This window comes from Cupressus sempervirens, chromosome 10 (assembly GCF_028749045.1).
Source record: "Cupressus sempervirens isolate cs-2001-9-10 chromosome 10, ASM2874904v1, whole genome shotgun sequence".
NCBI lineage: Eukaryota > Viridiplantae > Streptophyta > Pinopsida > Cupressales > Cupressaceae > Cupressus > Cupressus sempervirens.
In genome coordinates this window covers 865,815,849-865,887,937 of record NC_143127.1, presented here as the reverse complement: position 1 = coordinate 865,887,937, position 72,089 = coordinate 865,815,849, and the positions used below count along the sequence as shown (strand labels likewise).

Sequence of the window (72,089 nt, the reverse complement as noted above, 5' to 3'; positions counted from 1 at the left end):
AAGAGGCTGATTCATCAAGTACTTGGCGACTCTGAGCATCAACAAATCTGGTTTCAGGCCAAAGTTGCAAAAATTCATGCCCAGAGCTGAAACAAGGGCATCTTCTAGAGGTAATTTTCAATATCAAGAACTCTCACTTTCAAGTCCTAGAAGAAGGAGGGCTAGAGCTTCATTATCACCAGTTAGAGGTGGAGTAACAATCAATATACCTGTGAGATCTGTCTCTACTCCTCCTACTGTCCGAACTCAGCCTAGATTGCCATCAGCACTCATCAATAGAACACTTGTTTATATGGCACAGCCAAGAGTTCATCCTTTTGCCACCTTTAATGGTGGAAGTCCTCTGTTGTTAGCCCAAAGACATGATATACCAATAGCTGCACTAAAAAGCATACCTGATTTTACTGGTGAAACTTCTATTTCCCCCCTAGAGCATATCCAAGAGGTAGCGAATGTCTGCAATATTCATGGTATTACAGAAGATGATGTTGCTGTCAGACTTCTAGCCTCATCTTTAAAAGGAAAAGCATTACAGTGGTATAGAGGCTTAGCTCATGGTTCCATAACTGATTGGGATGGACTAGGAGCAGGATTATGCAAACATTTTGAGGATAAGAGTGACCATTTGTCACTATTAGAGCAGCTCACTACAATAAAAAGAGCCCCTTACGAATGTATGACTGATTTTAATTACAAATTCCAAAAGACATGGGATAGAATACCTACTATAGTGAAACCTACCCCTGGTAATGCCTTCTTGCATTACCTTAGAGCTTTTAACAGTGATATTGCCACCACAATCCAAACTATGGGAGGAGATACATTACCTAATGCTTATGAGACAGCATAAAAGTTGAGAACATTCTAATACAAGGAGGAAAGTTGGCTCCAAGGCCTCCTATGCCTTTCTTTCCTGATGTTCCCAACCAGCAACCAGCAATAGCCCCTCTCCCTACAATCTCTACATCGCAAGCCCTTACTCCAGTTCCCCAAGCTTCCACATCCTCAAACGGAATAGATGAACTCAAGGAAATGCTCCAAGGTCTAGTATTGAACGCAGATAAAAGAGAAAAGACCCTGGATAAAAAATTACAAGAGCAGGGGAGGGAGTTGAAGGACCAAGGGAAGAGACTAGAGGATAGTTTTTCTCTAATACAAAAGATGAGTAACAAGGTGGTGGCCTTAGAAAGACAGCAGGCTCAAGGTGGCAAGCCTCCCCAATTGCAATATCAGGCTCCAAGTGGTGGTAGGCCTCCTAATCAGTGGAATAACTCTTTTGATCAGAATAGGCAGAATAGTCATGCTTCTGCTTCAAGCTCAAATCAGAATAGAGCTATAGTCCCTCAAAATAACTTGGCCCAAGACCAAGATTTTTGTCCCTCATGCAACTATTCTTATACCTACTGCTTGTGTCAAAAAGCAGAATCTTATTTGGCCCTAACTGTCCAGGAGTCCACAGTAAAGCAATCACACAAAGAAGATCATCCCAAGGAGGCCTCATATGTTCAGAGGCAGGGTGGTTGCTCTTTTATGAATCACCAAATGGAGGAACATTGTAATGTAAACCAGGACCCCGTTGCTCATAACACAAGAAGCAAGAAGAGAGCTATGGAACATGCTGCTCCTCCTTCTCCTCAGCAGGCCTCAACTTCAAGTGTTATACCTAACACACAAACAGCAAATGAGCAGATGAACACTTCACAGCAGCAAAAGCAAGGTCCAAGAAATGAGGACGCAAGTGATCCTTTTGTTGCCCCATCTCAACCTCTTGTAAGTGCAACCCCCAAAGTTTCCACCAAAATTCCTAGTGCACCATTGAGTGTGGTAGAGAAAATGAAGAAGACCAATGTAAACATTTCCATGTGGGATGCTGCTGCTACCATACCAGTGCAGAGGAAGATGCTGCAGCAAGAATTGGAAAGGATTGAGCCCAAGGATCGGTCATCTACCATGGAGAGTGCCACCAGTTTAGTACAACCAGCGGGAGATGTGGGGGCAAATAAAAAGGTTAGACCTCCTCCATTTTATGTTTCTCTGATTATAGGGGGCAAATTAGTCCATGATTGCATGATAGATTCGGGGGCTAGCAGCTCAGTAATGCCTCGGTGTGTTGCTGATGCTTTAGGGATGAGATATGAGCCCATTGTTAGGGAGGTGTTACAACTAGATGGGAGTACTGTCAAAACCGTAGGCATCCTTAGAAGTGTGGAAATGGCCCTACATGCATGCCCTGGTTGTACTGTGATTCAAGACATATCTGTTGCTGAGGTTAAGCCCTATTTTACCATCTGTCTTTCGAGAGACTTCACTGCTCAAATTGGTGGATTCATATCTGCTGATTGGTCTTACATGTCATTTAAGACCAGATATGGGGCCAATGCTTCAATAAGAGCAGAACCTCAAGCCCTTCACCACACTGAACCCTACACTCCCAACTTCATCAATGTGAATTGCCCTATCCTAGAGGTGAACGAAAATAACATAGTAAACGAGCCTGTCACTTCCATAGCAGAGATTCCTGATTTCTTCTTGGATGAGTGGGCAAATACATGTCAGTTTGAACCTATGTCTGAAACCCTTGAGACAGGCCTTAGTATGTATTGCATAATAGAGAAGGAGGTTCAAGTTCCTGACCTTGTTAGGACTAATGACGACATAAATGGAGTATGGAGTATGTACTTTGATGGCTCAAGGAATAGAAATGGATCAGGGGCTAGTGTTATGTTGATCTCTCCTACACAAATAAGATACTACTTCTCTTTTAGGTTCCAATTCAGTTGTACCAATAATGTGGCCGAGTATGAGTCCTTGATCCAAGGTCTCCTACTTGCCCAAAAGAGGGGAATTCAAGCCTTGAAAGTATATGGGGACAACGAGTTGGTAGTGAATCAAGTGAGAAATAAGAATATCACCAAAAATGGCCTGCTCAAGTCTTATAAACATAGAGTCTGGGATTTGCTTGAGGGTTTCAATGCATTTAACATTCAGAGCATTCCTAGGAAAGAAAATAAACATGCCGACAGACTTGCAGCAGTGGGTGCATCTTATGATGTGCCAGGGAATCTTGAGGAAGAAAAGAAATAGCAAATAAGGGTAGTGGTGAGGCCTGCTGTTCCTGATAATAATACTCATTGGCAAGTGTTCGATTCTGATGAGCAAATTGTAAGCTTCTTGCAGAATGAAGCAAAATTTTTAGAGAGAAGTCAGCTAAGACTACAAGATCAATATGGTGATCAGATCATTCATCTCAGCTCCAACAAGCTGCCCAAGGGTCTCATTACCTTGGAGAGCGTCTTTAATCCTGATGGTCAAACAAGAGGCAAAGGGATGAATCTAGCTGCAGAAAAGGATGACCATGCCCCAGTTACTATTGCTGATGGAAAATCTCTTAACATGGGGAAGGTATGTTCTAAAGCTGAGCAAGAAGATTTCATTCATCTATGTCAAGAATTTAGTGATGTATTTGCTTGGACATATGATGATTTAAAAGGGTTTGACCCCAGTTTGTTTCAGCATACCATAGATTTAGTTGATAGGGTCAAACCAGTAAGGCAAAAACAGAGGCCAGTGAATCCCAAGATTGAACCTTTAATGAGGAAAGAACTATCCAAACTGATTGAGGCTAACATAATTTTTCCTATCAAACACTCATCATGGGTAGCTAACCTTGTCCCTATGAGGAAGAAGAATGGAGAAATCAGATTGTGTGTGGACTTTAGGGATCTCAATCAGGCTTCCCTTAAAGATCACCATCCTCTCCCTTCTATGGAGAAAATTCTATCCAAGGTCAGTGGGTCAAGGAGATTCTCTTTTCTTGATGGGTTTTCTGGTTATAACCAAGTGCTGGTTAAAGAGTCTGATAGATACAAGACAGCATTTACTACTAAATGGGGCACCTATGCTTATTGCAAAATGCCATTTGGATTAACAAATGCAGGTGCCACATTCCAAAAGGCAATGGAGGTAGCTTTCAGAAGATTAATTGACAAGTTTGTCTTGGTATACCTTGATGATATAACTGTGTATTCCAAGAATGTGGAAGATCATCTTGATCATTTGAGACAGGTATTTCTAAGATGTAGAGAGTTTGGGGTATCTCTCAACCCAGCCAAATGTGTCTTTGCTACAAACCAAGGAAAACTATTGGGACACATTGTATCTAAGGATGGATTGACTGTTGATCCAGAAAGGACAACAGCAATACTTGCCCTTCCTCTCCCTAAACACAAGAAAGGGCTACAAAGTTTCCTTGGTAGGATAAATTTTGTAAGAAGGTTTATTCCTAATCTTGCCATCATGGTGAAACCCCTTACAGCCATGCTCAAGAAAGATATGGTCTTCTCATGGACCAAGGAGGGGAAGGAGAGTTTTGAAAGGATCAAGGCAGCCATAGCATCGGCCCCTACCCTCATGAACCCAAAATTTGAGAAAGATTTCATCCTCTACACTTTAGGTGGTGAGTCAAGTATCTCTGCTGTCTTGACCCAAACAAACGACAAGAATGAGGAGCAGCCCATAGCCTTCTTTAGTGAAGGGCTTAAGGAATATGAAGATAAGTATAGTTTTGTTGAGAAGCAAGCCCTTGCAGTCATTAGAGCCTTGAAGAAGTTCAGACACCTCTTATCCCATAATAGGATCCATTTGTTGGTACCCCATGCAAGTGTAAAAGACTTCCTGTTAAACAAAGATGTCAGTGAGAAGAGAGCTGGATGGATCACTAAGGTAATGGAATATGATGTTGACATTCAAATTACCAAATTGGTAAGAGGAAGAGGATTATGTAAAGAAATTTTATCAGATCAGAACTCAGATGAAGAAGTTGCCATGGTGATAGCAGAGCAGCAGGAGGAAAGGCATGCTGATGGTCCAAGGAGCTGGATAAATGACATGAAGAATTTCTTATTAGGGAATGGATACCCTCAGAGATTGGACAGAACTAAAAGAAGACAATATAGACTACAATCCATTCCCTATGTCGTGATTGACAATATCCTATTCAGGAGGGATTTTAATGGGACCCTGTTGAGATGTGTTGAAGAGGATCAGGCTGAAAGGGTGATTAGAGAACTCCATGATGGCCCTGATGGCGGCCACTTCTCTGCAAGAACAACTGCTATGAAGATCATGAGGGCTGGATATTATTTTGGCCATCTCTGTTCCATGATTGTTACAGGTATGTGAGGAAATGTGAGAAACGTGCTTTTTTCTCAGGCAAACAGAAACTTGCAGCTCTTCCTCTCCATCCTATTCAAGTGGATCAGGCCTTCACTCAGTGGGGGTTGGATTTTATAGGCCCCATTAATCCTCCATCTAGTGCAGGTCATAAATGGATCTTGGCTGCTACTGATTATTTCACTAGGTGGATAGAGGCAGTTGCCCTGAAGGATGCCACCGAGCCATCTGTTGTTGAATTCCTTGATGGAATTGTATCTAGATTTGGTGCTCCTTCTACTATCATCTCAGATAATGCCAAGTCTTTTGTTGGAACCCAAATTTGTGCATGGGCCATGAATCACAACATCTACCTGAGCACATCATCGAACTACTATCCTCAGGGTAACGGTTTGGCTGAATCTTCCAACAAGAATCTGATCAGAATTATGAAGAGGACAATAGAAGACAATCAGAGGACCTGGCACAAGAAATTAAGGACTGCTCTGTGGACTGATAGGATAACACCCAAGAGATCTATTGGGAATTCACCTTTTGTGTTAGTATATGGTAGGGAAGCTAGACTCCCAATCTCATTAGAGTTCCCATCCTTGGAGTTGGCTCATCAGCTGGAACTGGTTGAAAATGATGCCATGTCAGTAAGAATGGCAGAACTAATTGAGTTGGAAGAAAAGAGAAACAAAGCCATGAAAACTCTAGAGATCCACCAGCAACAAATGAAGAGGAATTTTGACAAGAAGGCAAGGGCCAGAATCTTCAGAGAGGGAGATTTAGTTCTCAAGTGGGACTCAGACAGAGCAAAACCAGGAAGGCACTCCAAATTTGACCCATTATGGAGTGGCCCTTATCTGATTTCCAGTTGCAAAAAGGCCAACGCATTCCAGCTAAGCAGGCCAAGTGGCAAAGTTCTACCCATTCCAGTCAATGGGATCTATCTGAAGCCCTGTTTCTGAAGGGTTGTGAATCCACGTACATAGTTAATCCAGTTGCTTCCTGCTTGTTTCTATTTTGCAATAAGTGCACGAGCACATGGCTCTCTTCGTGAGTCATTTTTGACATGTCTCATGCTACTGAGGAGGTCCTGTTTTTTGTTTCCAACTATAGAAGCAGAGCTAGAACCTTAAGGGTTTTTAATGTTCTGATTTCCTCTTTCAGGGTTAGGGTTCTTGCAGCTCTCAGCTTTGTGCCTCCTAGTCCTCTTTCGACTCCATAGCCCAATGGATCATTCTTAGGCACTGGTCATGCATTGAGCAGGCTCATGCCCCCTGCGAGTCGCCAGAAGTGTTACCTCTGGTTTTGCCGCCAAAAGGTTTAAATTCAAATCCGCGGCCTGTTCAATGGTTAGCCAAAAAAAATTGTTATTTTAATGCCCGACTCGCCAAGGTTTCTCTCCGTCAGATTTTAGATGGATCGACGGTCTGCGCGATCTCATCATCAAAAGTTTCACGGGAGGTAGTGTTAGCGACATCGCGCTTGAACGACACATGTTTGGTGGGCCCTGCGAGTGGGTCACGACGGAGGGCGGTCGGGAAAGTTTTTCGGCGCTGTAGGCGCTATCGCGCGCCAATTGGAAAATCTCAATAGCGACATAGCGCTCGGCGGAGATGCTCACGTCGACGAGCAGGTCACGTTGCCAAAAATATTGCAACAGTCAGATAAATTCTGGCAGGCCGGAGAAAATAAACAGCGAGAACTTCAGACAAAATATTGGGCCCCATTACGTACCTCATCTGCCCAGTTGGCGGAGCTTGTGTCACGGCAGCGAATCAAAAGGAACCATCCACAGATAGGGACACATCATCGGTTGGGTGCTATGGCGCTATGGAAATTTAACCTCGATTTTCCCATAGCGACATGGCGCCTGGTCAACACGTGGTCACCCTGTGAGGCCAAGTCGCAAGATTGCCTAGTGGTGTTTCGTTGGGCCAGTAAGGAACCGTCGCGTGTAACCAGGCTGGAGTCTCTATCAGTACGGTTGGCACAGTCAATGTTTGCGACCTCCACCGTTAGATTTGATTGCATCAACGGATGGCGCCATCTCGCTATGGCGGAGATGCGCAGATATTATCATGGCGACATAGCGCCCATCCGCTGCGTGGCCATTCTACAGATCAAGTCTCGGGTTCACCAATCGGATGATGCCATGTGTATATGTCAGGACACGGCAACCAGTGGGCCCAGTAGTTTCAGGAGGGACGGCAAGTGAAGTACGATGTCGCTCTGATCGTCAGATCTGCAAAGATCTACGGTTGGCGCTATCTCGCCATCAGGAGTTGCCCGGACTTTAGCATCAACGACATAGCGCCCGTGCGCCACGTGTCCTGGCGGGGCTGCATTTCGTGCTGTCAGAAGTAGATAAGGTGGGGTGACTGACAAACCAACGGGGGGACGCCGCGTGTTGGCGGGCTCGGCGAAGCAGTAGGATTACGATTGGCTCGCATGGCCTAGTCGGCATATAAGAAATCGGGTCGGCTAATAGGCCAGTTTGATTCATGAACCAAGATGCAGAGGTGATCGACGTATCTTGCGATCTGATCTTCGCGATCATTTTCGACCTACCAGGAATGAATGCAGGAGATAAGGACACTCCACCCATCAGGTCGATCCATCTACCATGTCAGGGAATGTTGTGGCACCGTTTCTATCTTCTCCAGGCTCTTCTCAGAAGAAATGAGATTTCTCAGTATGCATGCCAGGATTTTCAATCCAGATCCCCGATTGGATTCTCAAGACAAGAAGTTAATGCTAGTAGGTAAGAAGTGAATGTAACGCGGAAATCTTCAGTTGTGCCTGATCTATAAAGGCAGTTTTGTGATCTGATCAAAAGGTCGATTCTTCCTGATTTTCTCTGCTACTGCTTGCAGACTTGCAGTGTAAAATCCCTTTATCTCTGAACCATGTAATAGCCTGTATCATCTCTTTCAGCCATCAGTGTGAATGTGCATCACTTTGCCTCCTATTGGTGTATTGTTGAGATCAACGATCTGCATACTGTATCTATCTTTGGCCTATCGGATAATACATAAGTGAAATCTCTTTTCCTAGTGTCATTCGGTTGGTTTCTTCCGATATGTATGTGATTATTGGTCGATATAAGTCTGAATGTGTATGACTTTTGCATGTTATTCCGGTTTTTTAGTATATATATGGGCAGGAATGAATCTGAACACTCTGTCTTGGTGCATCACCGCCTTAGATTAGACTAGGTAGATTTGCTTTGACGCTCTCTTTCTCCCTTTCCCTTCTGAGAATAGATAGGTGCGCCCTGATAGTAAGAGGAAGCCGGCCTTCTCCGGAGACTCAACCTCGTAGTTCAAGTCCCACAGCTTGGAGGTTGTTTCCATGTTTCACTAGGTTGTCCTCGCGCATAGGCCTTGGACAAGGGTGCAAACCTAAGTGACAACAGACACCATTTCTCAATCTTGGATCTGCACATCATGAGAAAAAAGTGTTTATTAGTTCAAAGTAATAAAGACTTGTAAATGAAATGTAAAAGCTTTAAATTTAAATAAACATAAAAACAACAATAATGAAATGCCCAATTTGAGCACTTTTGTTTATTTTTAAAAAATCTATTCTCTCTCTTTTTATTTTTTATTTATTTTTTTTATTTATTTATTTTTTTTTAATTATAATTTTTATAAATTTTAAACTAAAAAAGGTGGGGTGAAAAAAGTGGATGCGCGTGCATGCGGCTAGGGTTTGCAAGGCCGCGCGGTGACACTTCGCTAGGGCATGCAATGGATAACAACACAGTGCGGCAAATGGAGGTAGTGGAGAGTTGGCACTGTGGGCACAAAGTGCCATGGGTGGTGCCGATGTTGGTGCCATGAGTGTTGCATTGAGGCCACACATCGCAGCAGTGGCTTTTGAGGCCTGTGCACCACATGGAGAGGACACAAAAAATGTGGAGGCGCATGGGCACGCGAAGCACCACATGTGGGCGGAGCTTGTGTTAGCATCATAGGGCCAAGGTTTGAAGGATGTGTGTGTGCACCTATGGATGTTGCACTTGCGGACGAGTGCGTAGTTTGCACTTTGCAATATGTGTGCATGTCGTGCGAGCAGGGGTGCACATATACATGTTGCACTTCGCATAAGAAATGTGAAATAATGACTTAATCTTCAATGTTGAGGATGCGTGATAACAAATCAAGGAAAAAAGTGAAGTGTTTGGGCAACCCCTATGGGGGTTTTATAGCCTTGGTCGTCGGGTGGGGTGCGTGGTGCGCACCTCACCCATGCATGTGTGCGTATTGCATAACATTGATTGATTTTTTTTTTTTTTCAATTTTCCAATTTTTATATTTTTTTTCTAATGTTTTGATTTTTTTATGTTTTCTTAACTTTCTAACTTTTTTAATCTTTTTTCTAATTGTTAAATTATTTTGTGTTTTTAAATTTGTTGACTCTAACACCTTTTCTCAAATCTCGAACTGTAAGTTCGAGAGTCCAAAAGAAAATTGGGGGGTCTCCATTCCTAGTGAGGAATGGGGCCTATGTTGTGAGATCACAAGAAGTAATCCAAATAGATATGATCTACATGTGTCTTAAAGTATTGTTTAAAACAATAGTAAATGTTCATGAATCTCATTCATCCTCTCTCATTTGTGTCCCACTGACATATTTCGCTCATCCATGGACATGAATACAACTTCATTTCCAAAAATAATTATAAAACATAACTTTTGGATGGTGATCTCACATGTTGATTGAAGAAATTTCTCATTAATAATTATAAGAAAAGTATTCCAATTATTGCCAAGTTTTTTTATGTGTAATCATGGATCTCAACATTTTTAAATTGCTTGTCACGGTAATGGGCCGGAACCTGGAAGGGGAGAATCTCATAGGGGGAAAGGACCCAGGTGGGACAAACGTCCATAGTGCAAATCCCTTGGAAAAGTCTGTAGAGGAGGATGACTTGGAGATTTGTGGGATCCAAGAGTCATCTTTGGGTTAGTCACCTGGCCCTCACATGGTCTATTAGGATTCTGCTCAAGTTGATGTGCTAAATGTGGAGGCTTCTCAAGATAGGAAAGCAGATAATAGGCAGAAACGTTTGGAAGATCAAAGGTTATGGGCTTCATTATTTGGTAGGAAACCCAGTGGAAAATCTTCTTTCCCTCATGTGACTTCGAAATCCTATTGGGAAAAAGGTGAGTTCCAAATCTTCATTTTTGATCAAATTGCTGATTTTCTGTAACTTCAATGGAATATACTTTGGTTGGTAAATTTCTGGGGGCAAGACCAGATATTGATACCTTGAGAAATATGTTGAAATGAAAGTGGGTTATTTGAAGTTGATATTGCCCTAATGTCGAATGGATTTTTGTCTATTATTTTTAATTGTAAGGAGGACATGAGTATGGTTCTATGTGGAGGACCATGGATGTTTGGCAAAAGTACTCTCATAGTTAAGAAATGGGAGCCAAACATGGACTTATCTAATGCGTTTTTCTTAACTACTCCTATATGGGTGAGATTGTCGGGTCTCCCTCTGGAATATTGGCATGAAGACATCTTTAAAGGAATAGCATGGTCCTTTGGGGAACTTATTATTGTTGATCAGGCTACGGCAACAAAATCTAAAATGAATAGTGTTAGGCTATATGTGAAAGTGGCTAATCTAAACCACCTCCCTGAAAAGGTGGAGCTATTTTCAAAATTAGGGAAAAGAACCCAAGAAGTTACTTATGAGGATCTTCCAAACACTTGTTTTTTCTATAAAAAATAGGGTCATTGGGTTAAGAACTATCCTACAAAAAGAAAAAATCAAGCTAAGATTATTCAAGAGGACAGGAAGAAGGAGGCTAAGACTCTAAAGAAAATTTGGAGCCAAAAACTACTGGTCAGAATGGTAAAGGTAATACCAATAAACTAGGATCTGAAATTGAGAAAGGTAAAAAGAATTCCTTGATTCCCGAAAAGTAGGAGGAGGGACTTGATCTTCCTAAGAATGGAAGTCTTGTGCCTAATTTGATGAAGCAAATTGTTATATACCAAAAGAATGACTCTAAATGGGAAGATCTTGATATTCAAGAGGATATAGAGGAAGGAGAAATCTTGGAAGCTCTATATGAGGAAGATCAAGAAATGCATAAGGGGGAAGATGCTATTAAGTTTCAACAAAATGAAGATGGTCAAATTTTTGAGATTTAGAGATTTGAATCTGAGTCTCTTGAAATACCTCAATGTAAGGACTTAATCCCTTTGGGGAATGAGGTGGATCTTGAACAAATTAGCCTAGACGAGGAGGATCCAAAACAAAAAAAAAGTTAGAGGAAAAAAACTGAGAAGAAAAATCCCTCAACTTCAAAAAGGATTGAGACTCGAAGCAGCAAGATGGAGCAACAATCAAAGATAAAACTAAATGGGGGGACACCAAAAAAACTAGGAAGAAGATCTTTAAGGAAAACAAGAGAAATTGAAAGCCTACAAAATTATGCAGATGGAAGACAGACAACTATTCTAGATTTTACCCTAAAAAATTATCATGAAGATCATAACTTGGAATATTAGGGGGATGAATAGTATTCATAAAATGGACATTGTTTGTAATTTTGTTAGGGATCAAAAACTGGATTTTTTTTTATTCAGGAAACAAAGATGGATAAGGAAAGAATTGAAAATATTAAATCCTTCATGGGTTATAGTTTAAAGGCTAGTAGTTTGAAAGGGGCTTCAAGAGGCACTCTTATTCATTGGAAAAAATCCCTATTTTCTAGATTAGTTCTGAAGGAAAGCAAGCACTTCATGGTGGTCAAAATGACTAACCTTTTCCAAAATTATAAATGGTATATTGTCAATATGTATGCCTCTAATACTAGAAATTCTAGGAAAAAGGTTTGGACTACTTTATCTTATATTAGGAATAAAGAGCAAAATGGAAAGTGGATCTTTATGGGTGATTTTAATGTTCCCCTCTATGACCAAGAGAAAAAAGGAGGTAATGTTAGTCAGCTTGAGGGGAGGCTAGATTTATCTGAATTTATCAATAATGAGGGGCTTATGGATATGGATCTCCATGGTTTAGAGTTTACTTGGACAAACAAAAGGATTGGCAATGAATGTATTCAAGCTCGATTGGATAGGGCTTTGATATCTCCTGACTGGACCAATGAATTTATCTGTAAATTGAAGGCTTCTCAAAAAGTTGGATCATACCATTTTCCTTTGATTTTTACTACTGTTAAGGAAAATTCTAAGAAAAAATATCCATTCAGATTTGAAAAAATGTGGATGTAGCATCCACTTTTTAAAAGCAAATTGGAGGAATGGTGGAACATTGAAGTTGATGGAATTGCTCTTTATAAAGTGGCTACTAAACATAGAAATGTTAAAAGGGAGGCTAGAATCTGGAATAAAAGATTATTTGGGAACATTTCAGAGATCAAACCTAAAATAAAGGAAGAGTTCACGATTATACAGGATAGGATACAGAAGGAAGGGTATACCCTTGATCTGGTTAGAGAAGAAAATGGTAAATTGGCTGAGTACCATGACATTGTCACTAAGGAGGAAATCTATTGGAGGCAGAGGTCCAGACATGTATGGTTGAAGGAAGGGGATAAAAATACCTAGTTCTTTCACCTTTCTACTATGAAGCACAGGGCTAAAACATGCATTTCTAAATTATTGAAAGACGATAGGAAAATTAGTGAGGAAAAGGACATAATGAAGGAATTGGTCTCTTTCTTTGCTTCCTTGATGACTGCTGATCCTAATATTTATCCTCTTAACCAAGATGAAATTCTAAGTGTAATTCCTTCTTTGGTTTCAAGAGATCAAAACAAGATGTTGGGATCTATTCTAAATGATAAGGAAATTTATCAGGTTGTTTGCTCCTTAGGGGGGGACAAATCTCCTAGTCCGGATGGATTTCCTATCTTCTTTTTCCAATCTATGTGGAATCTGGTTGGGAAGGATGTTTTTTGTGTTGCCAAGGAGTTTTTTGGGGCAAAGAGAATGTTGAAAGAGGTTAACTCTACTCTTCTTTGCCTTCTCCCTAAAAAGCTGGGTGCTAACTCTCTAGACCAATTTAGGCCTATTAGTTTATGCAATTCTTTTTATAGGACCAGTTCTAAGGTATTCACTTCTAGACTACTATTGGTGCTCTCGGATATTATTGTTGAACAATAGAATGGCTTCGTTCTAGGTAGAAAAAATCTAAACTCTATCATTGTTGTGCATGAGAATATCCATTCTTTATCTTGTTCTAATAACCAAGGATTCATTATGAAAATTGATATTGCAAAAGCCTATGATAGAGTGGAGTGGACCTTTCTTGAAAAGGTGTTACTGGCTTTTGGTTTTAATTCAAATATTGTGAGGATGGTCCTTCAACTTATAACAACTTCTTTTATTGTTGTTTTGGTCAATGGGTGATCTTTTGCTTTTTTTAATCCCTCTAGAGGTTTGAGGTAGGGAGACCCATTATCCCCTATTCCCTTCACTATTATGGCAGACTACTTAGGAAGGTATATTGGGAAATTAGTTCAAGATGGTGATATTAAGAGACTACAACCCTCTTCCCAACCCCTTATCTACTCTCATGGTCAGTTTGTTGATGACAATATTTTTATGGGCAAAGAAGATGTAAGGGAAGCCAAGATTCTAAAAAACAACTCTTAACTTGTACTCCTCGGCTTCAGGATAGTTGATTAATTGGAATAAAAGCTCCTTGTTCTTTGTGAATACCCCAATCTCTCAACAAAATAAAATTGCTAGAATTTTTGGTTGCTCCATTGGTTCCTTTCCTTGTTCTTATCTTTGCCTTCCCTTGGGACTTAATCCCCCCGATTTCTTCTAGGAAGACATTACAAAAAAAAATTCTAAGAAACTTGTTGGATTGAAGGGAAATTTGTTGAGTCAAGCTGGTAAAGTTACTCTTCTCAAAGCTTGCCTTCAAGGTATACCTACTTATGCTTTGAGCCTTTTCAAAATTCCTGCCAAATATCTTGACTTCCTTGAAAAAATCCAAAGAAAATTTCTTTGGTCAAGCACTTAGGAGAAGAAGAGAATGGCTTCGATTGCCTGGGACCAGATTTGTAAGCCAATTCGAGATGGTGGATTGGGAATAAGGACTATCCGAAGTACAAATAAAGCTCTTCTTGTGAAGCAAGGTTGGAGAGTGTATCATGATAACAAGGAATGGAGTTCCATATGGAAACATAAATATCTATATGATGCCCCTTCTCTTTTTTATTTCTTAAAGTATCCTAATGTTATTTCCCCTTCTGCTATATGGGGGGCACTACAAGGTGCTAAGTCTATCCGAAGTGATGGGTGCTCTTGGAAAGTTGGTAATGGGTAGAAGATCAAGTTCTGGGAAGATTCCTAGATATTGGATCGTCTGTTAATTAATGACTTTGAGGACAAGAATTTCATTGAACAATGTAAGCAGTTATATGGTACTTATGTGAGAAATTACTAGGTCAACAATATTTGGGTCAGCCTTACAAACATTAGCCAGGTTTTTAACAACATCCAGATTATGTTGAATGCTCACTGTTTGTATCCCTATAAGGAGGACAGAATGATATGGAGGAATGATGCTAATGGGAATTTCAAAGTCTCTTCTATTTTCAGATCTAAAGATAAAGGACCTAGTCCATTATGGTCGAAAGCTTGGATTAAAAGCCTAACTCCAAAGATCAATATCTTTTATTGTATTCTTTTACAGAATAAAAATTTGACCCAGGATAATTTGCAAAAAGGAGGGATAAATATGGTCAACTGATGTTGTCTATGCAAGAATGATTTGGAGGATAGGGATCATTTATTTTTGAACTGTAATTATAGCCAAAATGTGTGGAACAACATCCTTAATTTTGGAACATTGCTTGGGTTCATCATAATAAAATTGAGCTCTGTTTTCAGAGTTGGATTTTCTCGAAGAAGGATAGTAATGTGGAATTTCTTTCGAATATTACTCTCCCTCATTTGTGGTGGGGAATCTAGAAAGAGAGAAATAATAGATTTTTTAGAGAGAAAGAAATGCCTGATTGGGTCCTTGGTCAAAACATCATTAGAGTTATAAAGGAAAACTTTAAAGCTTAGAAAAATATCCCTAATGGTTTCTTGATTGATAGTCCAATCCAAAATATTGGTCTCAAGAACAAAATGGAGGATAAAAGATCAAATGTCAAATGGAAGGCCCCCTCGTTGGGTTAGATAAAGGGGAAATTTGATGGGGCTACTAAGGGCAACCCTAGAAAAGCTGGGTGTGGAGGAATTATAAGGGATCATTTAGGTAATGCAATCGATGCTATAGCAATTCCAATTGGTATTTCTATAAGTCACAGAGTTGAATCCATTGTAGCCCTTTATACCATGAGATTGGCAATGAAAACTAGAAACATGTATCTTTGGCTAGAAGGTGATTCCCTGAACATAATTAATATGCTCAATGATAAAACCCCAAGTACTTGGACTATAGAAGATAGTATAATGGAAATTAAATCCTTAATGACTAATTTTGAAAAGGTCATTTTTTCACATTCCTATCATGAGGGTAACGTTGTTGCTGACTAGATTGCCAGTAGGGCAGTGCAAGGGGACAGTATGTTGAGTTGGCATAATGACCTCAGATCTAATGTGGATTTAAAGTCACTCATTAATTATGACAATACATATGTGATGGAGGGAAAGATCTTCCAAGATTAGTAATTTAATGATTATTAAACGTGGGCCTATGGAGGGGTGTGTTATAATCCCAAGATCATACTTTAATGCCATTATTATCTGGATGCGGCATGAAGGAAGATTAATGAAACTTTGGTTAACTTTAGCGATGCTTTTGGCTTTCTTCATTTTGTCCTTTTCACTGGGGTTTACTTCTTTGTTGATTTTCAGTTTGCGCACGAAAATGGGGAGAGAGCCAAGGAAACAAGAGCCCAATAACTGTAAATATTGGAAGGGGAAAACTTCAACATGGAAAATTCTTGAGAAAGGAAAGGTGACTCCTTACTTGGAGCATTTGCATGGGTTTAAACTGCATGTAACAGAGGCTTTCTTCAAGAATTGGTTCGAGGAAAGGGTTATTCTGCATGGGGTCACGATCCAAATCACTGAGGATTTTATTGCAGAAGTAACTAGTCTTTCAAAGGAGGGAATGAAATTTAGCAAGGAAATGACTATCTCTAATGCTACCTTCAAAAAGTTCCCAAAAATTTAGGAGGAAGAGCGAAAGCTAGAGAAGAATGGGGACTTCTATGAGCTCAAACAGATTAAGGTAGTTTGGAGAGATGTTTTGTCTTGTATTTGGGAATATTTCATCTTAGATGGAAGATCTAAAAGAGTCCATAAGTTCCATTTTATTTTTTTGAACCACTTCCGTCATAAAGATAGGATTTCCTTTCCTTTCTATTTGAAGTTTTCGTTATTACAAAGTCTATATGCCCATAAGAAGAAAGAAACTCATCCCATCCTTCATGAAGGCCTTATTCTCTTAATTGAGAATTACTGCAAGAATAAATTGATTGCTTCTCCAATTTCAGAGAGGAAAAGGGGGACTATGAATGATTCTCAGTCTAAAAAGGGTAAAAGGGATGCAGGACAAAGTGTGAAAAAGGAATTAATGATCAAGGATACACCCCAAAAAAATGAAGAGGAAACTATTGAATCCTCTGATAATAATGAGGATGAAAATGTGGAGATTGAGGACAAAAACATGGAGACTGAGGAAGACATGAAGATGGGGGATATTAGTTCCAATTTGGGGGGTTATTCTACCAGTAAAATGAGACTAAGAAGAATGATGAGGAGGAAAGTCTTGATAAAAATGAAGGGTCAAGAAATATTGGTAATGAGGTGTCTATTTAGGGCATAGTTGGAGAGGAAAATATGGAGAAGGAGGTGGGTAAAGAGAAAGAACTAGGAGAAGAAGAATATAAGGGTATGGAGTACCCTATGGACAAGAAGATGGATGACCGGACTATGGGGGCCATGCTCACTTTCCTTGATACTGCTAAAATGAAAGTTGATTCCTCTATTCATGGAAATTCCTAGATTTACAATGAGATTATGAAACTAAAGAAAAATCTAGGTAAAGTGCAAAAGGATCATGAGACTGATAGGGATAAACTTGTGCTTTTGGAAGCCTAGGTGGGAAATATACCTAAAAAACTAAAGGAATACGAACAAGACCTCTAGCACCTGATAAAGGAAAGTGGAAACAAAATGGAGTAAGTGACTTCAAGTCTGTGTGCGGCTACGGCTAGTTTGGGGAAGAAGAAAAATGAGGTCGTGTCTCTACGAGGACCTGGCAAAAGGACCAGATTAAGCTCACGGAAGAAGGTTGCAAGGGAAAAAGTTGTTGAGGATATTGCTGGAACTGGTCTTACCCCTACTGATACTATTCTTAATACACCTGATGTGGGTAAAGAGGTTGCAAATATTATTAAGGAATTGCAGTAGTTTCTTTGTCTCCCTATTTTTTGTTTTCATTTTGAACTATTTAACTTGTGGGTTCCAAGTCCTTGTAAAACGTAGTCATATTTTTTGGCTATATTCCATGGTTTCACGTCCCTGTAAAACCTGATTTTGTGTGTTTTTTTTTGTTTTCAAGAGTGTATTCTCCTAGTGGGCTTAGTTGAATATCCTTTTTCTGTTGTTAAGTGTTTTGGGTCCCTTCAAAACCTACTTTTACCTTAATCTAAAACTGTCGCCAAGCTTATAAGATTTTGTAAACAATTACATTTGTTCCTCCCATGTTAGATTAAAATACTTGTTACTGCATAGATTTGCCACAAATCATAACTAAAAATTACCCAAATAAAATAATAAAAATCATTTGCCACAAGATACTGTCAAAGGCTTTTTAGATACAATATACTTCAATACGATGCATGTTTAATTTTACTTTGCCAATTTTGTGAAAAATTGCCCATACAATAGTTCTACTGATGCAACATGCATGTACAATTACATGTTTCTTGCTCATGTAATTAGAAGAAGATTTTTCTCAGTTGACACATCATAGTTGTTTAAGATATTCAAAACATCAAATCTTTCAGCTACATGACATTAGTGGTAATCTGAGGCTTCCTTGCTTCCAGGTTCAATTCCCTAACAATGCAAACTCCTTGGCAAAATGTCTTTTTTTTTTTAATGTGGTAATTTTGGGAGCCATTGGATGCTTGGGATTTAACTTCAAGCCTCGTGTGGACATTTTTCTACCCATGATATTCTCTTACCTCTATATGCTTGTAAAACAATGGCTAGAATAGAAAACATTTTTTGGATTAGGGGAGAGACAGTTGTGTGGGGATGGAGTACAAGGGGAGAGTTGTAGAGGCATAATTTCTCTCAATGGCACACTTTGTGACAAACTTAGTGCAAAGCTAGCAGGCACAGAAAAATTGTGCATCAAGACCTTTCGGGAATGATTCTTGAAAGGTATCACTTTCAAATGCAGCTTTAAGGGTATGAGCCAATTGGAGAGATTTAAAATAGAGCAATGCGGAGACCTTTTACAATCATGTGAGAAAAATCATTATCACTTAGTGATGCACATTTAATGTAGTATAAGGCATGTGTACTTCCAAAGGAGATAACCAAGCCCCCACCACTAATAACACAATATGAGTATAACAAGATACAAATGAAAACAACTCACTTATTAACAAGAGATCTTCATATACACAACTGAATATTAATTGATTACATGACTCACATACCATATGTTGGGCTATAAGGCCTTCTTGGTTATGACCAATTACATTCCAAATTATAGACCAAAACTCTTATTCTTGAGCTCTACCTTCTTAATCATGAGTAACTACCCAAATACTTTCTTCTAAGTCCCTAGGACATTACATATATAGCCATCAGGACACTCAGGTGGGCTTTGGGTTCACAATCTCCAATAATAGGAAATGTGTTATACAATATAGGACTAACTCTCAATTAATTAATTACCAAATACATAATACATGATAAAACATTTTGTGACCTTAGTTATAGGTCCACACAGTAATCAACTATCTAGATCCAAGAGCATGTAGGATATCTCTTAAATATAGAACCTCACTGAATTGAATACTAGGTGTTGTATTAAGAACAACATAGGAAATCAACACCTAAGAAGATGAAGCAAAATTTTTTCCAGATGTAACATTAAATTATGCATACTTAGGACAATTTTCTAGAATAGGTCTACAATACAAAGCCAAGCTCATAGAATATGGAAGGGACACACAATTGTTCATTGAATCAAATAGTTAGACAAATAATTGAAAAATACAAAACAAGAAAATATCTTTTTGGGGATACAAGTTTGTCAACAACCCAAGGATGCTCCTACATCAGACACCCAAGGTGATATAAGATATTTCATGAGGACTTATGAACCTCTAAGAGAATTCAAAACATTAATCCCATGCTCATTCTTAATCCACTGATAGACCTTATATACGTTGAGCTAAATTTTCAAAATTTATGGTGAAAATGTTTTTTGGAGTATTGTGTGTTAGGGTTCATGTTTTATTTGTTTTCATTTCTAGAGAATGGCCCTAACATGGTGTTTTTTCCCCAGCCCAATATTATATTCTTTGCCTAGTGTGATGAAATGATGCCCTAAGGTTGTGTCTTCACCTTTCTCACGAGAAATTTCATTAAGATTCACAATACAAAGCCAAGCTTGTAGAATCTGGAAAGGACACACAAGTGTTCATTAAATCAAACTATCAGATAGATAATTGGAAAATACAAAACAAGAAAATATCTTTTTGGGGATACAAGTTTGTCAACAACCTAAGGATGCTCCTGCATCAGACACCCAAGGTGGAAAAAGATGTTTCATAAGGACTTGTGAACCTCTAAGAGAATTCAAAACATTAAACTCATGCTCATTCTTAATCCATTGATAGCCCTTATATTCATTGAGCTAAATTTTCAAATTTTATGGTGAAAATGTCTTTTGAAGGACTGTTGTGTGCTAGAGTTCATGTTTTATTTGTTTTCATTTCTAGAGAATGACCCTAACATGGTATTTTTTCCCCAACCCAATACTATATTCTTTCTCTAATGTGATGAAATGATGCCCTAAGGTTGTGTCTTCACCTTTCTCACGAGAAATTTCATTAAGATCCACAATACAAAGCCAAGCTCATAGAATTTGGAAAGGACACACAAGTGTTCGTTGAATCAAACTGTCAGACATATTATTGGAAAATACAAAACAAGAAAATATCTTTTTGGGGATACAAGTTTGTCAACAACCCAAGGATGCTCCTGCATCAGACACCTAAGGTGACAAAAGATGTTTCATAAGGACTTGTGAACCTCTAAGAGAACTTAGAACATTAATCCCATGCTCATTCTTAATCCATTGATAGCCCTTATATTCATTGAGCTAGATTTTCAAATTATAAGGTGAAAATGTCTTTTGAAGGAGTGTTGTGTGTTAGGGTTCATGTTTTATTTGTTTTCATTTCTAGAGAATGGCCCTATCATGGTATTTTTTCCCCAACCCAATATTATATTCTTTCCCTAGTGTGATGAAATGATGCCCTAAGGTTGTGTCTTCACCTTTCTCGTGAGAAATTTCATTAAGATTCACAATACAAAGTCAAGATCACAAAATTTGGAAAGGACACACAAGTGTTCATTGAATCAAACTATCAGACAAATAATTGGAAAATACAAAACAAGAAAATATCTTTTTGGGGATGCAAGTTTGTCAACAACCCAAGGATGCTCTTGCATCAGACACCCAAGGTCACAAAAGATGTTTCATAAGGACTTATGAACCTCTAAGAGAATTTAGAACATTAATCCCATGCTCATTATTAATCCACTGATAACCCTTATATTCATTGAGCTAAAATTTCAAATTTTATGGTGAAAATGTTTTTTGAAGGAGTGTTGTGTGTTAGGGTTCATGTTTTATTTGTTTTCATTTCTAGAGAATGACCCTAACATGGTATTTTTGTCCCAGCCCAATATTATATTCTTTGCCTAGTGTGATGAAACAATGCCCTAAGGTTGTGTCTTCACCTTTCTCATAAGAAATTTCATTAAGATTCACAATTTTTTCCTTACCCTAGGTTTTATTTCTAACCAGGAGATTGTTTGTCTTTTGAATCATCTGTTACGATTGAGGGGTTGGTGAGTGATCATGGGGTTAAAATTTGAGTCTCTTGATCTTAAGATATGTTGTGGTTGTAGCATTGCAAATACAAAAGATGAGGTTCTTGATCTTATGATTCCCTTTGTGTCATGTCATCATAAGTTCTAATGAAAAGGTTTTAAAACCAAGATGTGCAATGTTATGACAAATAGATGATTGTGGGATTGTAAAGGCAGAAAAGAAGGATCATGACCATGTGATAAGCAATTTATCATAGGATCATAGAAGTGTGAAAATACAAGGAAGAAACTTAAGAGTTCTAATCCTACAATAAAGGAGTGATTGAGGCATCGTAACAGTCTTCGTGAAGTTTTCTGATGTTACACTAAGGCCTTAGTTGTAAGATTGTGGGAGAAGAATTTTGAAGCTTATGATGCTATGGGGGATGACGATCATAAGATCGTAAGGTAACAAATGTCAAAGAAAGGTGGAAGTTTTGCATCAGAGGTAATGACATGTGTTCTATCCTGATTAGTCAAAGTTTTAGTGTTTACAAGGTGGATGCCAACTTGGGCTAGTGGGGTCAAAAGCATATTTGCATAAGTTTTTATGGCAATATAATAGTTTTCATTCTTCGATCTTACGACAAATAGTGTATCATAAGATCTCAAAGGAAGGGATAAATAGTTGTGATGCTACAAAATTGTTATGTCATGCGATCTTAAGGTTGAAAGTTAATGCTGACGATGCTATGATGAAGAAAGATAGTGGTTTCTCATAACATCATAGGAGCTTAAAAGGTTACAAGATAAGATAAGATGCTATGCTAATGAATATAAATTTTGTCTCATAAGATCGTAAGGACTTAAAGGTAAAATCTAATTTCATGGTAACTATTGTATCATGATATTATGAGGGTCATTTTCAAGTTTTATGATAACACGATAAAGCTCTTGTTTCCAAATGATCATAGGATTATAGAGCCAGCATTCCCCACTTAAGATACTACAAAGGGTTTTGACTTTTAGGTCGATCGTATGATTGTAAACCCTAAGTTGACATGAAATGTGATTTTTACTTTTTTTGAGATACAAATTTAAAAGGACTCTTGACTAATGAGATTTGAATAATGTAAAAAAAAAAATGTTGGATAGTAATGGTGATGCTCCCCTGAGGTAATAGAAGAAACTGAGTTTAAGACTTAGGCATGCTAAAAATCAATGCAGAAGGGACATTGATGATGGAAATTGAACTATAAAGACATTTTATTGATAAGTTATAGTTTACCATTCACAAAGAGAAGAAAATCCAAGCAATTATAGAGTTCTCAGTATGTACAAATTATTGCTTTCAGTGCCTAAGTACAATTTTGCCTAGTGTTTTCCAGCATACAATCAGAATGCCTGATAAGGAAGTTGAAGAGATTGAGCAGATGGACATGGAAATTGTAGACCTCCACTTCCAAGGGAGGGAAATCAAGACAAAGGAAACCTAATAGGTTTGTTGAAGAATGGATAAAATTATTCTCAGAATCCTTAAATGCCAATGTTATAGATGATCATAAGTTCATGGACCCATATGCATTGTGCAAAGATGCTACATGCCTTGGAGTCACAAGTTATGAGATATTCAAATATTTTTACCACAATAGAGAGAAGAAGATCTCCATTTGCAGTCCTTGGAAGAAGAACCTAGCAAAGTTAATCTTTCCAAAAGTTTTTATGGATGTGGACTTGGTGAAGGACCTAATTTGCTCATATAATCAAGCCACCAAATCTTTCCATAGGAGAGAAGGAACCATTCTTTGTACATTGGACCGTGCTTCATTCATAGAAGCTATTGGATTAGATTGTGCCAAGGGATTAGATTAACTTTTTCTATAGATCTTCCAAGGCATATACTAGGAAATCAATGCTACAACATATTCCCATGGATTTAAAGAATGTGGGTGATTACCCTAAGAAGGTGGAGAAAATGATGCCTTTGGAAAAATTTAAGAATTAATTTATAAAAATATAAGTATAGGGTGTCCACAAGGTGGTTGGTAAGGATGGAACTGACAAGGTATATGGATCATAATTTATGATTGCCAGAGATGTGCAAGACTCATACCATGGAGGGGAATATGATTATGTGGAGCATATTTTGGATATGATGAAGAAAAATGTTGCATTGGCTTAGAGTGGAGAGATGAAAGATTTCAAATTCCACCATTACTCACTCTTGATGCACCTGATCCTATACAAAAACGTGGTGTACATAAGACCTGATTTCCTTGATCACACCTCTGATGCAAATGGAGAGCTATCAAATCATCTGTGGACATAGGTATGGGATAGTTCATACCACTTTTCTAATTCTGTATCATTTTTCAATAATTTTAGTGCTATCATAATGAAAATGCTAGACCCAGGTTACTTTAGTGAACCTGAGATCTTGAAGGGTCTATTGAGACCATCCCTGCTCTCTGAGGGTAAGAAGTTAAACCATAATTGGGGGGGACATTTTCCTTTTTCCAACCTTTTCCTTGATGAGGGTATATGGTTGTCCCTGGCCACTCCACATATTGCCAAAGTTTATTCCCCCTAGGTTGGGTATATTTGAATTCATGTGGCAACTATTTATGGTAAATAGAGAATGTATAGGGCCTAAAATGCATAAAGGCACATTCTTATGTAGATGTTTTAAGGTGGGGGACTTTTCAGTTGGAAAAGAGGCCTTAGATCAAATTATTCTTTCCTCCACCATTACAATCTATCAACAGGTCCATATAGAATGCATGACCCTGATAATTGGATGAGGATCACCCTTAAAGAAATTAGAAACTATGTGTTGCCTGTTACCAAAGAATTACCCCATGAAGACATCATTCCCAATATCATTGCAGAGGGGGAGACACTGACAAGTTGGCCAAGCTTGATGATGTTCTAAGGGTAGAAAGAGAAATGAAGAGAGTAGATTTCAATTTCAAGGGGTTTTAAATGGATATCCCCTATCCTCATAGGATTAGGAAGATGGTTACTGACCATGCTGAAATTATGGCCCAAATGCTAGAGGGACTCATACGAGAAGAAGAGAGGGTATGCCTTGACAACCCTGAACTTGATATGACTCTAGAAATAGAGGAAGAAGAGCTTGTTGAGACATCATGGGTCACCAAGGGGAATAAGAGGTAAAATGTTGTTTGTATCCCTATAGAGGTTAAACAAAGGAAACTGCAAATCCTACTTGGTAAGAGTTAGTACTTTGCTGACTTGAGACAAAACTATATCCAAGACAAGGTTACTGTAGCTAAGAACACACTAATTGATTTAGAGTTGGCAACAACAAGGTTGGATGACAGGATCATCCAAGTCTAACAGTTTATTGAGGATGACCAGTTCGTCAAATCAATAGAGTTCAAGAGTTTCTTGTAAAAGGTAAAATAAAGTGAGTTGGTGCTAAAGATGAAACTGAGAGAATCAAATGAACATAAGCTAGAACTAGTTGAGAAATTGCATGCCTATGATCCTAAGAGTGAAGTCATGACTCTGGAGGAGGTAGGAGACCTTGTGTAGAGAAGTGGGATGTTGTTGGTGCCTGAGTGGGATTTGGAGCAAGCATTTATGCTTAATCATATTAGAAGATAGGAAACTGCCATGTCATATGAGGCATATGGTGCTAGTGGACTGTAGAGAGGAACTAGATTTAACATTGACACTAAATCTCTGGTAGTTTGGAGCATGGCTCCTTCATCAAAAAAACCTAAGCTGATGGATGTGCATAGTACATAATAGGGTAACATGATTGTATAGACTTTGCAAGGTACTTTAGGTACGTAAATCTAAAAGGCCTTGAAGCATTTCTCATTCATGAATGAGGCCAAGGTAGAGGAGATAAAGACAAGATTAGCCAAGTCTGTACATGATTACATTGATGTAAGGAAGCTCTATGAGGATGAGCTCAAGAAGATCCATGTTTACAAAGAAAGGATTGAGGAGCTTAAAGCCAAGGTCTTGGGTTTGGAAGTTGAAGTTGCATCTGTCAGAGAGCAACTAGCAAATGTAGAGCAAGTGGCTCTTGCAGAATAGAGAAAAGAACATGATAGTCAGGAGTATCCATCTAAGGTCACAACAGAGGCCACAACATAGACATATGAGTTGGAGTTAGAGGATATAGTAGAGCCTAGAAGGATGAGCATTGATGCTCCATTAATGCAACAAGGTAGTGAGGTAAGTATATTTGTCCTTAGGTGCATGGTGGGGTTGAGATTTTGAAGAACACATCACAACACACTCATACATTGTATCTTTCTTTACAAAGTGCTGAGCAATTTTGCAATGAAGCACTCTCATTCCTATCACCCACATTTAGTCTTTGGGGGCTATATCTTCAATTCTTAGAGAGGCTTATTATGTTTATGGCTAAAAAGCCAGATTTGCTTGACAAAATTATTATACTCAAGGAGGGCCTAGAAGTGGTAAGGCAATTAATTGGCTTCTTCACTGGTAAGTTACAAATAACACAAGGAAAAATGAATATACTATCTTAGGGAATTGAGCATTGTATACCACCAATTTTCGATAACAATAGATTGAGAGAATGATATGGATGGTTTGATCCATTCAGTACAGTTTTGACTCAAGAGACCATAGTGGAAATTTTTTAAGACAATGGTGATGCCCCTTTCAATAATTTAATTGACTTCTTCTTCAGAGCAGAAATAGATTTGAACAAATTCTCAGTGGAGTCTAAAGCCATAACAGATGCCAGGTGGACTAAAGCTACAAAGAACCTAGAAGAGGTTAAAACCACAAAGTGGCCCACCAAGCGGGAGATCTATGTTTGCAAAGCAGTGGGAGAAATAAAAGCTCTGTCAGCAAGGGGTAGCTAAAAATTTCCCTAATTAAAGGCAATGAGAGATTAAGGATAAGATCAAATACACTAAGTAATTCATCAGAAGGATAAATCTCTCATAAATATTCCTATCAATTTTTGAGACTTTTGAGGAAACAGAGGGCAAAAGAAGACAAAAAGGATTAAAATTAAAGTTGCTGCAGTAAAGTGCCACCTATTGACTTTTCAACTAGCTTCCTATTTTTGGATCAAGCGTAGAATAATGTTTTGTATATCTTTTTGTATGTCTTGCCTTCTTCTCTTCCATTAAGGTATTGACATGTGTCCTCCTCCCATCTATATCTTGTTGTAATCTTTTATAAGGATTTCCAAGATGTGGAGTAGGGGTCGGAAGTTTGTATATTTTTCAGTTTCATGTTATTTTACAGTCTGTCCAATTTTTTGATTGTATGAATATGTTCAGACTTTTAAATTTGAAGGAACAATGAATATGAATGATTAAGTTGCCAAGTTTTGAGTTATACTATGAGTCTATATCAAGTGTTGTATGTATTTTCAAAGGAAATTAATACAAAAGGAAATTATGCATATCTCTATATCTGAGTCTTGTCTCCTTCCTTGCATATCCGTGAACTTGAGATTGTAATGAGCAATGTTTTTTTCAGTTTAATACAATTCAGATAATTTGTATATCTTTTATTGATTGCTTTCGGTTCAAAGAATTAAGTAATTGATTTTACTAAGTGGTAGAGTTTTGGGTATATAAGGGGGATATGATAGGAATGAGATTCAAAGTTCACCATTGACAAATTTAATTGCAAGTCAATTAAATAGGTCTAAGATTGTTGGTTTTGACTCCATATAACAATGGATAAGGCATTGATCAAATAATTTTAGTTACAAGTTGATGATTTATATATTTGCAAAGTGTATACATCAATCAATATCAATCTTCCATTTTATGTAATAAAGAACTAAAATTGCTGGCTAGCCCTTATTTGTGATAGTTTTCCTCTTGATTATAAGTAGCTATTGTGATCAAGAAGTTCACTACAAATTTAAGAAGAAATTGTGACCAATATCTGCTATAAGGGATAGGTTTGAGGGAAAAAGGTATTTATAAGCAAGTGTCTGAAAAGAAAATCCAAATTATCAATCACCTTCATATCCCTAAGGTCCACCCACCTTGGCCTTGCAGAGCCTAAAGAGTAGGGAGTACTTTGTGTTCTATTGAAGTTGGTCCACAACTAAGACTAATCATACTGAATATAGGATTTAGCTAATCCTTAGGTATGTTTCCATCTTTTGCATCCTAGTATTGGGTTCATAGTACCTAACAGTCCAAAAAACACCAACACAATATACTCAAAACAAATACCACAAAATTAATCACTAATGACAACACCAAGAAGTTGACATCAATGACAACTATACCAATTTATACTAACCTAATAATTACTCAATTAACTCATTCTACTAAATTTGCAACATACTTTAATGTCACTAAATAATTTTGATGTTTCTATTTATTAAAATAAAATAGGAGCATCAAACATTTAAATAATTTGCTTTAGTTTTAGAATGTGTACATGATCACATGACTTAATAATGTATTATTATTGTTCTAAGAATTGAATGATTTTGCACCCTTTTATTTGAAGAAAAAATGTGATTTATAACTTACACAAATTAGGTTTAAGATGCTAAGGCTGGGTCCCATGGAGGGGGGCTTCCTTTAAAATAGAGTAGGTGACTGCTGAGATTTTTAAAGAATATTAAATGGTGAGCGGTCCCACAAATTTTTAAATTTGTTTCAGCTTTAAAAACTTAGCTCCTAAATTAAATAAGGTCTATAAGTTTTAGAGTGAAAATAGCATGAGATTTTAAATTTATTAATTAGCTTTGATGGAAAATTGAAGGAATTGTTGACACGTGACAACAGATTCCCTAAGTTTGTAGGGTTATTTCTAGCCCCACCTCATTTCCAACTGCTCAAATTGAGTAGGCTAAAAAGTCGGAGCTTCTATTTTGTAGGAAAAAAATTTGAATAAACTTTTAGCCCCCAATTCTTTTTATCACGGGGTCACCTGCTCTAAAAAATAGAGCCCAAACCCCTCCATAGACCCGTGCTTAAATTGCACCTAACCACCCAATGGTACAACATGTATGAAATGAAAGATTTTAATAACCTCGACGAGACCACAACCACCTAACCTAGAGAACCCACTTATGTATAGGACCTCTCCCCACCTTTTGGTTCGGACCCGGGACCTCATTTAAGTACCGTGAGCCGGAGAAAATTAGTTGAGCCAAAACAAATTTCATATGATAAATCATGTTACTAAAGTGGAACCCATCTAGATAATGTTGCAGATATCTTATGCATACAATTGAACTGAACTGCAACTATAATGATTGTTCCGCAATACGAATATATCCTTTCCCATAACTGCTAATGGAGATTCTGCAGTTGAACTCCTTCAGCCACGCTCATTGTCTTTCTACTTTTACACGGCAAAAAGCCTTTCCCTCGTCTAGAGGAAGATGGAAAATATTTGCTGTCACCCGAACTACTCGTTCTGGTTTGTCATTCTACTATCTCTTTTCCACTTTCTGTATTTTATTTTAAAAATTCACATGCTAAGGACAGACTTATAAGTTATTGGATACTATTTATTCTTAGGACTTTAATGCATCTTGTGAATGTTGCGTCACTGAAGGGAAGGTCCATCTTCTTTGAGTTTTGATTAAATTGGTTATTAGCAGGGGTACAGGAAATTTTGCTTCTGTTTCCAGCACATTTGATTTTCACAATTGTTTGGATGGTGGATATTAAGTTGTGGGCATTTTGTTTTTTCTTGGACTATTGGCACAATTGGCTCCGAGGGGGTTTCAGTGTAATGCTAACTGGACATAATCTGGACACATGCTCAATTACTGAGTATTTTGTTATTTCGAACTATCCTTAGATGCAATTATGAGGGTGTTTAGGTAAATCAAAATGGGGGATTAATTAATTCTCCCAAGGTCCGTAAGCACAGCTGAAAAATGGCGAGGTTGTGCTGTAATGAATATTATATTCATTTTTCTAATGACTGGGGTTTGATCTCAAGAACGCAGTTCAATCTTAATGCAGACATATGAAAAAGGGCTATCTATGACACATCACAAGAAAAATAGCTACTACCGGAAATGGTGCTTTGAATGGTGAGTTGGACGTTCGTTTGCTTGATTGTGTTTTCCATCTGATTTTCCTTTTTGAAACCTAGAATTAGTACATCTGTCATTAGCATCCATAGCTTCACCAATTCTTGTTGAGAAGATATTCAGATTCCTATTGTATAACTTTCCCTCCGAAATTGATATAAAAATAATGCATTATTCTCATAATAATAAATCCTTTCATTGTACTAGTTCAAAATTTCGAATTCTAGTCAAGATCTGACAATCCTAGGCTGAATTTTATTGATATCATGATTGTAACATTCCTGGGAGATTTTAGTGTTAGCTTTTTGATCTTTAATATATTTTTGAAGAAATGCATCTTGTATTACTTAACTGTACCAAATAATTTCATGAATAAAACAACAGGATTATGTGCAAGTCTCCAACTGTACACCGAAAGCCATTGACACAAAACATTTACGTGAACACTTCAACAAATTTTTCACTGCCAAGAATAAATCTTGCTTCAGAAGGGTTAGCTACTGTAAGCTAAGAGTGAAAAGTTCCTCATGAAAAGTAGCCTTGCACCTTAATTATGAGAGAAATATGACAGCATCAATCATTCAAGTGCCCCTGAAGGAGGTTCTTTTCAAGAAAGGGGACACCAATTATAGAAGTTTCAGCTTTCGACCAGGCCAAAAAGATCTTGGCTGTAGTGTGCCTCCAAGAGACATGATCAACAGTTTGTCCTCTCTCATGACAGCAGCATAGTGAAGTTTAATCTTAAGAATGCTTGTAATAACCATAATAGAATGCTATGTTTGAAAAAAGTTTGTGATTTCCAACATACTTTACTGCTTTGGCTAGTGCATTTTAGGGTCCCTGATTCATCACTTCCCATACAAATGGGAAGCAAGAAGTGGAGTGTTGATGCAGGAGCATCCTTGGGCTGTTGGCAATCTTGTATCCCTAAAAAGATATTTGCTTGTTTTCTGTTTTCTAATTATTTGTTTGACAGTTTGATTCGGCAAACACTTGTGTGTTCTTTCTAGATGCTGCTAGCTTGGCTTCATATTGTGGACCTATCCTGAAACATTGTCCTAAGTGTACATAATTTAATGTTACATCTGGTTGAAGTTATGCTTCATCTTCTCGGGTGCTGATTTCCTATTTTGTTCTTCATAAATGCCTGATATTCAATTCGGCGAGGTTCTATATTTAAAAGTTAGGTTACGCACTTTTGGATCTAAACAGTTGATTAACATGTGGACCTATACATGAGGTCGCATAATGTTTTATCAGGTATTATGTTTCTAGTCATAAATTAATTGAGGGTTAGTCCTATATTGTATAACATGTTTCCTATTATTGGAGATTGTGAACCCAAAGCCAACTTGCATGTTTTGATGGCTATATATGTAATGTAGAAGGTAGTATCTGGGTAGTTACAATCAAGAAGGTAGAGCTTGAGAATATGGAGTTTTGGTCTATAATTTGGAATGTAATTGGTCATAACTGGGAAGGCCCTATAGCCCGACATATTGTATGTGTTGTGTAATCAATGAGTATTCAGTTGTGTAGATGAAGATCTCTTGGTAATAAGTGAATTGTTTTCAATTGTATATTGTCATACTTCTGCTGTGTTGTTATTGTTGGGGGCTTGGTCATCTCCTTTGGAGGTACACCTGCCTTTCATTGCATTAGGTGGCATCAAGGCATGGTTTGATCTGGTTGGACTTATCAAAGTGAAGGTTGATCTTGTTGAGAGAAGATTGATTTGATTGTGGTTGATCTTGGTGGACTTGTGAGGACTTGAATTCCTTGATTGTGAGGTGATAGATCGTGGCGCTGACTCACAATTGCAGAAGACTTGTTCAAGTTTTGTTGGAATCTTGTTACAGACTTGTTTCTTGTTGGTGGACAGATCGACAAAGTTTGAGGCAGTTGCACCTTGTTGTCATTCAATATGCTGCCTAGAAGAATGAATCCTAAGAGGTTGGAACATATGTTTGAAGAATTCAAGGCGGAGATGAGGAATGAGATTCAAAATGTCTTGAATGACTTGAGATGGAAACCTGAAACTGAAGATGAATATGGTGAAGTTGCTGAAGATCTTGAAGTACTTGAAATAGAGATCCTTGCAAAAGAAGAGAGATTGTTGAAAGCTATGACACAAGCTGGTAAGAGTCATAGAATGGAGGTATCAAATTATTTTGGTTCTTTAGATCCTGAGGAATTGATAGATTGGATTAATGAACTTAAGGATTACTTTGAGCTTGAAAATATTGTAGATCCAAAAAAGGTTAGGGAGTTAGCACAAACTAAGTTGAAAGGTCATGCTGCCTTGTGGTGCAAAGAATTGAAAAAGGATAGAGAAGATAATGATGAACCTAAGATTAGTAGATGGAAACTCATGGTTTCCAGATTGAAGGCTAAATTCATCCCTGAAGATTATGAACTTGAATTGCTTAAGAAATTGTAGAACTTGAAACAAAAAGATATGTCTGTGAAAAATTGTACAAGATACAAATCAGATCCGGTCATCATGAATCTTCTAAGGAAAATGTTGGAAGGTATGCAAATGGTTTGAAATTCAATGTTTAGGATGAATTGAGTATGTTGAAACTTAGTTCAATTGAAGATGCTTATTAGTATGCATTAAAGGTTGAAGAAAAGTTAGGAAGAAAACAAGGTAAACAAGTGACTAAGGTAGATAAGGGTAAGCAAGTTGTTTATGATAAGGAGTAAGTATTTAGAGGTACTTGTTTTAAATGTGGTAAAGATGGACACCGAGCTTTTGAATGTCCTAGTGTGAAAGTTGACAAACAAAACTTGGTAGTATAAGAAGATTAGAAAGTGGAAACTTCTAATGTTGATTTGGCTTCACCAGGAGTTGGAGAATCTCTTTTGATGAGAAGAATCATGTTGGCTAAGCATGATGTGGAACCAGTGCAAAGAAGAAACTTATTCCAAACTATTTGTAAGTTTGGAGGTAAATGTGTTGTGAAGTTTTCACACCATTACCCCAAAATTTTTGGGGACCCCCTTTTTCGGGCAAGCCTTGGCAATTTTCGTAGGTGTTGGGAATTTTTCGATTGCCTTAGCAAAATTTGGAGTTGTCTAGAGGGTTTTGAATTGACGATTTTACACCTTGGACACGTTTGGGGCAGGAGGGGATTTGATTTGTTTTCACCCAATGTGAAACTTGATTTTTCAGAACATTTAATTTCGTCCTTAGGCCAAGCACAATTCAATAACATTTTTTCGATGGTTAAACTAATATATGGTAGGACAAATTTGCAAATTTTGGACTTGGATGGATTTTTTAAAATTCGATATAATTGTATAAGCTTGGGCATTTTCAAAATGAATTTGTAGACTTAGTTGTTTTGGAAATCTTAAAAATTTTCGGTGAAAATAAATTCTCATAGTGAAATTGAATTTAGAGTTTGAATTTCAATTGCCAAGAAAATGAATTTTTTTGTTAAAAAATTGAAAGTGTATTGCAAAATTGAAATTGGATTAAATTACAAAATCTCATTAATTTGGTTAAAATTTTGCCTAGAGGATTTTAGAAATGTTAAAGGAAATTGGTAATTTGGAATTGAAAATTGATTTTGGCTTGCTAGATTTGATTTTAATGATATTTTAATTGCCAAAATGTTGTTAAATGAAAAATTTGACATCTTCTAGGCTTACCTTATTTCTATTTTGCAATTCTAGGTCAAATTGGCAATTAAAAGGGTCAATTTCACTATGGGGCTTAGTTATTTTCATGTTAATCTAAAACTGGGCCATTTTGGGGGCCCTAACTTAAATTTTGTTTCCCTCCAGGCAGGTTGGCCCACTTTGGAGATCAATAGGAGGATATAAGAAGGGGCTTCCCCTCTCTTATTTCCTCATTCATTTCCACTCCCTTTGCTTGAGGTTGGATGGTTTTTTCCTCTAGCTGGGCGATTTTCAGATTGATAGCGAATTTTGAGGGTCTGATTTTCCATTTTTGAGCAACGATTTCTTCCTTGGAGATGGGCAATTTCTGCCCTAAGGCGAATGAGGAGAAGATCTGATTTTTGCAAGATTGGCAGTGATTTTGTTTGGTGGAGAAGCAAGGTGATTTGAGGTCTGATTTTTTGCAATTGTGGGCTTATTTAGAAGGTTGAAATTCTGATCTAAGGCAAGACTTTTCTGCCCCAGGGCAGCAATTTTCCTTCAAAATGGGCGATTTTGGTAGGGAGGTCGAAATTTGGTGAAAGGAGCAGATTTTTGCAAGCAATTTATTTGCTAGGGCATCACATTTTGGAGGACTGAAATTTCTGAGATCATATCTAAATTTGAAGAGGCCTGATTGTTGGTAGAAGGCAGATTTAAGGTAAGATTTTCGTTTATTTTTTGAGGTGAAGATTGGTTTTAAAGGCGGATTTTATTCCTTGTTCTTGCTTGGTTCGTTTCCCTTATCTTCTTCTTGCACTTTTCATCCACTATTTCATCATTTCCATTGATAGGCTGAAGTTGGGAGATATAAGTGTAGATTTCATGATAGGACACTTGGAGAGGCAGAAATAAGCTAGACCATCATAGGATTGAAGTTGGGAGATATAAGTGTAGTCTATCCTAACGTAATGAAGTGACAAAAATAATTGGTAGTCCCACCCCTAGGATTGAAGTTTGGAGATTAATAAGTGTAGAGATAGGATTTGGAGAGGCAAAAATAAGCTAGATTCCATCGATAGAAAGAAGTTTGGAGATTGATGTGTAGTCTATAGCATTTAGAACAAAGAGGCAGAAATAAGTGTTTAGGATGGTGGATGTTAGTACAAGCAAGAACTCAAAGGGAACGAATACCAAAAAGACAAGGAAGACATGATGCCTAAGACCGCCTTCTTTTCGAAAGTGAGGCGAATAAGTGATACCAATATCGGCACGGTGAACATGGTACAGTTGAAGGATAGATTGAAAGAAGGATAATCCCCCATGGCGAAGAAGATCTACAAGAGCGAAATTGTGCACGTGACGACTTTCTTTCCTACCTTGCCTTGTTTGGAATTGGTAATGGAGTGTGCATCCCGTTTAATATTGTGACCAAGTCCATCATTTTTGATGAAGGGAAGAGAGTGTTGGCTAACATTAGCAGACAATTGGTCGAAGAAGTATTCAGCATTCCCCAACATAAAGGCATGACAGTGGTAATGATGGATCAAACAACTAAGTTCTTTCTGGATAATCAGGAGGCCTACTTCATTCATCTAAAGCAGAATTGGTTACATGAAGGCAAGAAAGGAATTACCAAGTCGTTAAAGCTCACCAAGTCAAATTTCAAATTGGTATATGGCGACCTTATTGTGCTTCTTAGTTGAATCATGGGCATGTCTCAAGATATGCAATTTGAGAATTGGATGTAGTATTTTATTGATGAAATTGAAAATGGAAAGAGAAAATTTGATTGGGCTAGAATTATAAGTGAAAATTTAGAGTTGCAACTAAAGACAATACAAATTCAAAAGCAATTCTACATGGGATCCTATCTTTTCCATCTGATTGCAAGACTATATGAAAATTCTAGACTTAAGACCTTAGGAGTGATTGGCAATGGGCCAGGGCAACGTTTGGTGCATGAGAGCTATCCACAACTTCATTTGCACAACACCAAAGATTATAAGATGTTTTATGATGCCTTTGCCATGAAAACGGTAAGAATATTATAAGGGACACTTGCTAGGAAGTTCTCAACAGAAGTTGAAGCAAAAGTTAATAAGTATGGGAGTTATTTCATCCAATTTCCACAATTCACATATATTAGAGTATCAAGAAGTATAGTTTGTCCCAAGAGACATTTTAGGTACCCACCCAACAAGATAGTTTTGATGGAGTTGGCTAGGCAACTTGAGCATTATGACAAGATGATGAAACTTAAAGGTGAGACAGGGATTACCTTCTCACTCAGAATAGGCAATGATACTTGCCCCAATCTTGTCACCTTTGCACCTGCGGAGGAGTTAGAGTGGTATCATCTAGGATGGTATAGATGAAGACAGGGATTCAATCCTAGTGGTCTTATCAGGGCATTTTACAAAAACACATTCAAAAATATTTCTACTGTAGAAGATTTTTGGGCCAATGCACAGGAAGACTTTCATGTGAAGAAGCTAGCTTTCTCAAGGTTGTCAGCGGGCATGATAAGGACAATCAAATGGAGAGGCCTTGATATTTCCGATCAACTGGAAGATGATGAAAATGTGCTAAGAGAAGATTATGATACAGTGGATGGAACAGAATTGAGTCCATTGGATTGGGATGATTATCACAATCCTTAGAGGCAATTACAAGGACAGTTGATCTACACACTGAGTCATGGTACAATGAGAAGTTAAGACAATTACAAAATCGGAAGGTACGCCTTATGAGAAGATGAAACTAGAGGAAGAAGGTCCAACAGAGTCAGTCGAACACAAAGGTGGGGCTAGTTGCCAGCAACAAAGTGTAGTTAAGAGCAAGAGGAGAAATTTCGAGGTTGAGAAAAGTAAAGAACATTGGGAGCCTCTAGCAAAGAAACTAAATACAACATCGTCAAGGGAGAGCATAATTGAGGCTAGGAGCCAAGAGGTTAATACAAGTGGACAAAGGGTCTCAATAGAGGTGAGCTTTGATTCAGAATCAAGTGGTTACAATGACAGTACCAAATACTTTGCTCTCTCAGAGAACCAACATGGAGATGATATGACAGTCAATAGCGAAGAAGAGGATAGGCCAATTGATATTGAGAAAGTAAGCCAGGCGCCTGAGGCCGTTGGTGATGCTTTGCTAGTCGAACCGAATCCAGATTTGGGGAGATGCACTACACCACTATGGTTAAGGCAAATGCTTATGCCAAGGGGTGAGGTGGTGACTGTCCAAACAGTTGAAGATATTCAAGGGTTAGTGGAAAAGGAAGATAATGAGAAACATAAACAAATTTCAAAAACGATGGCAAAAGTAATCAGGAATGGTGATGAGGGTTACCGAAAAGTTCAAATTGCTATACCAAAGGTTAGCAAGGCAGTGGATGAGATTGTAGCCTAGGAGTATGAGATAGTAGAGCATAACTTGGGAAGAATCACATATGACATGCAGTGTTAGGAGGTCTAGGAAGGCATGGTTTCAATTAGAGAAAGGTTGAGGAAGGCAAACGAGAGGATTGTAAAGTTGAAGGCCGAGAACAAGTATTGGAGAGATTACCAGTCTATCCAACAGTTACATCAGGTAGCCCTTTCGCAAGACAACAGGAGCAACATAGAAGAGGTATCGGTTTAGCTGCATGAAATCAAAAATTGGATCAGTGATATAATTCAAGATGGGCGAAATTTCTTGCCTTCCTTTATCTCGACATTCAGGTCATTGGTGGCTATTAGAGACAAATTCAAAACATTTGAAGGGAAGTGGAAGGATTTCCTTCCAGTCAAGGACTTGGCCATTCCCAGGCTATGGGCATTTATTGGGCTACTAGAGAGATATTTTGGAGAGAACCAAGTTGGTGGATGAAGGAGGAATGAGTACGGTAGAGTCTTGGTATGTTGCCTTGACCATTAGACTGAGGATACTTGAAGAGATATAGAATGAGATTACATAGCATAGCACAGGCATTGACGCTTCCATTTCAACCATGATGGGCGATGTTGGGGTTGCACTTGATTTTGAAAATATCAAAGAGAAAAACGTCAGTGAGACAGAGTTTGGATCAATATTGGATGAGTTGGGGAAGGTTGCCATCAAGAAGAAGCATTTGGGCACCCTTGCCTCCCTTACTGCCTTATCAGATATGCAAAAGAATATGAGAGGATCATGAGAAGACATTGCAAGCAATGAGCAACATGATGAATTCAGCTGAGCTCAAGATGAATCACACGCCTTGCCCTCCCATGAAGGAAGTCAACGGCAGCCTAGCCAAGTTCATTGCATTGGCTAAGAAGATGAAAGAAAAGGGTAGAATTACATTAGAGGGTCATTTGATGTAAGCCCAAGTGGAAAATTCTCCTTTCTTCTTGGGTAGGATAGGTGTCTAATTCTTATTAGCTACCATTTTGGTACCTTCTCATTGGTTGCCACTTTTCCTTTTTCATTGGTTCATTGACGAGGTGCATCTTCTCATTGGCCGATGGGGTGGCAACCCTAGTTAGAGTTTCTGGGATTTGGTCTAGATCGTTGATTTTGCCTCTTAATCTCTATCGCTGGTTGTAATTTTGGCCCCTATATAAGGCCATTTGCTCTCATTTGTAAAGGGTTGAAGAAAATTGTTGCTTAAGATAATACCAAAATTACTTCTCTTATTATTGTTGTGTCTTGCATGGTGATTAAGAACACTTGGTGTTATTGCATGGTTTCTACTTCCAATAGTTAGAGTTAAATTCCATTGAAGTTGTTAAAGTATATTTCTTTTCAAGAAAGTTGTTAAGCAAGAGTAAGAATAGATGGATAGTAGTATGGTGATATTATTGGATGTTTGATAGGGATCCAAAAACTAAGCCACTAGCATCCTAGCGGCTTGTTAGGAAGCCTTGCGTGGTAATCTAGTCTCGTTTTCTTTGAATCATTGCATCTATGGAGGTAGCACCACTAGTAAGCTTTCATCAAATTTGATCCCTGTCCATTTGCTAAGCTTTCCATTCATAGGAGTAGAAGTAAAGTAGCAAGTAGTTCAATAGTTGGAGTTCATTCACGAAGAAAGTTAAAAAATTGGAGCGTTATTGGTGGACATACCCTCCATCATTGTCTTCAACATCATTTGGCGCTAATATACATTGCAAAGCTAGATTTCATCATTATCACCGTGAAAGTTCGACATCCTTGAAAGAACAACATAAGCCCACCTACGTGATTAACCAACAAATCACATTAATATAATTTAGTATCCACAGGTGTAAGGAACCTTGAATTTTTTCTCATGTTCTTCATGAGTATTTACTTTTCAAGAGAGGGTTGATTGTTTGATATTCCATATCAAGTATTCAATTGCTATACGTTATGTAGTCATACAAAACTGACATCAACAAAATGTTGTAAAGTTATTATGGATGGAGGTAGTACTGATAATCTTGTTTTTGAAGAGATGGTTAGGAAACTTGGTTTGCAAAGAGTGAAACATCCTACTCATGGTATCAGTTGGTTTCAAGATGATCATTGAGTATAGGTTAGAGAACAATGCTTGATTAATTTTAGTATTGGACCTTTTAAGGATGAAGTCTTATGTGATGTAGTAGACATGAGTGCTTGTCATGTTTTACCTGGAAGAACTTGGCAATTTGGTAGAGGAGCTATACATGATTGCAGAAAGAATATTGTTACAGTTGAGAAAGATGACAAGCAATTTGTTTTGATTCCTTTGAAGGATGAGGAAATTGGCAAGGCAAAACCTGAGTGTTTTCAAAACTTTCGGTTTGAAGACAATAAAACTTGTGGTTAAGGTTCCTATTGATGAAAGACATAGGTAAAGGAAATAACATTTCTAATTAGATGAAGACATGCAACACATATGATTCATTTGATCCCGGAAGTAGTAGCAGTATTTGATCTAAGATGTCTGATGGAATAGTTGGTTGCAGCAGGAAGTTTGGACAAACTTCTATGTTCATTGATGAAGAGGATTTGTGGATTAAGAATGAGTATGGGATTAATGTTCTGAATTCTCTTAGATGTTCATGAGTCCTTATGGAACATCTTTTGTCACCTTGGGTGTCTGATGTAGGAGCATCCTTGGGTTGCTGACAAACTTGTATCCCTAAAAAGATATTTGCTTGTTTTCTATTTTCCAGTTATCTGTCTGACAGTTTGATTCAGTGAACACTTGTGTGTCCTTTCGAGATTCTGCGAGCTTGGCTTCATATTGTGGACCTATCTTGGAACATTGTCCTAAGCATGCATAATTTAATTTTACATCTGGTGGAAGTTTTGCTTCATCTTCTCGAGTGCTGATTGCCTATAGTGTTCTTCATACCCGCTTGGTATTCAATTCGGCGAGGTTCTATATTTAAGAGTTATCTTACACGCTCTTGGATCTAGATAGTTGGTTACGGTGTGAACCTATAACTGAGGTCGCATAATGTTTTATCATGTATTATGAATTTGGTCATTAATTAATTGAGAGTCAGTCCTATATTGTATGACACGTTTCCTATTATTGGAGATTGTGAAGCCAAAGCCCACCTGAGTGTCCTGATGGCTATATATGTAATGTCCTAGAGTCTTAGAAGGAAGTATCTGGGTAGTTACTCATGATTAAGAAGTTAGAGCTTGAGAATAAGAATTTTGGTCTATAATCTGGAATGCAATTGGCTGTAATCGAGAAGGCCTTACAGCCCAACATATTGTATGCGAGTCGTGTAATCAATCAATATTCACTTGTGTATATGAAGATCTCTTCTACTGTGTTGTTATCAGTGGGGCCTTGGTTATCTCCTTTGGAAGTATACCTGCCTTGTACTGCATTAATTGTACATCACTAAGTGATAATGATTTTTCTCATGTAATTGTAAAAGGTCTCCGCATTGCTCTATTTCAAATCTCTCCAATTGGCCCAGACCCTTAAAGCTGCATTTGAAATTGATACCTTTCAAGAATCATTCCGAAAGGTCTTGATGCGCAATTTTGTTTGTGCCTCATAGCTTTGCACTAAGTTTATCACAAAGTGTGCCATTGAGAGAAATTATGCCTCTACAAATCTCCCCTTGCACTCCATCCCCACACACCTGTCTCTCCCCTGATCCAAAAAAAGTTTTCTATTCCAGCCACTGTTTTACAAGCATATATAGGTAAGAGAGTATCATGGGTAGCAAAATGTCCATACAGGGCTTGAAGTTAAATCCCAAGCATCCAATGGCTCCCCAAATCACCACATAAAAAAAGAGACATTCTGCCAAGGAGCTCGCAGTCTTAGGGAACTGAACCTGAAAGCAAGGAAGCCTTAGATTACCGCTAATGTCATGTAGCTGAAAGATCTGATGTTCTGAATTTGTTAAACAACTGTGATGTGGCAACTGAGTAAATTCTTCTTTTGATTATATGAGCAAGAAACATGTAATTGTACATGCATGCTGCATCAGCAGAACTATTTTATGGGCAATTTTTCACAAAATTGGCAAAGTAAAATCAAATATGCATCATACTGAAGTATATTTTATCTAAAAAGCCTTTGACAGTATCTTGTGGCAAATGATTTTTATTATTTTATTTGGGTAATTTTCAGTTATGATTTTGTGGCAAATCTATGCAGTAACGGGTATTTCAATCTAGCATTGGAGGAACAAATGCAATTGTTTGCAAAATGTTATAAGCTTGCGACAGTTATTGGAGTACTTAGCTTATAGTTATTAATGAGAAACTTCTTCAATCAACATGTGAGATCACCATCCAAAAGTTATGTTTTATAATTATTATCGGAAATGAAGCTGTATTCATATCCATGGATGAGTGAAATATGTCAGTGGGATACAAATGAGAGAGGATGAGGAGATTTGTGAATTTTTACTATTGTTTTAAACAATACTTTAAGACACATGTAGATCATATCTATACGGATTACTATATTCCACCTAATGGAGCAAAAACAGGAAAAATGGGAAGCAGAGCCAAGACATAAGGTGATAAGCAAGTTGAATCACAGGTTATGGTTTTCTTTTGAACTTAAACACGTCTGAAGCATTTTGTCTAAGAGCATACCATTTGAGATTCATTTGGGTGGTTTCCTTTTACCTTCTGAATGTAGAGACGGGGTTTTCTAATACTTAGGTTGTGTAACACTATAATAGATCACAAATAAGATTCTTGAGAATGTACCTTTGTTCTCATTAGTACTTGAAGTTGTTACAGTTAGGCCATGTATCTATGAATTTTTTCATTTCCACTTAATGAAGTAAAAACAAGTAAAACAGGAAACAGAGCAAAGCAATAAGCTAATATGCAAGTTGAATTGGCACTTCTGGTTTTATTTACAGCTCTGAAAATTTCTGTTAATGAACTATACAAGGGTATGCTGTAACATGCTAAAATTTCATACTTATCAAATAACTTGGAAATATCTAAAAATAACATTCTTTTCAATGTAACATGAAAGACAGTTATAACCACTTATGCATTTATATCATTTTCCTTTCATTATTATAAACAAGAAAACAATTAACTGAACTTAACTGCTTTAATCCAAGTAAAGAGAAACTAACCATATTATCTAACTGTAATAGTTAACTGGAAATGCAGAACATAAATATAAAGTACCCGACATTTAGATGATTGCATAGAGACTTTGACTTGAGTTGTACAAGCCTTGGCTACCGGAGGAGAGGAGAAGCATTGCCATTGGGCTTAACCTCCCAACCATGGACCTCTAAGTACCCCCAAACAATCTCTACCAAAAAAAACCCTCCCTACCCTGGGAATCAGGCTTGGGGCACCACTGTCTAGCCATTGAGCATTTTGGTGTTAGAGGATACCTTCCATCCACCTTTCTGCTAATTGTTATCACCCTGACCTCTAGAGATCACAGCAGCAAGCATGTCACTAACCTACCTTGGCCAAGGATTTTTGAGGGTACTGTGTACCCGACCACCCACTGCTTGACTTGACAACAAGACTACATTAAGGACTATCGTGAGTTGTCATAGTTTCTTTTAACAACATCCTTTCTTGTTTGAGTTACTGATGATTCCTTTCTTTATTATGCAGGGATAAACCAAGATTCATTGATCGCCATTCACACCCTTCATCTCAACCATGTTGGTCTTCATGGATGAATCACTGGGTGATTGTGCAGGCATTTTAAATACAACTAATGGATCTGCCAATCTGGCTTTGGCATTATAAGATATTCTGAATGTTTTAAGCATTTTTATATTTACTACCAATGAAACTGCAAAACTGGCCTTGGCATTAAAAAGCAATTTCTGATTGATTAACATGTACACATGCAAACATTAATATCAGCCTTATGGCGTTGGCATAAAAGTTACTCAAATGCTAAAGCAATTAATTGTTTAGGCATCATGTCTGCCTTAATGGAACTGGCATGGTAAAATATAGATGATTACATTGCCATTGCATCAACCACTCGGGCGTTGGCATCATGTAAAGGTGATTGATAATACCATTCTGATTTGCAAACTGTTATTGCTTATCTCGGGAGATATATATACAAATATCCCTGTATAAGTTATGATTCAGCTTTAAGATCTTTCCAGAGAGAATGCCACACTTAATTGTTTAGGCCTCATGTCTGCCTTAATGGAACTGGCATGGAAAAATATAGATGATTAGATTGCCATTGCATCAACTACTCGGGCGTTGGCATCATATAAAGGTGATTGATAGTTATCATTCTGATTTGCAAACTGTTATTGCTTATCTCAGGAGATATATATACAAATATCCCTGTATAAGTTATGATTCAGCTTTTAAAATCTTTCCAGAGAGAATGCCATGCTTCTAAATCATTCTTCCAAAGTATGCAAAAGAAAGAACTACTGTTCTTAACATGATCGATTCTAGTATATGATTTCATGACTGACTACAATCATGCCTCGATGCAATATGAAATTGAACAAAGCTTAATAATAATAATGTTTTAATGACCTGAATCAATGGTCAGCACTTGTGCAGCCTGAGAAGTTGATTGCAATTCGGTTGATCAACTCTGGTTGCTAAGGACAAGAAACACGATCAGCTACTGCCGCTTACACCAGTGCTCTTCAATATTCAAATTTGAACTGATTTTTTTCACCTGAAATAATAGGGCAACTATTTGCAGGAAAAGATTGCTTAGGCTAGAACAAAAAGATGAAAGAAATTCTATGTGCCATGGTTTCTGCCGGAGGCAAGAATTGTTATATTGAAATGAGCTTTGCATTGTACTTAGCCTTCTGGTTGCATGCTTAGTTACGAGGAAGATTTTGCAAAGGTGGCAAGGAGTTACAATGCATATGGTCATCAGTTCAATGTAGCTAATAGTATAATATTAATGTGGTCACTTCATAAGCAAAAAGAGTAATATAAGGCCGATGGAACACACAAGAGAAATATAGTCGCTTAAAACCATTGCCAAGGAAAATATTAATGCTTAACTACCTTAGTATAATAATGTCATTCACCACCTTCCTATACTTGTGTACACACACACACACACACACACACACACACACATATGCGTGGTATATTAACAATGTATTTAACATATATGTCTTATATTATGTGGACGTATACATATGCCTAAATCATGCATACATACATACGTGTATATATATATATGCAAGTATACATAGATGATATGATACTATTGTACTAAGGCATGGCAATATCACATGAAGCTCTAAGATCATCATTCTCATAAGGTAATATATTTAATTAAATGTTTAGTGTTTTTCTTAACAGTGCATAATTATTGATCGGGTAGCTCATGGTAGTCCTTAATATACTCTTGCTTACCTAGCCGTTTTACCCCTTAGCCTTGGTGGTTAGATTTCATACCTATCGGCTCCTAGGTGAAGTGGTGTTCGTCGCTTAACTCCTTTCTTGGCAATGCTTCTCCCCTTTGACGTGCCCCTGTAAGAAGAAAATCCTCCCCAATAATATCAGTCTTCAAAATAATCAAAATTATTTTAACAAGCTATTAATCATAAATCATAATGGCTAACTACCATTTCACTTCCCATGAAATAATAACCAACTTTTCAATATTTTAAGATAGAAAATAACATCTTAAAGGATAACTAACATGTCATCTTCACATGAAATCCTAACAATTAACCATCTTACTATTTCAGATGATCATAACTAATTTTAACTGTCAACTGACTTCACATGAAACACAACGGCTATATGAGCAATTTTAAATTTAGGCAGAAATCTGGGATGTAACATATGCTATCAGAGATTCTTTTCTTGTGGTTTTCCTATAACTGAATCAAATTCCAGATTTCTGTAAAATTGAGATTGCTTCCTTCTACTAGATATGTAAATATCACTTCTGTCAAATTCTGGCTAATATCTTTTCAACTTTTCTGTGGATTCTGTCACGAAGAATTACATCAACTTGAGCAAGCTAAGTTGTTTTTGGGGTATCAAAGTATCTCATGTGCATCTTAAACAAAGTGACTGCTATAGACAATATTCTCGTCCAAGAACAGTATAATTCAAAGCCATAGCCTAGGATCAATTTTATGATTATATTCAATACTTCAAAAACCCTATGAAATGGTGGGTTCAACATTACCAAGCTACCACTGAAACTATCTAATTACATTGATCAGTTTTTGTTACAAGATTCAAGAAGAGTTGGCAGATTAACGAATTTCCGGATGATTCATTGATAAACAGAGGAACAAATGTGTTCCTTATAAAGAATTACAAGGACGTTGTTTCTAAAAGAAACAACGTAGACTGAAGACGGAATTAGAAACAAAACTAGAGACAGGATAGGAAACATTCCTATCTAGACTGAAAGACGGACTACAGACAAGTAGTTGACTATTATAGAAAGTATAAGATATTATCTTAATACCCTCCCTTAATGGTCAACGTACGGATGTCGGAACATTCTGGGATAATTGAGACCCTACAGAATGTTGAAACCAAGAAGCTTTGCCAGAAGAGTGCTATGACTCAAAATAAGTTGCAATTACAAAACTTCGTTTTTGTAGAAAAAACGGTAAAACCCAGAATCTCACACAACCTTGCGTATTACAGACAACTTGAAATGATTTTTGAGGAGAAAATCAACAAACCCAGAATCTCACGCAACCTTGCGTATTACAGACAACATGAAATAATTTTTGAGGAGAAAATCAACAAACCCATAAAAAACAGAAAGAAATTCAGAAGGCGTAAAATGTAGCTTCGCCTTGATCAGGACCCGAAGAAGTCGGACGCTGCGTAACACCCAGAACAAGTTGATCGGTGTTTCGATATTCGAAGATTGCGATGATGCGCTGCTTCCAGGTTCCATAATTGTGACCATTGAATTTGGAATTATGTTTGAGGAAAATATTTGTCAGAGATGCCATGGCACGTTTTTCAATGAAAAACTGTGAAAATTTGTGAAGGCACGTTTTTCAATAAAAAATTGTGAAAATCTATGAAGGCACATTCTTCGAGGCAAAAATACGAAAGACTTAGAAGAATCAGAGAATGACTCGGAAGAGAGCTCGAAAAACTCAGAAGGAATCTGTTGTCGGTTTTTGGATCCGTTGGCTCGAAAATCGAGGCACCCAGAAAAAACGGATGACAACCCAGTTGAGCTCTCAAAAAACCCACCAAGAATCTGCAAACAAAATATTTTTTCGACCCCAAAAATTAGGGTTTCGAAAAAAACGGCCCTGGCTGAAAAAGGCTTGAAAAAACTTCAGATTTCTTGATAAAAATGGCAGATTTTTTCACGGAGAGCGTAAATGATGAAGAATGCAAACAAAACAAACTAATCTGTGACCCTACAATCGTGATTTTGCTGTCAAATGAGCTGGAAAATATATGGACGCGAGTTGCTTCAAACGCGTGTGATTTGGATGCGATTTGCAGAAAAAAATTGCGAGCTTTCCCAAGGATACAGGCACTGATTTTGCAGACCAGGAGGCTGCAAAAAAGAGACGACTGTCGTGGTGTGCAGATAATTTCAAAAGAAATTATAAATTTTTTGAAAAATTCCTTATCATGGCTCTGATACCATGTTACAAGATTCAAGAAGAGTTGGCAGATTAACGGATTTCCGGATGATTCGTTGATAAACAGAGGAACAAATGTGCTCCTTATAAAGAATTACAAGGACGTTGTTTCTAAAAGAAACAATGAAGATTGAAGACGGAATTAGAAACAAAACTAGAGACAGGATAGGAAACATTCCTATCTGGACTGAAGAAAAAAGAGACGGGATAGGAAACATTCCTATCTAGACTGAAAGACGGACTATAGACAAGTAGTTGACTATTATAGAAAGTATAAGATATTATCTTAATAGTTTTAACATGATGGTGGCCAATTTAGAAGTGACTTTTTTTGCAAGATTTTTAACACTCTTGGCTAATTTGTTCTTTCACTTGCAAAAGTAATGTGACTTGACTGTCAACTTCCTTATGGACATTTTAGTTTTATCTGGGCTTCAGAATCAAACAATGCTAGTAATACTCCATTTCATCTTGTTAACAAACAAAATTTCCAATAGGTCCAAAACAGAGAACAGGTTTTAGCAGTATCTCTTTGTTGATTATCACATCTTGAAAGAAGAAGAAAAACATTAGTCAATTTAGGCCTGAAAGATGCAACCAATTAGAAATAATTGAGATTTAGGGGTGATTTGAGAGCTGTTCTTAGGCCCTTCTTTGACAAGGAAGATCCATTCACACAAAATTGTCATATCAAGAATTGTTTTTTTTATTTAGTATAAAATTTATGGCCTCTCAAGACTAGTCATCCACATAATTGCAGTCTTGGATAGTTCAAGGTTAGTGGTACCCATCACAGTTTTGTAAGATTTCCCTAAGTAATCTACCCAAGATGAAAAATGCCTTAAGACTAATCACAATAACCTGTATGGTCGAAACAAAAAATATTTAATAGAAGTGAACTAATGGCTATTCCATTCATTAAGAGCGTGTCCAAATATAAGCAAGAAGATTGTATTTATAGAAGATGCAAAAGCAGGAGAAGGATAACCTTTTACATTTGAGAAGTGTAATTCTCAATGAATGAAGCAATACCTCAATACCCACACACAGGGAAGTATGACTTTTATGAGAGAGGGTGACACCTGCACTCCTAATAGGAAAGGGAAATTATACCTTAGTAAACTGTTGTTTAAGTAAGCTTAACCTAAGTTGTAATAAGTGTTTAAAAAATACATCAACAAGGTTAGCAATTTTTATAACATTGCTGTTGTAGTACTACATTTTATTGACAATGTGAACCATACGATCCCACCTATGGAGTGTTGTGATGTTCTTCTTGGTAGATCCTATCTGCATTGTTGACATGCCTGCTACAGTGGCTACTGAATGGCAAGCTACATGACAAAAAAATATATTTAGATATCATTTTATACAGCCAACTTCTTAACATCTCATTGCGTGGATAGACAAAGGACAATAGTAATGAAGAAAACACAGAATCACAGAAATATTTTTTCAATAGTGAGTTACTCACACGAGATACATAAGGGGTTCTGATATAGCCTAATATTCAATATGCTCAAGGGAATGCTCGTAAGGAAGGATTACATCATACAATGACCACTTAGCAAGGTGACAATTCAGAGAATATCCTTTTGTGAGAATCAATTAAGATACAGTATCTGTCAAACTGCCAATGAAGTGATATGAATCCCCCATAGTTAATCCTAATGCATTAACATTGATGGGGAGTAAAAATTTAATGCACAAAATATCCATTTGAACCATTTGAACTGAACCTGCGAGTTATTTAGTTGACACAGTATAACTAAGGTTAATGTGAGTCACATAACCTCCTCCATAATCCTCATATACATCAAATGATATTAAACGTAGGTTTACAACATGTCACCCCTCTTAGCTTGTTTTTCTTTTTAGGGCATGCCAAGAAACCAAAGAGTGAGACTTAATCATTTACCTATCAATTTTTGATATTGATTGGTCGTAGCCATTAATGGTGCCACACACATCCATAATTGTTGCTCTTTTAATGCTTGTACATTCATAGTTGGTTCATTGTTGATTTCGTACCTAATAATAGTTGCTTTCCTTTGATTCCAAGTTTAACCATAGCCATTGTCCCTTCTTCCCTAGGTATGTGGATGTTGATATACCACGACCTTTGTAGGCTCAAGCTCCTATTCCATATTTCACAGTATCTTCCGCTTGTTCCTTTAGCTTTGGAGCAGGCGAGGTTGAGTTTCGTTTACAAACATCTGATTCTTCATCTTGTTCTTCTCGAAATTCCGCTTTGTGATCTACTTTGGAGTCTTCTTTATGCTCTTCCTTATGCTTTTGTTTATATTCTTTATTTGGTATATCCATGTGCCTCCTTGTCCTTGATTTTGATTGGTCCATGTTGAGCAATGCCTCGCATAGTTGATTCCTTTTTTCCTATAAAGAGTATAAAGGACTTCTTTGCACATCAAGATTGATATTTTCCATACTTTTTAGGCTTGGATACCTAAAAACTTTTCAACCATCATAGCTGTGGCATGAAAATTGGAATGCCAACATTTTTGTTCATAATGAGCTTCAAATCTCCAAAAACTTGAGCCTCTGCACCATATACCTTTCTCTATGACACTCCTTGCTTGAATGAATGAGCCCTTTGCTTAGCCAACATTAATGACATTATGATAACTACTAGGATTTATGGAGCCAATGACATTCCTTTTTTGAATGCAACTCCGAGCCTTCAATATCGAAGCATCTTTCATTGGAAGCAAAACACTTAGACATCTTTCTTGCTTCTCTTCATCTAAAGGGTAGTTTTTCCTCTTTATTTTTTTGTTCTTGTTCATCTTGTTTTGTTTTTATTTATTGTAGAATGCCTTGTCCATTTCTATCCAAGAGAACTCACTACCATCAAAGTTTTTCCACCATACCTTAGCTGCTTCTTGAAAGTAAAATAATAACATAGATATTTACATCTTGAATATCTACCACAACAAAACTTCATTTAAACTTTTTTCTTGGGTGACCACTTTCTAGCACATTGTCTTTTCTGCAAGATAAAATTGAGCTTAAGGTTTTAATATTTTATGTGAAAAGGGATCTTGCATTTATGCATTTCTTTCCCAATAAAAAATCTAAATGGGAAAATAAGCATTTAGACATGTAATTGTTCTCTTAGTTGCTAAAAGGGGCATTCAATTTAGTTTCCTGGATTGTCATTTAGTGATTTTATCCCTCTTTAGGGTTTGATACACAATTTAGAAGGCAAATTTTGTAGGAGATAACTTCAAAATTGTCAATCAAGCCTGGCAAATGTGAGCAAATTGGGTTATTGTGATAAGAAAATCAGACTGCAATGCAGGACATAAGTTGAGACAAGCAAAAGGATAGTTTGGAAATCACAATTTTATGAGGCCATATATCCTTGAATACTGTTTTATTACACAAAGTAGTTCCATAGATGGTGCTAGAACTAGTCCAATCTGATGTACAGCAGATATAGAATTTGCATCTCAAGATAAAGTGTCTCTATTTCCTAAACATTGAACAAAATAATTCCTGATCTATTAAAGTTTCTCACACTTTGCCCATATAGTCAAGTTGATATGAAATGTAATGAATAAAATGTTTTTTTAATAACTAAAACAAAATTGAGTATAATAGAAACACAAAATAGAGAAATATAGGAATTTCCAATACCGCAATACATAATAGAAATACTAAATAGAGAAATTTGGAAAATGCCAAGTAACCTAATGTTCAATACTTTCCAGGGAAGAAAAAATTTACACCGTACAACAATCCTTGAGGAGGGATCCAATATAATGTCTCTTGCCATAAGAATTGAACCCAATAAAATATTATCCTGTCAATGAAATGATGAGTCCCCTATATAAAATTTCTAAGCTAACGACACCAAAGGATATGGTACCTCTAACACAGTTGTCCATTTGAACCAATTTATGTCAACCTGGAAATTATCCATTTGACCTAATATACTTAATGGAGGATCATGCACACTACATGAGCTATTCCATGACTGATGACACAATGTGCAACATGTTACATAACAACCGCCCTCTAGCAAAATCTTTGAACAAGATTCAAGACAGCCTTATTTGGACTTAGGATATCTGTAAGGAACTACAATTTTGTTTACAGGTTTTGAGGGTCCTTTTTTAGAATCATCACTGTTAAATTGATTTTCCAATCAAATGTCAACAAGTGAGTAAAGATTTACAGAAGCAATCTACTTTGCCAAAGAATGAAAATAAAAAAATAAGCCCAATTCTCCTTGTAGATCTCCAGCTCTCCTATACCCAAAGAGGATTATATCATCTTTAACATATGCATTCTTTACAATGTATTTACTCTTTCATGTATGAAATTGAGATTTTTGAAATTGTTTTTGGAATTTTCATAAAGCAAGATGATGGAATCTCTCAAACAAAGGTGTAAGTACTTTAGCATGGACTACAATCTCAGTAGTTCTTGAATTGCAAACCAACATTCCGGATAACATTTTCTATGGAAATCACATATAAGACTCTCTCTCCATCTCCTACAGCTAGAAAATGCAGTTGAGTGCAGTTTTAATATTTTGCAAAATCTATAAAGGTAATCTAAAATAGCGAATCCTAATATCTAAAAAGTGCAATAAACTTGATGTAAGTTTGTAGTAACTTAAATATTTGTAAGTGGTATGTTGATTTATATGTTATTGAAGATTTTACTTCGAGCTTCTTCTCAAACCTAATATTCTTGATTTTCTATTTCTCCAACAATATTTTTGCACTCACACTCTCACTTCGATGTTTCTTCAAGCAATTTCTTCAAAGCATTTGCTATCATGGTTTTGGTTAAACAGTATTATTTTGGAATCAAAACCTGAATATTGGATGAAAATCAAGGCAACATAATATTTTTTTAGTAAGAATATCTACAGAATCTGTTTCTTGCATTTAGAACTGAAGGTTTGTTTCACTTTTCAAATCCCACTTACTTTGACAAAGGACTTATTTGGATAATAATTACTGAGTTTTCTTTTCAGTAACTTTCGCTTGAGTTTTCCACTCTGTTATCCTCTTGGATTCATTTTGAGTCTATGACTGTTTTTGTGAGGGCCCTTGAAATTATTAAAAAAGTCGAATAAATATGTGATTGAATGATTAAAATATAAGAAAAAGATAGCTTAACTGCTTCAGCATGAGATCAGCTGTTTTTAAATTTTTGTGGGACTACACAGGCTACTCTCAGAATATTCATTGTAAAAGATATGTTTTAAATATTTCAGTTTTATATTGAAGGGCTTCATCTCAAATTATCCTAGTTGATAAGTCTTGCTGACATGGCACAGAACAGATAATGAGCTCTCTGCAAAAGATTTGTTCAAATTATTTTTGAAAGAGCGGCAGTTAGAAGGAGACTTTATCACAAAAACTTCGGACAAATTTTGGACAGAGGAAGTCTTTGACGTAGATAAACACAGAATCAAAAAAAAGAATGAAAATCTTCAACCTCAAAAAGTATGTTAGCATTCATTGAGCTGAAAAACTAATGGAATTCTTTGTATTCATGTGTGAAAGATTTTCTTATATCTCAATCATGCAGGTTTCTAGAACCTGCAGCAGTGCATTTGTGCAATGAACAGTGATTGATTAACTGTTTTTTCGTGAGTAATTTCAGATATTGGAAGAGGAAAGTGGAGGCTTCTTGAAGCTAAGTGGTACCAAAAGTTGGGTTTCTGGAAATGATGAAGCCCCAGTAAATGAAAGTTACTTAAAAACTGTAAACCATCTCTCCTCCCCAATCTCTCCTCTTCCTCTTTCTTCATCACACACACAGACACACTCAGTCGCTCATTCACTCTAATGATCTCTGACGTTTCTTTTGGTGACCCTTGAAGAGTGGGGGAGTTCACTTTCCATTTCTCCTTTATACTTTTTGACATAATGAATTTATTACCATTTTGAGAATAGCAGAAGGATTGAAAAAATGACGTCTATCTTTCTTTTTTCTTTTGCTTGGCCTTAATTAATTCACTTCTCTTGTGCATGGATTACTTTTTTACTTTTACTCCATAATGGTGCCTGTTAGATCCTAGGTGGAAGAGGGGAAGAGGTTATTGGAAAGAATCCCCCAAAAACTCTACACTCTTGTCAAAATACAAATGAAAAGAATCCCCAAAAATTTCTAGATTCTTGTCACAAATACAGTTATCTCACCTAAGATATCAATTTATACAAGGAAGCACTTTCATATGTGGATACTATATAATCTGATAGGGGTCCATTAGATGTTGTTAAAGTGACAAAAGGGAAATGGTTCTTCTTTTCTAAGACTTTGAGGATGATGCATAACCATGTTCCATGGCTCAGATAATGTTGAGTGCTTACTCTGTGACGAAAAATACTATTTTTCTCGGATACATCTGACTCGCTATATAATCTAGAACATTCTTCTGGTTATTCTAAACGGTATTTTTTATGTGTCCTATAATTTGTTAACCATTTCGGGAAAGGATTACTAGATTGATATCAAATCATCCTGGATATGAAAGGATCACACATTGAACTTGTAATTGTTGTAACTGTATAGTTGAGTGCTAGTTGTTCATGTGACAAAAGAGAAATGATACTTCTTTTCTGAGACTCCGAGGATGATGTATAACCATGTTCCATGGCTTAGATAATGTCGAGCACTTACTCTCTGATGAAAAATATTGTTTTTCTCAGATACACCTGACTTGCTATATCAATCTAGATCATTCGTCGGGTTTGTGTAAATGGCTTAATTTATTTGTCTTGTAATTTGTTTCCCATTTCTGGAAGGGATTACCAGGTCGGTATCAAATCATCCTGGCTAGAAAAGGAACCCACATTGAACTGAACTTGCAATTGGTGTAACTGTATAGTTAAGTGCTTTAAGAATTGTAGAAACCATGAGAGTACTTCTTGGAACAGTAGTCAATCCAACAAAATGTATAAAATTCATAGCATGTGTTCTGTTGAGTACCCACACTAGGTTGAAGATATTCAAAATGATATTATTTCCATTGTTGCAGGAATGGAAGACAGACAGGGAAAACAGGAGAAAGCTTGGCTTTCTGGAGTATGAAGCTGTAAGAAACATTGACTCGCTTGCATAACTCTTCTTGTATACACAGAAAATGCATCTCTGAACAATGCTGCAAGGAATTATTCTTGCACTGTCTTAATCTTTTTTGTTTCTTTTTGTTTTGAAGTTTTGGGGACATCCTCTTATTTTGATTTTTAAAGGGATGCCCAGGTATCTTTCGGATCGCTTGGGAATGCCCTAGCAAAGGAAAAACAGGAAAAAGGTTTACAAAAATACAGTTTAAAAAAACAGCTAGATCTCAAAGGTTATTAATAATTCAAAAGAAAATTTGTTTTTAAATTATGAATGTTGGCACGTGGATTGAAGTCTTGTTTTCTATCATTCAAGTTAGTATTCAGAATTTTTGGGGTTAACTATGACTGCCAGCATAGGATTTTACTATCTGCAATAGCCTAATAGGAATTCTATATAAATCATTCATCCACTAGAACTGTTAGAATAAAAATCTGGTTGCCATGTAGTTCACCACCAAGGAATGTGTAAGGCATATTAATGAACAATAAATAGAAATCAATACCAATACCAATACCAATACCTGTGTTCACCATGCTGTTAAAGCCATCAGATAACAAACACTACTTAGAATCATGTATGAAAGTTATCATAGCTATATGTCTTGATGGAAACTTCTGACGACAAGGAAATTACTGATTATCTTCTTAGTGCTACCTAAATGCTTTATTGTTGCATCTAGATTCTTTGTTTTAATGTCACCTTATATTAATTCACAAGACAGAAAGCATTGTTGCTGCCCTCTCAATTCACATATATATTTTCATACTCAAAAAGCTGCTTTTATACTGGTACTTATTTGTATTTAAAACATTCAAAAATTATTTTTAATATATTGTTTTAACTGCCATCCTCAAATTCTGGGAAAGATTTTGCAGTCCTCATGTTCTTTCATGCCAGAAAGATAAACACTGCTTCTTGCCATTGGTGGTCATGATTCCCTCAAATGATCTTTAATATTTATCATTTTATTGACCACAGACATCTGCCACAGTACAAACTTGAAAGGAACTTAAAAATTCAAATTAATAGATGAAAGTGAAATTACAAGACAAAATTCTGACCAACACTCCAGTTGGATTGTGAGACCTACCCTTTTATCATTCTGCCTCAAAATAGACCAGAATGCTTGTAAGTATATTATTAAAAATCAACTTTCACATGATACTTAATGCAACCACAAAGCTGATACGACTCATATGAATGATATTCGCCATAAGAAACAAAAACTTTGTAATTGCTATAAGACAAGAATTCACACAATGTTGGGATAAACATGCACACTGTTTTAACATTTTAAGATAAAAAGAAATGCACAAAAACCTCTTTGTTCAACAATCCTTACATCAAGCCTCACATAATCGCAAATAATAACAGTACTTTACTGGCAGGCAGTTTATTGAATATCTTATAAATTAAAATCCTCTATTCACTTGTGGAAGTTGGAAATATAATTTTGATCCACGATCAATTTTCTGAAGTATTCTGTACTAGAGGATGCCGAGTCTGATAGTTTTGTCTGAAGAAGAGCCCTAGCTTCTCTATACTGGTGTTGCAGCCTCAGACAGGGCTGTCTCTTCTTGCCATGTGCTCCTCAAATTCTCACCAGTTATGTACACAATTTGTGTCTCATCTGCCATGCATGTCTGCTATCATTTCCTCATCATCAACCTTTGCTGCCCTTTCCTCAATCTCTCTATCTCTGCTACTCTTTCTTCATTCTCAGCCCCTGCAACCCTCTCCTTATTATCAAGCTCTTGTACGCTTTCCTCAATCTCTGCTACGCTTTCCTTGTCTTCAATCTTTACAACATTTTCATCAGATTTGGCTACCCTTTCCTCATTGTCAACCTTTGCAGCCTTTTCCTTATCACTATCCTTGGTAATCCTTTCCTCATTGTCAACCTCTGGTACCCTGTCTTAATCATCAATCTCTTCTACCCTTTCCTCATCATTAATCTATGCCACGATTGCCACCCTTTCCTTAATCTCTGCTATGATATTTCTTTCCAACTTTATTCTGCATCATTTGTGAGGTCCAAACTTATAATATATTACAATTCCGCTTGTGAAATGTGTCGAATGTGGAATTTCTATACATCTTTGTGAGATCCAAACCTATAATTTGGGATCAATTTTTATCACTTTGTAAGATTAAAGATCTGTTTTAAATTTGAAGTTCTCAAGTTTTGTAAGCTCTAGTTTTTGAAATACCTTATATGCTTTCAAAAAATGAAATCTTCCTCCTTTTGCAGGATACTTTTATGTTTTTCCGTTATTGGCTAATAAAATGTATTTTTATCACTTGTCCCTAAGTTGATTTTAAAAACTTGAAAAACTCTTTCTTTTTTGCCTCTAATCACCATTTTGCAAATTGTATTATTGTAAGAAAACTCTCTAAACAATGAATATATTTCACTCGTCACATTTAGCTTTATCTGCAAATAGCGAGTCTGATTTTCTGAGTTATGTACTTCACTATATTTTGCCAAAAACATTATCGCTTAATTCATCAAGAAGTAGTTCCTTATATTTTGTTAATTTGGCTAAGTGATATCATCCTGTAGATCATGGAAATGTCTACTGATACATATTTGGGATCTTTTCTTCAGTTGAAGAGGGAACTTCTGCTTATCACAGTAGGCATTGGAGCAGCATGCACTGGTTATTGCTACTTCGTTATCTCACCCCAGGTGCAAATTTTTTGGGAATCACTTCTCTCAGCTATTCCCGACTGTAGAATTGGTTTTGTTTTTTAGCCGTAATATATCTCAAGTAGATCTTCCAAAGAAGTAAAAGCTTTATTATTGCAGAATGTTGGGTCTATGCATATAATTGTGTATGCATTTTAAAATTATTTATTCATGTACAATTGATGTTCCTTGAGTCAGGTTGCTTTGAGTTATGCAGCTGGAGCTGTTGCAAGGTGAAAATATGTAATTCTTTATCTCAACAATGGTCAATCTTTGCTACAGAGATGTCTTATCATTTATAATAAATTATTGTCAAGGAAAAGAAATCTTCTGTATGGGGTAGGATTTCATTTTGATATTGTAAATTTAGTTGAAAGTTAAGTGCTTGCAAAAGTTTTAGGCTTTTAGTATTTATCCTCTATTATAAGTGATCAACAAGATTAATGAGTTTGCCAAAGCTTAATTTTTGTTTGCCATTTAAATATTTTGTGCATCGTATACCTTTGGCATAAAATTACTAGGTTGTGTGGGTGCGCGTACCCACACCCCTGGGAGGTGTACCCATGTACCCAAGTACCAAGTATACATACCCTAAGTACTAGGTACTCAGTGGAGAGCATCATAGCTAAGGACCTTGATAAAGAATTATGATTTTTGATTTGGTTCTGTGTTTGCATATCAGCTTCTTGTTTATCAAGCTTAATTCAATGCGAAATCAGATTGAAACTTTGATATAATACTGACTAACAGTAAACTTTATCATTGTTCAAGTCAGAAGTTTGTTATTGTTATATGATTTATGATCTTTGTGTTCATGTTTAAAGTCTGCCTTTTCTGTTATGAATTTAAAGTTTAAACATTTATCATATATTAGTCATATAAACATATTGCAAATCTGAAACTGAAAACAATATATTACATCTGCAAACTTTATCACTGTTCTTGTTTTGAGAAACCATTTTTATGACTCATTTCCAGATTTTCTATAAATATTAAATTATTTTATAAAAAGGTTTGGTGTACCCAAGTACCCCCCACTCCCTATTTTGAAAAATAGCCGTACTGATACCGGTACTGGTATTCTGAGTACCCAAGTACCCACATCCCTGTGCAATCTTGTAAATTTAAATGCTATGAGTTTCCATATAAGTTCAATTTCATATCATTTTAAATGAGCTCCAAGGTTTGGTTTAGTGGTTAATGCACAGTGATCATACCAATCCCCATACATGTTATATGGGCTGCAAAAGAAAGGAGTTTGACATGATTCTACATTGATGAAAGTAGGGATACAAGGGTGACTTCAAGGGCATTACAGACTTAACATATTTGCCAACGGAGAAAGAGGTCAAGGGTGAAAGGCCCAAAGTGGTGGATTATATTTGCTGTTTCCCCTCACTAGCAGCAAATGCTTAGAGTTCCTTGTGTGTTAATTGGTTCCCCTTGCTTTTTGATTATTATCAACATAGTAAAAAATATCAACTTTGAGTACTTCTGAAGGCTGTCTTGATGAACCAAAAACATGTGAAATCCAACGTATATTCTTTTTTAAAATAAAATTTCTTTTGAAATATAATAGTACTTAGCACAAATACATGAATGGCATCATACTTGGGTGAATCACTCATTTTTAAGAACTGTTAAACAAGAGTGATTTTTGCCAATAGTGGCATGTTGTGATGGTTAAGTTGCTGAGTCGTTATCCTTGCCATCAAGGTTCAAATCTAATGGGGATGAGGTCCCCCATTTGTGGCCTCACTGGTTCATAGCTCCAAGTAAAAGCGTTTACCCCTCTTTTTTAAAAAGAAAAAAGAAAAAAGAAAAAAAAAAGAGTGATTTTCAAGACGTTGCATTCTCCAAAAGCTTTCCAATGGAAAAAGATGTTAAGAGGGTGAAAGCCTGAAGTGGTGGATTATATTCATCATTTCTCCACCCACTAACAAATGCTTAGAGGCACTTGCATCTCAAGTGGTTACCCTTGGTTACCCTTGCTTTGTAGTTATTGTAAAAAAATGAGGAAAAATGTCACTAATATACTTACGGAGGTCTTTTTGATAACCTAGAAACACACCAGTCAAATTCTGCTAAAAATATTTTTTTATTGATTCTAGATTTGTGTTACCTCATTAGCTTGATGTTTTTCGGTGATGTAAATGGATCTTTTACAAACAATGCATTTGGGGGTGCAAAACTCAATTAGCTCTATTATTGCTATGTTAGCCATTGAAATATTTTTTTGTCGGTAATTGCTTTTGACTGGAACTACGAACTAACGAGGCCACATTTTATATGGACCTCATCCTCATATATGTTTGACATAACTACCCTTGTATCTCCCTATGTCGTCCTATTACTAATCTCTTTAATTTATCCACTATTTGATTCCATCTTGTTATCTTCTCCTTTCCTCTTCAATTCCTATAAATTTTGACCTCCTACCACCAAATTTTGGCATGGCCTTTCAATTTTTCCTTCACAAATTTGACTCTCTCAGGATCTTCTACATCTTCATACTTGAAATACTCCTCCATATTATTGATCCAATCAATCAACTCTTTTGGAATAAGGTTTAAAAAAAAGGTGGACACTTCAATTTTGGTCTTTTTGCAAATCTGGAATATAACCCTCAGAATCCTATCAGCCCCTCTGGATCCATATTTACCTCTTAGACTTCTTCAACCTGCCCTTCTTCATATTCTTCCTCACTTTTGTCTCTTGCCCCAATATCAATCACTTTTCGCAGTTGTTCTTGCAAGGCTTCCACTTGCCTCTGGAGGGCTCCAAAGCCCTCTTCTGTGACACTTGCAACTCGTCCACCACGACTCTGTGGAGGCTTTTTTCACACTTATCTCTCAATCCACAACCACACTCTTCTGCACAACCAGTCAACTTTTTCAAGACATCAACGGCATAGCTAATCATATTGGGAAATGATAGCCCTATAATATCATAAATGTCAATGGAATCAAATGCCGTTTGAGTTCCACATCCCTGTTTTTCAGAATACATATAGTGTCATTGAAACTTGCTCCAGTCTTCTGTTTCAGTAGCTTCTTGTTATTTTAACAAATGAAGTACAAGAATGAGATGGTTTATGCCCATGGTTTCTTTCATTTGTTCATGCTCCAGTGTCATTATAATTGTGGTTACTTTTTAAGATATAGTGAAGACTTAATTTCATGTCTTCATTTTTAAGCTTTAGTATCCACCTCTTTGGTGCAGCTGCTTTTATCTTCGACTGCTTTATCATCACGTAGACAATATCTCCAAAGAAAAGCTGGCAGAGGTCTTCACACGTAAGAAAGTGAAGAAGTAAGTGCAGGAGTTCAATAACCCTAGGAGTTTCTTCACCCATTCTAAGTGCTAATCTTGCATGGATTTCATTGATTTCTAAACTTTGTACTGGTTCACTTTCAGGATTGGCATTCGTGGTGATGATATAAGGGAATCATTTGAAAAATTTGTTGGAGGAAGTGCTATGGCTCTTTCTTCTCCTCGCTTGGTAATCCCAGCTGCACTATTTGGTTTCTGGGATTTATCAAAACATTTATTTGCCAATTCCTTAGACTTCGAGGTAATCTTTACTGGGAGACTATGCTGTATTTGTTCTGGAAAAAAATTATGCAGTCTTGGTATATGGTTTTTCTGTTGTTGGATGACTTGAACATCTTGTTTCTTTGTGTTAAATTCTCGTGAAATGATAAATCCTTGTGAAATTCTCAGAAAAACATAGATGACATGCACAACTTGGACCATGACACATTTTGTGAACTTATGTGTTAATATATGATTGATCTTCTATGCTTAGCTACTTCAATCCTCTCCATCTTAGGAATCGATTGCCTACTCAGACATTTTGGTAATATACATGTATATTTAACAACATATTAGCTACTTCAATCCTCTATGCTTAGCTAATTCAATCCTCTCCCATCTTATCCCATTGTATCATGTTTCTTTCTTTTGCACAAGGAGATTTTTATTTAAATATGTTTTTACTATCAGTTCAATATGTGGGGTATAGTCCTAGAGAGTTCTCTTTAAATTCTCCATTTGACAGATGTAGTTTTAATTGAGTTTTATTTTTTATTTTTTCCTTGGGGAGTTTTCTTGCCAAGAAACTAATCATACTCAAACTATTTACTCACTTCAGCTTGCTCCAGCGATTCTTGGGTTATTTGCATACAAAGCTGCTGCATTGGTTCAGGTGTATCGGGACAATGAGGATTTGCTTGTTAGTTTTATGAAAGATGAAGAAAATTCCAACAGCTGAACTGCTCAGAATCTTTATCACCATGACCAACGACAACTTCTTTATAAAAGTTCTACATGATTTTTTCAATAGACATTAAGGCAAGGAACTAGGGTCCCACTTAACCCAAAAGTTAAGAAATAGAGAGTACTTTCAGGTACTCGTGTTCCTAGATTAAAAAACAAAAAGATGCAATAAAAAGATGCTTTACTTGCTTGGGTGATTTCTATCTGTACCTTGATATATGTATACATATATATTTCCTAGATTTAAAAAACAAAAGATGCAATAAAAAGATGCTTTACTTGCTCTGGTGATATCTATCTGTACCTTGATATATATATGTGAAGATGATTTCAGTGTAGTTCTTCATATCTGTTATTTGTAATTGGTTTCTAGCTGGGACACAGAAAGTTTTGTATCTGTTTTCCTGCACATTTGATTTTTACAATTGTTTGGATGGGGGATTTTAGATTGTTGGCTTTTTCTTTCTATCACTAGAATTACCCGAGAGGTTCATGGTGTAATGTTAATACACATTACCTGGACATGAGCTCAAACTTTGAATATTTCATTTTGAAGTATCCTCGGTGATGCATCTCTGACGTGATTGTGGTAAATAGTAATGGGAAATTACTTGTACACATTCAAATTCCTCATTTGTCTGTGGGCACTGCTGAAAAGTGGTGACGTTATGCTGTAATAAATACAAGGGACATTTTAGTAATGGCTCAAGTTTAATCATAAGAACACTGTTCAAGCTTATGCAAATAGATGGACAAAGGTAGTCCATACATAGCAGTATATCACACAAAAAAAGATAGTATCAGATTTGGATTATGGTTTCCATTTAGTTTTCCTCGTTGGCACCTAGTATTAGAACATCAACATCCATTACTTTACCAATCCTCGCTGAGAAACTTTTCAGATTCCTATCAGATAACTCCCATTCTGAAAATGGTATAAAACATGAATTTATTCTCATTATAAATTCTTTAATTGTTGCATTCTTGTACTTCAAATTTTCTGATCCTAGTCAAGATTTGACAGTGCTATGAAAAATGTTGTTCATGCCATGGTTGTAACATTCAGGGCTGATTTTAGTCTTAGCATTGATCTTTATATTATTCTGAAGAAATGCATCTAGAACGTTAAGAAAACCAAAGAGGGTTATAAATCTAATAATAGATGTCTCGAACTATACTGTTAAGAGCCATTGAATTAAAATCCTTTCTTGAACGCTTCAATTAATCTTTTACCAGCAAAAATATTTCTTGCTCAACGCAGCTCAGGTGATGTAAGCTTTAGAGTGATAGGCTCCTTGTGAAATGCATCTTTGTGTTTCCCCGCAGGGTAAACAAATTTTTAGTATACGATAATAATATAAGATTAACAAAACATAGTATGCTAGAGAAATCACCACTGCCTCTATAGTAATTCATCAAATGCTTTACAATGTAAGACACCAAGTGCTTTATCCTGTATTAACCTTGTCATCGAATTTTCCGGTCTGAGATACATCAAAGGCCATGATGACTCTATAGGAGCCTAAGTCCGATTGAGGAAATTCCACTTCATTCGGAGCATTATATTCTATGATCATTGTCTTTAATTTTGGCTCCGTGTCTATTTTGATTTGGTTGTTCAATCCCTTCCAAGGTAGGCATAATTGAGCGAAGTCTATTGAGAACCATCCTCTCAAACACTTAGTCCATTCTTTGCTTAATTAGCAGTTAACCATATGTTTATGGTATTTCTACTACGTGTATGTTGATATAATCCTAGATCTTGGGATCTATAGTCAACTGTATGCAAACATCCTTCGACACTCCTATGACTTTTACTTATGTTTTGTCAAGTTGGATTACAATTTGATTTCTAGGTTGTGCAGTGACTCCTAACTTTTGAGATATCAAAAGTGGCATGACATTACATGAAGTGCCTGAATCGATGAGGCAATTGTGAAGATTTTTTCCAAAAATTATGAGGCTTAGCAAAAAGGGGGGTACTTCAGCTTTGTCTTTATATATGGTGGGAATAGCCTCAGAGGTATTAATCTGTGGCGAGACTGTCTACTGGATGCTAGCGCTAATTGTTGCTTTTGTATGATCAAGGATTTTCAATAATGCTTCCCTTTGGCTAGGATAACTTTGTAGCATATTGTACATCGAGATATTGGCCTTAGTTCTTTTCAATTCTTCAATTGCATTGTACTTCTCAATTGACCAAACAAGATTCTTTAGTATAGTGGGTATATTCCCCTGTGCTTGAGTTTGTTGTCTAGAGAAGAGTGCTCTTGTAGGGGTTGGATTATTATTCGCCCTTGGATCAGGCGGTGTTGGTTGTAATCCTGGGGGAATTCCACTAGTCATGGGTTCCCTTCAATTGCTCAGGTTGTAACTGTTTTGATTATCATTCTGGAAAGCGAACATCTTAATTGGTTCAGGATATGATTCTTGGTTGAATGGGAACATGAATTGTTCATTGACTAGGTCTCCCATTTCAACATTCTGCAGATAATCATAAAATTTGTGCAACATGGTGTTGAAGACTCATTCTTAGCATTATGCAAATTTTGGTTCATCTCTTGATTTCAGCCAAAGAATGTGTTGCCATCATTTGGTACCTTTTGGTTTGCGTTGAGTCGACTGATATCAACAAACTGGACATTATTATTAGTGTTTTCAGGGATACTTCCATTGTTGGGGCAGGGATTCTATTGTTGCTTCTGCCTTTGAAAACCATTCTTTCAATTTGGCATGTTGAAATTGTATCTTGCAACATTATTTCCATTAAAATTCTTTTTGTAGTTTTGACCATAACTATTGTTGTTTGGGGCTGCATTAGTTCTTTGGAAACTATTTTGCCCTAGTGAGAGTTGAAGATAGGTAAGCTCATTGGATATCTGAGACATGATCTTTTTCATTTGATCTAGCTTAGTTGTAAGATTTTTCTTTGCCTCAATGGATAGTGTGACGTTTTGCTCAAAGAAGGCAACTTTTGGAGGTTTGTATCCTGAGTAGGTTATAGCTAGAGCTGAAGTAGTCGATGCTTGTTGTAATGGGATTGGATTTAATAGAATAAATTTGTCAGGCATCACTTGTGTTCACGTAGGGTATGGTGGTACTATCGTATTGGCATGAGTTGGAACCATCATGCCTCCTTCATTGGGGTTAGCCTATTTGGTGAAGGTGACCACTTCTTCGAAAACTTTCTGGTGTAGGGGCACCTCAAGGTCCTTTTGGAAGATTTTTACAAATTTTGGCATGTAGGGGGTTTTAGCCAACCACCAAGGTAATAAGGACTAGTCATAAAGTCCCAAGGTTGATTTGGTGTGTGTGTGTGTGTGGCGTTGGATAATCTTCAGACAAAATGCACCAAAGACAAAAAAAAAAAAAGTCAAGTATGATACTTTTTCAAATTAACAAAAACAAAGCGAAATCTTCTCAAAATTTTTGTTGTTTTCAATGACAAAATATACAGATCATGAAGATCAAATGCTGAAACTTTAAAAAAAATTCATTGTGTTTTCATTTTAAAAAAAAAATTAGTCAATGGTGCAATTTGTAGGGAGGATAGCTGCATCCTATGTGTGTTCAATTAGGCTCTAGTGTCAAAGTCCTAGGAAAGTCAACAAAAGTGTCAAAGTTTGACCAAGACTCCAAAATAGAGTGGCACTTATGTTTTTGATGTTTTTAAGTGTTTTGGAATCCAAGGAGTTGATTCTAGATTGAGATATGCAAGTTGGATAGGGAATTTTCAAATGAGCAAAAGTTGTATAAGTTGCTCATGACAACATTTCCTAAGAACTAGGAAATCACTTTAATGAGGTTCTAAACCCAACCTAAGGGTTCAAACATGTGGGAATAGGATATATAAGGTCAGACAAACCCTAACTTGACAGTTGGAAGTGACATTGTAAGAATTAAGTTTTGGAAAGAACAAGAATGTACAGTGTTTTGTAACAGAGCCTTCATACAGTCATTGAATGGATTGAACTAATGCATTGAGACTCCAATTTGTGTTATGTTTTTACTCTGTGTGGCATTGGTTTAGTTTTTTAGTACGACTAGTTAAAATTTTGTAAATTTCTTGTGTTCCACTAGTTCACTGCCTAGTTCAGAGCCAGTTTTGTAAATATGTATCCCACTTAAATTCTCGTGGTTGAACTTCCATGGCCTCTTGGAATCAAGTAGGGGACCTTGTATATATTGTAAATATGGTTTATGTAGTTGTTTGCATGAGAGCTATTTTTGCCATCAAGCCCTAGGCGAGTGGAGAGGCATTCTGGTTGGGTGCTTGTACAAGACAGAAGCAAGGTGCTTTCTTAATGATTTGAGTGTGCCAATCAAAGTTGTAGAAGTGAAGGGGCATGTGTCTTAGATGTGTACACAAGGAGTGCAGAGGAGCCCATTAAAGCACCTGTTGAGATCAAAGAAAATAAACAATGTCACATGCCCTAGAAACCCTAAAAAATAGGGGTTTGGTAATAGTCCTATGTACAAACACCTTGGAAGTCTAAAACATAGAAAATCTTGAAGCCTAGGAAGACCCTATTAAGAATCCCTAAACAGACTGGGGGTCTATTTGGAGGAATCAAAAGTTATTCCAAGAATACCGAATTTGTGAGGCCTACAAGGCCTAAAATCTCAAAAACCTAGAACTCGATGGAAAACCCAAAGAAGAATCCATCCAAATGGATCAAAATGGATTGAAGACAAGCAAGGAATAGTAAGGACAACTATTCCTACCCCCAAGAGCAGTTTGGGGAGAAAAGTGGCTAAATTGAGTCCATGAGTGCATATTTGGATTTTGAAGCATAGTTGAGTGTTTGAAGTTGGTGGTGAGTTCTATAGGGAGATAGGGATCCTAGAAGTGATCTCTCAATAGGGTTGTGAGGAATACCCTAGTAAGACCAAAGAATAGGTCTTAGGAAGTGCAAGAGAGCTCTTGAGAGTTAGTACTCCCCACCACCTTCTCTAGAGTATTGATGTTTGCAACAACTAATCTCCTCAGGAAGATAGCAGTGAGGTGATCCATAGAGTTCAAATTTATTTGAATTGCAACCTCCATTGGTATGGTATAAGGGGTTTCCAACTTGCGGTATGCCATGTGAAAAAAATGAAGTGTGAGATAGTCTCTGTTGGATACCTCTTGATAGATATAAATTGATGGTGTATCACAGTGGGATTGATGAATGTTGTGAATTGATCCAAAAACAACTTCTCAAACGCTGCTCAGTTTGGAATAGATCCTGGTGGCATATTTATGTACCAGTTAAATGCAACCTCTCATAATGTGTATGGGAACAGACGAAGGACCACATTTTCTTCTTGAATCTATTTTCAATTGCATATTTCTTTGAAAACCTTGATGTGATTTTTGGCTGTCCATGTCTCTCCGTAGATGAACCTTGGGTAAAATTTCTTAGGGTTCTTGGGAAGGTCATTGAGTGGACCTTGTGGGATGATTGGTGAATCTATTATGTTTACAAATAAAGCCATTAAGTGGAGGATTTAGAGGAACGATAGGTGGGGGTAAGTTTGAATGTGAAATGGATGAAGATGATGGAATTTGAAATGTGAGTGGTTGGAGCCTAGGTATCCCTTTGTCGTTGCGGGGCTTGCGAATGTGATTGAGTTCTAAGAGCTTGTGTTTATCGGGTGAATACCTTAGTGGTTGTTGAAATGGAGACACTGGGTCAAGATCTTCCAGTTTGCACTCCTGCTAAAAAACACACCTTTTGAGAAGCACACCTTCTAACTGTGAACAATCTTAGAAGAAACAAAACCTTAAAAATTGTGGAACTGTCAAACAACAACTTATTTTTTTGGGCATAATGGTTTTCGACCCTCCTAACACCACTTTTGTTGAGTGATCGTTTTTGCACAATGCTAATGACAAAATATCTCACGAATCTCTCTTGAAAAGTTGATTAATGACCAATTCCAAGGGGTTCTAGATGGCTACTTCTCAATGTGCTAGGTAGCTCGATTGAAGATAAATCGTTCACAAGGAGGCCTTTGCTGGTATCTACCAATTCTACACAACTTCCCTGAAACATAGCCACAAAACCAATATATTTTTGTATTTTTCTGTTTTATGATGAATGCATTTTCTTATCAATGCAATTATATGAATTCCTATTTTAACCACATATTTAAAAAGAAAAGAATAAAGATAGAGTGACGAGAGATTTAAAGAAAATTATTGAAGGGGAAATTCCTAATGGACATAAGCCAAAGCAACAACACGTCTACGAATTAAATTATTAAAAGGACTTGGTAAGAAACCAATGAAATTAGGAGCAACACTTCCTCAACTCCACTGATGCAATCATCCATGAGAACTTTAATGAAAATCAAAAGATATTTCACAATTCATCAAATCGTGTAGCCACATAAAGTTTGTGCATACGAGACAAAACACTATGCAAGAATAATAATGATCCTTTCTCCAATTCGTCACAACAATGAAATTTGTTCACATAAGGCAATCACTAGATTTAAAAGATCTCATAATTATCACATCACAATAAAATCATTAGCTCCATTATCACTCATGAACGTGAATTCACAAAAACTAACACACTCTGACAGGATTTACTACACTTAGAATGAGAGCACCAATAGTACTTATTATTGCATCAAAATATAAGCGTGAAGTACATATTACATCCATGTATTAATAAAAACTCTCTCCTCTTTTTGTGTTAGGAGTGAGAGCTCTTCTAATGCCAAATAATATGCTAAAAACTAATAAAATAAAGCTAATTATATACAAAATGACTCTCTAAATGGTGCTACGTAGGGCTGCACCCTTGTTTATATCAATTAATGAGTGCATGAGTCTTTACATGACTTAAAACAATCAAAGAACAAGAAGAAAAGAAGATAGAAGCCATGAGATGATTTGGGAGTCATTGAGACTTCTAAAAATGCAAGTTTGGCCTTCTCTAGGTGTTTTGAGAGTTGAACTGTCGTCAAAACACATTTTCGGTGCATGGAATGGTAAAAAATAGCAACTGACAGTTAACTATCGGTGCATTGCTTCATCTTCAAAATTCTCTTCACACCTCTTGATTTGATGGACCTTATGAAAAGCACACTTTTGAAAAAGTGCACCTTGTGAAAGTGCACCTTTGGAAAATGACACCTTTGGGTGAGAGGACCAAAATTGACAGAATTTTTCTAAGTGTCAAAACTCAATTTCGAATATCTGGGTTTCTTCCCTCTAGACCAAAATGTTGTCTGGATGTGCTACTCTGAATTTTTGGATTATGGTCGTGATTTCTTGAGTTTTCAAAAAATCCAAAGACTCGTACTCATTACGTACCACTTGGTAGTAATTACTGATCTCTAACCAAGTATCTAAAGAATCTTCCAACTTGGAACCTAACTTCAGTAGTGCTTCTTCCATTTTGAAGATTTGTTTAATATCGTCTTTGGAGGAAGCTGCCTCAATCAATGCTCTGAAATATTGCACTACTATTTCTATTGAATAAAGTTGAGTTCTTGACTGATCCCCAAAAATCTCTAGGTTGGTAGCATTATAGTACTTATCTGCTTCCAAGAATTTCCTTTGAACCTTATTCTTTATTTCTTGAATATCTTCATACAACCATACCATAACTATTGTCGATTGATACCTTCTCTATCCAATCATCTATTTTATATAATTCTTCTGTCATATATACCTCCATCAACATCCGATACCTTTGACCTTTAATATTCTTCAATGCTTCTAAATCGTTGGCCCAAGTATATACTTGATCCATCAGCCCAAAATCTTGGTTTATTACTGTGAACAATTTGTCGACATTATTTTGGATGTTGTATAGAAGGTTCAAATGACCCTCAATTATTTGTACCCCTCTATCTTGAAAACTATGACACCACCTTTTGCAAGTGTCCAAAAATGAAACACTTGCAGCTCATTCTACTTTCTCAAAACCAAAATCTTTGACTCACCCTGATCCAAGTGTGTAAACACTTGCTTGGGCCCTGTGGTGATCATAACCTTTGTTGCATCAACTGTGGGTTTTCCCAACACTACCCCCCTTCTCTGATAGTCTTTTGGAGACATATCCTTAGTATTGGTGTGGGGAGGCGGGATGACAATGTTTGCAAGCATATCTTCATTTTGGTTCTTCATGATAAAGGCCAGTGTCTTGACATCACCTTTAATAGGTTCGGGTAACTTAACTACCTTTATCAACTTCGTCATACCTTCCTTCTTTGTATACTCCATATATCTCCTTTGTTGAGTTAAAACATCCTTTTTCAACAATGTTGGAGTATTTCGCATGAGGGGCATGTACTGAGGAGATGACGTAGGTTCCGAAGTTGGCCCTTAACCTTTATCACCTCATTCTAGAGTCTTCTCTTGTCATGTGAGGACTACTGATTGAGCTTATGTTTCTGCCTATGTCAAGGACCTAGTCTCTACTCTAGGAGGGACATGTTCTCCTTCGACAGTTTGTCCTTCTTCTGATACTTCATCTGTGCTTAACTAGATATACTCGCCTCCCTCCATGGTATGGTTTTCTAGCTCTGTTACTAGAGGAGGTATAGCAATTTATTCTTGTTCTTGCTGAGGAGGAGGTACAAATGGAAGGTCTTTTGATGGTGGGGGAGGTATACCAAGTGGCCCATTAGGGAAGGGAGGCAATTATTCCCAATCCTCACCCTGTGACTCATTCTGAGGGGTATCCCATATCATTTCCCCTACCATTTGTGTGCCCCTTGACATGAAGTCAAAGTTTGAAATGTCAAAGACATCACTCCCTTCTCCCATATCTCCAATCCATCTTTCATATTCTTGATCTGAGGCTTCTATTTGAATAGGTTGTTTCAAGATGGAAAACAATGTTTGGGTTAAACTTTTCCTTCTTTCCTCTTCCATGGCTCTTCCTAACTAGGTTCTCCTATTGAGTGGGATATACTCAATTTCCTCCTCTTCTTCATTTTGAACCTTAGGTACGGTCTCTGGAACCTGAGAGGACAGAGTAATTTTCTTTTTCAACTTTCTCCTTTTCTCTCCCATCACCATCATCTCAGTTCGATCTCTCTTTGGTATTGATGGGATGGCTTCTGCTTGGGCTGGTGGGGCTTCTTTTGCTAGAGCCTCTTCTTGTTGGGTTAGTTTTGGCTGAGCCTTTTCTTGTTGGGTTTCTTCTTGTTAGGTTATTTCTTAAGTAACCCTTTTCTTCTTTTTACTCTTTACCCTCTCAGTCTAGAAGTACTCCACTTCTTATTCGTGCCGATGTACTGTGTTAGGCCTTACTAGTGACTTTGCAGGATATGTAGGAACTGCAACTTTCATTTCTTTACCCTTCTTTGGTCGGGCGATGGCTTGCAAAGTCAAAGCTTGGGGAACTAGATCCAAGTGAAAAGGTTTCTTGAGCGGAAATTTTTCCTAACCCACTCCTTGGTTAATTGTATAAATATCGAGCCCTATGATGGATATCATCATTCTCCTCTTGGGAGATGCCTGCATTCATAATGGATTGCTTTTAGATCTTGTGCATGTTGTATAGTTGGTCCATCACATTGGGAGTGTCCTTGTTCCACACCTTGAGGGATACCTTCAATTTAAATATCTTTCCTTCTAGTTGTAGACTCATTATACAATAGTCCTTAATTTGGACATTGTAGTCATCTACACAGTTCATCTGATGATCTTCAATTGCCATATCTGGTGCAAACTTTTTCCCTACAAGATGTTGTATCATCCAAATAATGTCGAAGTAGGGGCGAGGTGCTAGATAATCTTCTAAGGGATAGGAATCCCATTCACAATCAAAAGTGGCTATATCTTATTTTTGCTTGACCTCAAAGGTTCCAATAGTGATCGACCAGACCCATGTTTTCTTGTGTTGTTTCCATACTCTGTCATAAGTTGAGGCCAATTGCCTTGCTATCTCCAATAGTAACAATTTGTCTGATGGATAACGAGGGAACTTTTTTGGACATAGAAGGGCATTAGCTACCCAAAAAAAGTGAATATGTTGAATGGTATGAAATAAGCTCCTACTTGTGATATTTGGGAAACTACTTCTACTGACATTCTCTTAGCATAGTCTCCTTCGATAAACAAAATAATAACAAAGATGAATCCATCATTAACCAATCTATATTCAGGGATTTTAAAAGGAAGCTTCTTTTTCACGATTTAAGGATAGACTATGTCTAGCTATGCATTTGCATCTTGCATACTCCCTCTCCTAACCAAACCATGATAATGCATTGGTCTCACAACTAATAGGTACACGACATAGGAGGTGATGTAGAATCATGAGTCATTCTTCACTGAGATGAGCTACTCATCCAAGTTGTCATTGAGGATCGTAGCCCAATCAATTGGAATCCTTCTCATCTTGATGGTTTCTATGAAATTTACCATCCAGGTCTCTAGGTGGCTTGCTACTGGGAGGCCCATGGTTCTACTCAAAAGGACTATAGAGTAGCCAATATCATTGATCATGTATCCTCAGGTCATGTGGACCTCTCCACATCTTCAGTTCAATGATAACCTAGTGATGAGGTGCTTCCCTTGTACTAGCGCCCTTGCTTCTGACTCATTTTCCCTATACCATTGGTCTGTCATGTCATAAGTGATCTGCAAATATTGATTCACCCTTGGTAGATGGAAGACCTTCTCAATGTTTCGTGCCCTTATGTCTGGCAAAATTTCTACTATTACACTTTTGACCACCTTCTCTACTGGTACGTAGTGGTGTGCTAGAGTCATTATCAGTTCATATGACTGGATGGATATCAAATCGAATGGGAAGCCACATTCACGAGCCCGCTCCTGATCAATGCTAACACCATTTCCGACTTGGGCTTGTTGCATAGTAGTAGGAATGCATTCCAATCAATGTGCCCTAACTCAGTATCTTAGATCTTTGAGTGTTTATCTCTGAATTTGGACTTCTTTGGTGCCTCTTGATATTTGAAAGCTACTAGTTTGGGTGCGCTCTTTGTAGCCATAGAAGATGAAGATGATGCCATTTTATTTGCACAAAAGACAAATGTCAATATATCATTTAATGAGAAACCCAAAGATGCTCTTATAGACACGATCACACTAGCAAAACTAACCAAACTTGCAAAAACTGACAAAAAGGCCTATAGTGTGTGAATATGTGCACATGCACACCTTGCACACTAGGCACATCTGTGCATATGTACATTGTGCACATCTAGTCTCCTAGTCTTATTTCTAGAAAGTGCATTGCATACATAGCGCACATACGCATGTGCGCATCATGCATGGTTTCATGTATGTGTGGGTTTATTTCATACTTGTTGTTCCTTTGTGCACAATGCATACTATATAAGAGTGCACACATGCTCAAATGCACTTGTGCGCATAAGGATTTCACCTTGGATGTCTTTGAAGATCAATGATGTAGATGTGCAAATGTTGTGTAGGTGCGAAGGTGTGGACATATGACTCAGGAGACTCAAAGATGCAAAAGGTGAGTGCTAAGGGGGGGGTAAGTTTCTTTTATAGGCACAAGGAGCCATTAGTTGTACATGGCACACCTCCAAAGGTGCACATGTGCACACTTCAAGACTTCAAACATTTTGGCTGCACACTTTTTGACTCCTCTAGGAAAATTTTTCCCTCCTGACCAATTGGTCTTATTCGGGATCGATTGATCAAACATCTTGGACTAACCTAGACTCAGAGGGAGACCTTATTCACCGAGGCATCCCACTAGGTACCTTGTTATGGAGAATGGGATCCCTTGCCTTAAAAGTAAAGAGGGGGTCCTTGTTTTGGACTCAAAATGGGTTGTGTGTTTGTAAAGCCACAATAACTTTGACTTTGAGATCACTAACTAGTGCTTCCTCTTCTACCTCGATAGTGTACCACTCATGTCTAAGTGTCGCAAGTACATGATAAGAAAATGAGATGGGTTTTTCATGCCCCATGGATTCACCTCGAATTGGTCCTCGGGTATCTGTATACAAGTGGCCTCAAGAAATAAATCAATGGCACAATAAAACATACATAAATTATTGACATGTTGGCTAATGTGAATAACTAGATGTTATAATTTATGGAAACACTATTAGCAATCAACGTTTACTCATGTTAGAGATGTTT

At 37.0% G+C, this 72,089-nt stretch overlaps 2 protein-coding genes across 3 annotated transcripts; both read left to right on the top strand.

Annotated features, from left to right (window-relative positions):
• Positions 1-8,977: 8,977 nt before the first annotated feature.
• Positions 8,978-12,756, top strand: LOC149536761 (uncharacterized). Its single transcript, XM_089806343.1, has 3 exons — positions 8,978-9,126; positions 12,045-12,327; positions 12,421-12,756. The coding sequence occupies exons 1-3, from the start codon at positions 8,978-8,980 to the stop codon at positions 12,754-12,756; spliced, it is 768 nt and encodes a 255-aa protein (XP_089662469.1).
• Positions 12,757-28,390: 15,634 nt separating this feature from the next.
• LOC149536760 (NF-kappa-B inhibitor-like protein) lies at positions 28,391-60,286 on the top strand. Of its 2 annotated transcripts, XM_089804007.1 has the most exons (9): positions 28,391-28,665; positions 51,238-51,401; positions 51,562-51,663; positions 52,940-52,996; positions 55,637-55,717; positions 55,916-55,950; positions 58,940-59,029; positions 59,135-59,291; positions 59,871-60,286. In XM_089804007.1, exons 1-9 carry the CDS (start codon positions 28,539-28,541, stop codon positions 59,988-59,990), a joined length of 933 nt encoding a protein of 310 aa, XP_089660133.1. In that variant the 5' UTR covers positions 28,391-28,538; the 3' UTR covers positions 59,991-60,286. The 2 variants fall into 2 exon arrangements, with proteins under 2 accessions (XP_089660133.1, XP_089660134.1); XM_089804008.1 differs by lacking the exon at positions 52,940-52,996.
• Positions 60,287-72,089: the final 11,803 nt, after the last annotated feature.

Excerpts from the sequence above, each read along its gene's own strand:
- LOC149536760 (XM_089804007.1), top strand. The coding sequence starts at position 28,539 with ATGGAGATTCTGCAGTTGAACTCCTTCAGCCACGCTCATTGTCTTTCT. Across the intron at positions 51,664-52,939 it reads ATGAAAGTTACTTAAAAACT|GAATGGAAGACAGACAGGGA; the intron begins GTAAACCATCTC and ends CCATTGTTGCAG. Across the intron at positions 52,997-55,636 it reads GCTTTCTGGAGTATGAAGCT|TTGAAGAGGGAACTTCTGCT; the intron begins GTAAGAAACATT and ends TCTTTTCTTCAG.
- LOC149536761 (XM_089806343.1), top strand. The coding sequence starts at position 8,978 with ATGGGTGGTGCCGATGTTGGTGCCATGAGTGTTGCATTGAGGCCACAC. Across the intron at positions 9,127-12,044 it reads CACATGTGGGCGGAGCTTGT|GAATAAAGAGCAAAATGGAA; the intron begins GTTAGCATCATA and ends ATCTTATATTAG. Across the intron at positions 12,328-12,420 it reads AATTGAAGGCTTCTCAAAAA|CATCCACTTTTTAAAAGCAA; the intron begins GTTGGATCATAC and ends ATGTGGATGTAG.